The sequence below is a fragment of the Equus asinus genome, chromosome 8, assembly GCF_041296235.1.
Source record: "Equus asinus isolate D_3611 breed Donkey chromosome 8, EquAss-T2T_v2, whole genome shotgun sequence".
In the NCBI taxonomy this organism is placed as follows: Eukaryota; Metazoa; Chordata; class Mammalia; order Perissodactyla; family Equidae; genus Equus; species Equus asinus.
This window is the reverse complement of record NC_091797.1, coordinates 34,014,862-34,086,950: the sequence shown is the minus strand read 5'-3', so window position 1 is coordinate 34,086,950 and position 72,089 is coordinate 34,014,862. Positions and strand designations below refer to the sequence as shown.

Below are 72,089 nucleotides of genomic sequence, written 5' to 3'. Positions count from 1 at the left end.
TGAGTGGTTAGATGGATGGATGGATGAAGGAATGGATGGGTGGGTATATTCACATGCTGTGTGAGTGCCTTTCTACCTCTGTCTATGTCTGTCTCCTTGACCTTTGTCTGTCTCTTTCTCTGTTCATATCTGCCACTGACCCTAATAATCATACTTCCTCATTCATAAGTAACTGGAGTGAGTAAAAACCTTTTACCTTCTTTTATAGGCTCTTGCCTGTGTATTGTATTAGTGGTCACACCACAGAAAAAAGAAAGAAATCTGTGAAAACTAGTGTAAGTAAAACAGATGCTTCTGACGTGGGGCAGTGAGAAGATGTGAGGGACTGAGGCCTCTGGGGGAGACCAGGGCTGTGCTTCACCTGCAGAGTGAACCTGCTCAAAGTAGACAGAGAGCAGGAAAATGCCCACAATAATTGTGCCCTTGCTGATTCAAAGAGAGGCTTCCTTCTCCAAATCCTTCCATGTGTCCTTCAGTATTGGCTCTCCAGGTCTAAGTGACTGATGTGGAAAAGGATTTGGGAATTTCAGGAGGAGATTTTTGGTCTCTTTTCATTGATCTTTCTGCCTTTTCAAAAACACAGCCAGAGACATAAGACATAAAATTGTACATAATTCTTTTGGAATTTGCTAAAATCATTGAACTTTCCATAAATGCCAGAGTTACACTTTTGACAACCCAATAAAGTCAGGTGTGCTCAACATGGAGACAACTTAGGCCTTGAATGGACTCCGTGTGTTTGGATTCTATGCGGATCATATTTACAGGAAGAATTCCAGAGACAGCTTTTGTTGCTCCACTATTGCTCTCATGTCTCAAGACAAGGAAGGCGAGCCTGACCTCTGCATAGTCCAGGGCTGCTCAGAAGGAATCTTCATCCCCACATGGATGCCCAGACCCCAGGTCAGCCACCTCTGCTCCACTCAGCCCACAGCCTTCATCTCTCCAGAGTTGCCACCAGAATCCAAGAGCCCAGAGTGGCAGCACTCCCATGAGGCCACAGGGCTGAGGACGGAAGACCCAGCTCCCCTTTCTCCTCCTCAGCCGGGACCTTCCCAGAGTCTCCCTCTGCTTCCAGCCCTTGTACAGGGCTCTGCGCACTGGGGGGTGTCCAGTTCATAGATCAGGTTCAGGGCCTGTTCAGCTTTCCAAAATCCAGGTTGATATTTATATTTCCTCTCACCACTGAGTACCTCTGCACTTTGTCCCCAGGGCAGAGCCAAGCCTCCAGACCAGAATAGCCAGGATTCAAGTGTGGGGTTGACCCACCTGAAAACCCTCTGTATCCCAAGACCCAGTCCCTCATCTTCCAGGATGGGCCCTTGGACTCCTGGATCTCCTCCCTTGCTCTTACTGCTACTTCTTGGGGTGAAGGCCACTCATCCCAAGAATCAGCCTGTGAGTTTCTAACCGTGATATTTGGGGAGAGTAGCCCCTGAGGTGTCATGTGTAGGAAGGAGGGAGGCTCTGGAGAGGAGAAGGGAGAAGAAATGGGACATAATAGAATGAGAGAGAGGAGGAGAGATGAAGGAACCAAGGAGGAGAGAAAAATGGGAAGGGTTGAGTAGGAAGGTGTGTGTGAGTGTAGGGATGGTGTGATATTGTGATATATTAAGAAATATATATTTGGTCTTCATCCCCAGTTCATGGCACTGAGCTCCTAAAACCCTTGTAACTTCCTGAGTGATAGGGGTGATAGGAGAATCGTTTGTTGTAATATTTGGCCTTAGTGCCCAATTCCTGATACAAGAGCTTCTAAGACCTTTGGAATCTCCAGAGTGACAAGAGTGTCTTTCTGGTATACTAAGGAGATGGCTGGTGGCTGGAGTCCCTAGATAACTTCAGGATGGGGGTTTCTTGCCTGAGGAGCGAACCGTGTGATTAGAGGGTTGGAACATTCAGCCCCACCCCTCAACTTCTAGGGAGGGGAGATGGGCTGGAGATTGAGTTAATCACCAATGGCCAATGATTTAATCCATCATATCTAAGAAATAGAACCTCCATAAAACCCCTAAACAATGGGATTCAGAGACCTTCTGTGTTAGTGAACACGTGGGGGTGCTTGGAGGTGGACATGTCAGAAGAGGGTGCCGAAGTTCCAAGCCACCCCCCATTTCTTGCCCTATGCATCCCTTCCATTTGTCTGTTCTTGAGTTGTATCCTTTATAATAAACCAAAAATAGTAAGTAAAGTTCCTTTCTGACTTCTATGAGCCATTCTATCAAGTTATCAAACCTTAGGTAGGGGATCAAGGGAATTCCCAATTTGCAGCTAAGTCAGACAGAAGTGTAGGTACTCTGGGGATACACTGTTTGCAACTATAGTCTGAAGTTGCGAGGTGGTCTTGTGCAACTGAGCCCTTAGCCTGTGGGGTCTGCATTAACTCCGGGTAGTTAGTGTCAGAATTAAATTGAATCATAGGATGTCCAGTTGGTGTCCACAGAGAATTAGACAATTGCTTGATATGGAAAAACCCACACCTTTGGTGTCAGAGGTGAAGTATGAGTAAAAATCAGATCTTACTAGAAAGGCACAGGGGAGTTTCTGGGGTGCTGTGAAAAGGAGAGCTAAAAGCAGGTGCTAAGGGGCCCAGCCCTGGATGTTTCAGGGACCCACTCCCTGTGCTCTGACCTCACAGCCGAGACCCAGTCCAGCCCCAGGCTTCCTGCACTCACAACTCTCAGCTACCTGGACTGCATGCTCTGTGTTGCCTATGAAGCATGAGCTGCCCTCCCAGAACAGGAGGTCCTAGAGCCATAGGTGAGGAGGTGGCCTTGCTCCTGGCAGCCAAGGAGACTGTGTTCCTGGAGTGTCCCACTCAGGACTTAGTATGGGGTCTGAAGACCATAATGGGCTACAAGGAGCTCAGTGGTGAGTCTGGCCCAGGCATCTGACCCCCATGCCCCTGGATTGCAATAGTGAAAACTCCTGAGTTCTTCCATTCAATCTCCTGCACTCCTGGGGCAGTCCCACACCCTCCCCACTCCCAATACACTAGGACCCAGGTATCCCACCTCTATTTTTCTCCTCTGGTGACCAGGAACTTCATTATAGATCCTCCCAGGCCCTGCTTCCTGACACTTCAACCCTTGAACTCAAGGCCATGCAGCACCCCCTTCCCCCACCAAATATCACTTATACTCTGAAAACTGACCCAAATTTGTGGGGCACATGGGCCAGGGGAAAGCTCCCCAGGGCCCCAATCCCTGCAGCTGAGCCTCTGCAGCAGCAAGATGGGCAGCAGCTGTAGATTCTGGCACTATGGGTAGACCATGAGGACTCTACCACTTACAACCCTCCACCTGGGCCTTGGGCACTGAGATTCTGCAGCTGGAGTGGCAGCTGGTTACTGGGCACTTCCTGTCTGCAGTGCACATGTGGCACAACCATGAGTACTGGGTGGTGCTGTGGGGCTTAGGGGCCTGGGACCAGTGGGTCAGGAAGCCACAAGCATACAGAGAAACATGACCCCGAAACCAGGGAAAGGGACCCCTGGCACTTCAGCCCCAGATCCAGATTTGAAAGAGTTCAGGTTTTCCATTTCAGGTGATAATATAGTAGATTGGAAAGTGGTACAGGATACAGAGAAGAAAAAGAGAAGGAGGGAGGGAGTTTAGGGGAATCAGTGACAATTTGAAATGGGGTGTTAGATAGGTGAGATTTGAGCAAGTCTTGAAAGAGGTGAGGGGCTGGGCCAGGCACTTAACTTGGGAAGAGCATTCCAGGATGGCCCTCTGCACACACCTGGCTCACATGGGGGTGGACACTACAGCTGCAGTGGGAATGGAGGCGACTAAAGTCCTGACTTACTGGGAGGGATTGGGGATCTGAGTTTCTGTATCCCATGACCAGGTCACTGCCTGGACTTCTTGATGTGGAGGACACTAGGATAGAAGAGAGGCTATGGTGAGGTCTCCTCCCCATCCTGCCCTCTGCTCTTTCTTTCTCATATCCAGTGCCCCCCAGGGTTGTGGTGACCCAACTGGAAGACCCTGGGAGCAGGGTGTTTGGCTTCTCACCTACCAACATCACTCTCACCTGACGTGGACTCAGGACTCAGGGGAAACTGACCTGGGGGGAACAAGACACACCAGGGCTGGGCAGCTGTGGGGGCTCCTCCCCTGAGAGGAACTGAGATACACCTTCCTGGTGGAGCACCTGGGCCTGAAGGACCCTCTCAGTGTGACCCAGGGTGAGGGTGGGGGTGAATCTCATCCAGACCCTGCCCTTGCTTTCTGTCCCTGTCCCCGAGGCTCTCCCTTCCATCCTAAATGGAGGTGCTGGCGATGTCCTCAGTCCCCCTCTGATCACTCATATCTTACCCTCATTTGGAAGTCCTTCTCACTGTAACCTCCTTCATTCCTGCTGTACCTTCTCCCACAGCCTTGGGCTCTGACCTCTTTCTCTCCTCTTTTGCCCTCCTGTGGTAGTAATGGCTCACTTCCCACTGAGGAGCACCTCCAGGGGAGAGAAAGCTCTAGCTGAGGTTGGAGGAAGGAAAGGCTCCTGGGCCAGGGTTGGGGAGGAGGATGGGTATAGCCAAAGGGGAAGTTATAGGGTTTGGGAGATGATGAATGAAAATGTTTCCACATCATCATTTTTCTCTCACAGTCTAAGGGAGCCATCTTTCTGCCAGACCCAGGGACAGGGAGAGAGCAGCAGGAATGGGGAGCTCTTCCAAGTGAAAGAAAAATAAAGGCATCTCTCCCTCTGTTTGCCTTATTATTGTTAGATTGTTGGCCAATGTCTGTGGCATAAATTACACTGACATTTTTCCAGCAAATCCTAGAGTCCCTAGATTTCAGAGTCTTTCTGATCTTGAAAGATGTCTTTCAGGAATGTCTTCAAATAGAAGGAGATAATGTTAAGGATATGCTAATGCCTGGTGACATGAAAGAAATGATTTCAAGAAAGGGTCAAAATATTCATAGAGAAATAACTATCAATGTTTGACTATTAAAGACTATACTAAATAAATTATGATGTTTTAAAGTCAGAATAACTTGCTTTCTTTTAATTTTTATTTTGAAATGATTCCCAACTTGGAGAAAAATTCAGGTGTAGCACAAGAAAATCTTATAAACCCCTTTCCAGATTCACCAACTGGTAACATTTTGCCACATTTGCTGCATATAATGATTTGAAAGTAAATCATAGATATCTCTACCCTGTTACCCATAAAATTTTTAATGTGTTTCCTAAGAACAAGGACATTTTCTTTCATAGAGCACAATAATCTAAATCATAAAAATGAATATTTACCAAATTCTGCTGTCCCTATTCAAATGCTCCAATTTGTCACAATCATATTTATGGGCATTTTTTCCAGTCCAGGATCTAATCCAGGAACATGCATTGCATTCAGTTGTCATGTATCTTTAGTCTCCTTTAATCTGGAACAGTTCCTCAGATTTTATTTCTCTTTAATCACCTTGGTACTTTTTAGAGAACAGGCCCTTTATTTTATAGAAAGTCCTTCAACTTGGGTTTATCCAAAGTCTCCTCCTGATTAGATTCGAGTTATGCATTTATGGCAGGAATATTGTGGAAGTGATGTTGCATCCTTCTCAGAGCATCACATCAGGATTGTGGGTGATGTCAACTGTATCACTGGGTTAAAGAAGCATCTGCCAGGTGTTCCACTACAAAGTTACTGTTGTCCATTATAATTGAGAAGGAACTTGAGGGGAGATATTTTGAAACCATGCAACTATCCTTTTCTTCAGCAGACTTTCACTCACTAGTTTTAGCACATAGTATCAATTATTACTACTATGGTTGCAAAATAGCAATTTTTCAAACTCCATGCTTTCTTTTACATTTATCAGTTGGCATCATTCCCCAGTAAAGAATAATTTTCCCCTCTCTCCCTCCCCCTAATTATTTATTTGTCTGTTTAATATCAGTATGGATTAATAGATTCTAACTTAAATCATTGAGTTATAATAGAAGGATTGTTTGTTTTAATTTTGATTCTGTCACTTAGTTGCTTCTGTAAACTTGGCCAGATCACCAAACTTCTATGTACCTCAGTGTCCTCACGTGTAAAAGAGAAAGGGAAAAGCTATTTTGTAGAGTTCTTCTGAAGATCACCTAGGACAGATTCTCAGAGACTTGTGGACAATATCCAAGCAATCATACATGTGTATAATTGGAATCCCAGAAGGAGAGGAAACAGAGGACAGCACAGAAAAAATATATAAAGAGATAGGCCCAAAAGTTTCCAAAATTTGGAAGCAAACATGAATTTATAGATTCAAGAAACTTGATGAAGCCCAAACAGGATATGTACAAATAAAAACACACCTACTAAAACTGACAAAAACCAAAGGTAAACAGAAAATCTTGAGAGCAACCAGAGAAAAAATGACATTACATACAAGAGAACAATTAGAAGAATGACCAGTAAATGTTTCTAATTTATCATCAGAAACAATGGAAGACAATGAAATCACTTTTTTTAATGTGCTGTAAGAAAATAACCTGTTAACTCAGGTTTTTATGCCAGTAAAAATATTCTTAAGGAAAAAATGATATTTTCACATAAAATAAAACCAACATAGTTTGTTTCAAACAGAACTCCACTACAAAACAAAAAAAGAGAAAAAACTCTCTATAAGGATTTCTTCTGGTTGAAATAAATCATACCAGATGAAAACTTAAATCCTCGGGTAGGAACACATAGTACTGGAAATGATAAATACATGGGAAAAAGAAAAGACTCTCTTTTTTCTCTTAGTTTCCTTAAAACACAAACAACACTATCAACCACCATGATCTAGCTAATTTATTTTTAGTGCTGAATAATATTCTGTTGTCTGGATGTACCACAGTTTATTTGTCCATTCATGTACTGAAGGACATCTTAACTGCTTCTAAGTTTTAGTAATTATGAATAAAGCTGCTATAAAGTTCCATGTGCAGGTTTTTCATGTGGACATAAGTTTTCAACTCCTTTGGGTAAATATCATGGAGTGTGACTGCCAGCTTGTATGGTAAGAGTGTATGTTTAGTTTTGTCAGAAACTGCCAAATTGTCATCCAAAGTGGCTATACCATTTTACATTCCCACCAGCGATGAATGAGAATTTCTGTTTCTCCACATCCTCACCAGCGTTTGGTGTTGTCAGTGTTCCAGATTTTGGCCATTCTAAGTGTGTACTGGTATCTCATTGTTGCTTCAATTTGAATTTCCCTGATAACAAATGATGTGGAGAGTCTTTTCATATGCTTATTTGCCATCTGTATATTTTCTTTGATGAGGTGTCTATTAAGGTCTTTGGCCCATTTTTCAAGCAGACTGTTTGTTCTCTTACTGTTTTGACAGTCCTTTATCAGACGTGTCTTTTGCAAATATTTTCTTCCAGTCTGTAGCTTGTCTTCTCATTCTCTTAATGTTGTCTTTCACACAGCAGAAGTTTCAAATTTTATTGAAGTCCAGCTTGTCAATGATTTCTTTCACGGATCATACCTTTGGTGTTGTACCTAACAAGTCATCATCATACCCTAGGTCACCTGAGTTTTCTCCTAGGTTATCTTCTAAGAGTTTTATAACTTTGTGTTTTATATTTAGGCCTATGATCCAGGTTGAGTTAATTTTTGTGAAGCATGTAAGATCTATGCCTAGATTCATTTTTTTGCATGTGGATGTCCAGTTGTTCAAGCACCATTTGTTGAAAAGAGTATCTTTGCTCCATTGTATTGCCTTTGCTCCTTTATTAAAGATCAGTAGACTATATTTATGTGGGTCTATTCCTAAGCTCTCTATTCTGTTCCATTGATCTCTTTGTCTATTCTTTCACCAGTACCACACTGTTTTGATTGCTTTATGCTACCTTTTGAAGTCACATAGTGTCATTCTTCCAATTGTGTTTTTCTCTTTCAATATTTTCTTCACTATTCTGGTTCTTTTGCCTCTCCATATAAACTTTATAATCAGTTTATTGATATCCATACAATAACTTGCTTGAATTTTGATTATAATTGCATTGAATCTATAGGTCAAGTTGGGAAGAACTGACATCTTGAAAATACTGAGCCTTCCTATCCATGAACATGGAGTGTCTTTCCATTTTTTTAATTCTTTGGTTTCATTGATCAGTTTTGTAGTTTTCCTTATATAGATCTTGTGCACATTTTGTTAGGTTTATACCTCACCATTTCTTTTTTTCATGCTAATGTAAGTTGGATAGTGTTTTAAATTTCAACTTCCATTAGTTTCTTGCTGACATATAGAAAAGTTATTGACATTTTTATGTTGACCTTGTATCCTGCAACCTGCTATAATTGCTTGTGATATATCCAGTTTTTTTGTTGATTCTTTGGATTTTCGACATAGACAATCATGTCATCTGCCAACAAAGACAGCTTTATTTCTTTCTTCTCAATCTGTATACCTATTATTTCCTTTTTAAAAAAGTCTTATTGCATTACCTCGGACTTCTAGTATGATATTGGAAAGGAGTGGTGAGAGGGGATATCCCTGGCTTGTTCCTGATCTCAGTGGGAAAACTAACTTTCTCACCATTAATTATGATATTAGTTATACATTTTTGTAGATAATCTCTATCAAGCTGAGGAAGTTCCTGTCTATTCCTAATTTACCTAGAATTTTTATCGTGAATTGATGTTGGTTTTTGTCAAATACTTTTTTTACATCTGCTGATAAGATCATAAGAGTTTTCCTTTTCAGCCTGTTGATGTGATTGATTACATTAATTGATTTTCAAATGTTGAACCAGCCTTGCACACCTGGGATAAATCCCACTTAGTCATGGTGTATAGTTCTTTTTATGCATTATAGATTTGACTTGTTAATTTTTTCGAGGGTATTTGCATGTATGCTCATGAGAAATACTAGTCTGTAGTTTCCTGTTCTCATAATGTCTTTGTTTGTTTTTGGTATCAGGGTAATGCTAGCCTCAGAGAATGAGTTAGGAAGTATTGCCTCTCCTTCTATCCTCTGAGACAGATCGTAGAGAGTTGGTATAATTTCTTCCTTAAATGTTTGGTAGAATTCACCAGTGAACCAATCTAGGCCTGGTGCTTTCTGTTTTGGAGTGTTATTAATTATTGATCCCATTTCTTTAATGGACAGAGGTCTCTTTATCTATCTCTTCTTGTGTGTATTTTGGCAGATTGTGTCTTTCAAGAATTGTTCATTTCATCCAGGTGATCAACTTGGTGGGCATAGAGTTGTTCATAGCATTCCTTTATTCTTATTATTTTTGGTGAGGAAGATTCACCCTAAGCTAACGTCTATCACCAATCTCCCTCCTTGTTTGCTTGAGGAAGATTAGCTCTGAGATAACAACTGTGCCAATCTTCCTCTATTTTGTATGTGGGTTGCTACTTCAACATGGCTGATGAGTGGTGTAGGTCTGTGCCCAGGATCTGAACTCTTGAAGTTGAGTGCACCAAACTTAACCATATACCATGGGGCTAGCCTCTCTTTTTAATGCCTGCAGGATCTGTAGTGATGTCTCCTGTTTTATTTCTGACACTAGTAATTTGTATCCATTCTCTTTTTTATTAGTTAGCCTAGCTAGAGGCATATTAATTTCTTGATCTTTTCAAAAAACCACATTCTGATTTTGTTGATTTTCTCTGTTGATTTCTTGTTTTCAGTTTCACTGATTTCTGCTCTAATTCTTATTATTTCTTTTCTTCTTCTTACTTTGGATTTAATTTGCTCTTCTTTTTCTAGTTTCCTAAGTTGGAAATTTAGATTATGATTTTAGATCTTTCTTCTTTTTTAATACATGCATTCATATATTATGCATTTTATGCATATATGCATATTTTTAAATAGATGCATTTCTTTCTAAGCTCTGCTTTCACTGCATCCTACAAATTTTGATAAGTTGTGTTTTCATTTTCACTTACATCAAAATTTAAAATTATCTTAAGATTTCATCTTTGACTTGTGTTAATTAGAAGTGTGTTGCTTAATCTCCATGTATTTTGGGATTTTCCAGTTAACTTTGTGTTACTGATTTCTAGCTGAATTCCTTTGTTGTCTGGGAGCAGACATTGTATGATTTCAATTTTAAATTTGTTAAGGTACGTTTTATAGCCCATAATTTGGTCCATCTTGGTGAATGTTCCATGTGAGCTTAAGAATAATGTGTAATCTGCTAGTGTTGGATAAAGTAGTCTATAGGTCTCAGTTATATCCTGTTGATTGATGGTGTGGTTGAGTTCATGTGTGTCCTTACTGATTTCTGCCTGCTGGTCTGTCCGTTTCACAAGGGGGGTAAGAGGGTAGTGAGGCAGATGGAACCCAACTCTCCTTAAAGCATGTCCCAAGCCCTTCCCTCCATGATGTCAACCCTCTTTTGAGGACTTCTTAGGTGTTGCAACTCCAGTAGACTGTCTCATTCTCCTCACACCCCCTGACAAAAAAGACTTTTTGTATATGAAAAAACATATATATATCTTTTATTGCAGTAACATTTATTTATAACATTATATACATTTCAGGTGTATATCATTTAAAAAAGACTTTTAATACTTTAATAAAAATAATAAAATGCTAAGTTTGTTCAAATGCATTTAGAAATGATTTCAATGAAAGATGAAGCCATTCTTACCCTTGTAGGAGAGACCTTGATGGCCTAGGGCTCCAGATTTGCGGGTGCTCCCCAGGATCTAGGGGTAGCTGCCCCTTCTCCACCAAGACTCCCAGGTTGTCTTCTGTACAAAGACCATTCTCTTCCACCCCACCTTATTTCCAGCCATCTTCTCCTCTGCCCCATAAGCTACTTCTCCTCCTCCACTTTTGCCTTTGGACCCCTAGACTCAGAGGCATAGGGGCTTCTTTGTTGTGCAGACCTCAGGTGTCATGGGTCCAGAAAAGAAACTGAAAACACCCAGGGCTTACAGGGAAGATTGATGATGACTCATCCCCCCAACTCTGGACTAAGGTAAATAAAAGTTGTTCATTGATATAAAAGCAGAAAAAAGGCACTTATGGGCAGAGAGGGAGGGGAGCCAGAGGCATTTAGGATTCTGATTCTCAAATTCCTGTGCAGTTACACCTGCCAGTGGGGAAAATGCAGACCTGCCTGGGTCCCCACAAATTCTGAGTCCCTGAGTCTGGAGGGTGATCTGGAATCGACCTACTTTGAGACACAGCAAATGTGTAAAGCAGATATACAATGCATGCTCAATGGCCATGCCAAGCCCTTTTGGAAAAACAAACTCAGGCCAAATTAGGTTTATACCGAATGGCGTCCACATACTCCAATATATCCTATTGCTTGCCATTTGTTTGTCACTAGGATCAAAAGAAGTGTAAATCAAGTGCAGGCACTGGGGACGCTGTCACAGTCACACTTCAACCACATTTGAAACCTGTGTTGCCATGGCGTCCTCGGGTATTAGGCAAAGTCGGGGAAAATCTTGTGCCCTGAGCATCAATTTACCCTTGAAAAAGGTCAAAAGCTTCTGGAGCAAGTCTGAAGAATGACACTGACTTTCTGATCTAAACAACTTTCAAGAATGTTTGGGCAAAGGCAGTATCTGTAAGAGAATCCAGCCCATCTGGGTGATGTTCCCTCTGTCTAACCCCTCAGCAGTGGCCTCAAGGAAAGGACTCGGAGAAGATGCACCTGCGGGTCTGAGGCCAGAAGGGGCTTCCTGGGCCGAGGGCACAGCTGTGCTTCGCTCTTGTGAGGTTTGAGGTTCCGGTGGAGAGGCAAGATAACACAGGTCACAACAGCAGAAGAAACAGTGGCAGAATTCAGGGCCCAAAGCCTCCTAACTCCCCCTTCCTCCCCTCCCTGTTGGCCTTGGCCCTGACGAGTGTTCCTGGGTGGGGTGGAGGGTGCAAAGATCCAGACCACCACCAGGGGGCATGGCGGGCCACATGCCGGTGCCCAGCTTTCCTGTCAGGTTGATCAGCCATGAGCTCAAAAGAGAAGACCGTAAAGCTGACCCTTTGAAGAGCAGGTCTTTATCTCCCACTGTGGCTGATTTACCAAATTCATCCTGATAGAAAACAAAAACAAAACAAAAAGCCAAATTACGCTGTGATTTTTCTGGCGAATAGAAATACTATTTTACCCTTCCTAAAACCTTGGCCGGTTTGCGACCCCATCTGCAGCAAATGAGAGTACCTGTTTTGGTGCAGTTATTCTTTTAAACTATGAAAATACCTAGAGATACATACTTGGGAGCCACCTGTGTATAAGTGATATTGAAAATCCTGGGACTGGCTGAAAATAGAGCAATTAGGAAGACAGTAAGAGGAGAGCAAGCAGCCCCGGTACAGCTCCTAAACAGGCCAACATGTAGAGCAAAGGCAGCCAGCAGAGGAGCGCGAAGGAGCAGCAAGCATGGTGGGAAGGAAGGTAGAACTGTATCGTGTCACAGCAGGTTAAGCAAACAAACAACAGCAACAACAACAAATGAAGAAGAGGAAGGGAGGAACACGTTTGAAAAAAGAGAAAATTAGTGATTTGGAATATTGGTTATCGGATAACCTATTTTTTAGTTTGAAAATTGCTACTAACCAGACCTACAGAAAGGAGGCTAGTATCTGAGTTTCTTACTTAACTTTTTCCACCTGCAAGAACCCTATTTCCTGAAGCTCAATATGCCTCAACCTTCTGACTCTCCTCAGACCAGCCATCAGCACATATGACCTGTCACTCAGGCCCTAAAGAGAGGTCACCTTGAGGGGATGAGCCTGGGGTTCTACCCAGCAGATATCACACTGACTTGGCTTCCAGTCGGGGAGAAGCAGGCCCAGGACACACAGCATGTGGACCCCAGGCCTGCAAGGGATGGGACCCTCCAGAAGTGAGTGACTGTGGTGGTGACTTCTGGGGAGGAGCAGAGATACACGTGCCATGTGCAGCACGAGGGGCTGCCCAGGTCCCTCATGTGGAGATGGGGTAAGGAGGAGGTGAAGGAGTGGAAACCTCCTCACAGAACCAGCATAACAGGAGCTATTCTGGGTACCTGTGCCAGGGTCTGGGTTTGGACTTGAAGGCTCAAGGCCCCTTTCATTGCCACCTCAGAACCACCTGACCAGCTCATCCTAACCATTGTGGGGATCATTGCTGGCCTGGTGATACTTGCTGCTCTGGTCTTTGGAGCTGTGATATGCAAGAAGTTCTTGGGTATGGAAGCAGTGGGAATATGGCTTTGCTCTGTCTAACCTGTAGGCATCCCACTGCAAGTGGGAGGTTTGCCATGTCACTTGTCCCTGTTACTGCTGGAGCTGGGGCTGGTGAACTCAGACAAGCCACAAACCCTGAGAGGGAACCAGGTACACAAACAAACTGGCAGAGAGGCCACTACCTGGGCAAGTGGCCATTTGTACCCAATCAGGAGGTCAAAGGTAAGAAAGGAGGCTGCTGGGAACCAGAAGCTTGGCAGGCAGCAAGGCTGAGAAGTGCAGGCTGACAGGAGAGGCCAGAGCTGGAGACCTGGTAAGTCAGCAGTCCTCTTCTCTCCTGAGCCCCAGGGTCCCTCCCAGGGAAGGTCCTTTTCAGTAGGGAGCTTCAGCCCTGTGACTGAGCTCCATACTCCCCTGATCTTCCATGAGGCTTCTAAACAGCAGAGGTATGGTACCCAGGGCACAATTACCTGAGTTACCATTAAACATCTTCCTTCCATTTTGCTCGTCTCTTACAGATATAAAATATTATTAAGCCAAGAAGACATACAGGAGTAATTAATGTGTAGGTGCAAGGTATATTTAGATGGGACCTCCCAATTATTTGCTGGAGGAGAAAGGAGTCAAGCTCCACTCACAGGTGGGAACAGCAGGGCAACAACACTCAGGACAATAATACTTGGTGCTCCTACCCTGAAGGGAACACCCATTGTTGCAAACAGACATCCAGAAGAGTGACTGCATGGTCTCCCCACTGTTCTTTTCCTGGGATTTAACTTCCTGAATCTCAGCTGCGGAGCAATGTTGACCAGTTATTCAAGAACCTCAAGATCCAGATAAATGGAAAGATATTACATGCCCATGGATTGGAAGAATTAAAACTGTTAAAATGTTTATAGTACCCAAAGCGATCTACAGGTTCAATGCAATCCTTGCCAAAATTCCAATGGCATTTTTCACAAAAATAGTACAAACAATCCTAAAATTTGTGTGGAACCATAAAAGACCCTGAAGAGCCAAAGCATTATTGAGAGAGAAGAACAAAGCTGGAGGCATCACACTCTCTGATTTCAAACTATATTACAAAACTATAATAATCAAAACAGTAAGGTATTGGCATAAAAATAAACACATAGATCAATGGAACAGAATAGAGAGCCCAGAAATAAACCCATGCATATATGGTCAATTAATTTATGATAAAGGAGCCAAGAATATACAATGGAGAAAGGACAGTCTCTTCAGTAACTGGTGTTGGGAAACCTAGACCGCCACATGCAAAAGAATGAAACGGGACTTCTATCTTACACCATACACAAAATCAACTCAAAATGAGTTAAAGATTTGAGCGTAAGACCTGAAACCATGAAACTCTTAGAAGAAAACATGGGTCGTAAGGTCCTTCACATCAGTCTTGGTGATGATTTTTTGGATTTGACACCAAAAGCAAAGGGAACAAATGCAAATGAAACAAGTGGGACTACATCAAACTAAAAAGCTTCAATTCAACAAAGGAAACTGTCAACAAAATGAAAAGGCAACCTATTGAATGAGAGAAAATATTTGCAAGTCATTTATCTGATAAAGGATTAGTATCCTCAATATATAAAGAATTCATAGAACTCAGTAACAAAAACAAACAGTCTGGTTTAAAAATGTGCAGAAGATCCGAATAGACTTTTTTTCCAAAGAAGACATACAGGTGGCCAACAGCTGCATGAAAAGGTGCTTAACATCATTAATCATCAGGGAAATGCAAATCAAAACCATAATTAGATATCACCTCACACCTGTTAAAATGGCTATTATCAATAAAACAAGAAATAAGAAGGCAAGGATGTGGAGAAAAGGGATCCCTTGTGTGTTGGTGGGAATGTAATTGGTGCAGCCACTATGGAAAACAGTATGGAGGTTCCTCAAAAATTAAAAATAGAACTGCCATATGATCCAGCAATTCTACTTCTGGGTATTTATCCAAAGAAAACAAAAACACTAACTTGAAAAGATATATGCACCTCATGTTCATTGCAGCATTATTTGTAATAACCAAGTTATGGAAAAAGCCTAAGTGTCCATCAATGGGTGAATGGTTAAAGAAAATATGGTGTGTGTGTGTATGTATATATATAAAAATATATATACACACACACATTTGTGACAACATAGATGGACCTTGAGGGTATTATGCTAAGTGAAACAAGTCAGACAGAGAAGGGCAAATACCATGTGATCTCACTTATATGTGGAATCTAAAAACAAAACCAAGTTCGTAGATACAGAAAACAGATTGGAGGTTACCTGAGGCGAGGGTTGGAGGTGGGTGAAATAGGTGAAGGGAGTCGAAATCTGTTGCCATATTGTGCTGGGACTATGCTTCCCATGGGCTTCTTCCAGCCAATGGTTGACAACAACAAGAAAACCGAGCAGGACTGTTCATCCCCTGAAGGCTGACTTAGGTTCCCAGGCTCCCGGACACCTTTATTGAAATTTCTCTAAACTGCACTGGGTCAAGGGCACTTTCAGTCACCTTCCTTGTCTCTCTCCTTTTGGATTCAGACTTACATCAAGATTTGATGGCTCTCCCAACCTTTTCTGGCTCCCTCCCCATTTTCTCCCACAGATGTTTTCCCTAATAATATCCTTCCATGTTTAATACTGTATTAGTGTCTGCTCCTCACAGGACACTAACACAAGTTGTATCAGAAGGAGTCCAAGAATACAGGCAAAAAGTTGAGGATATCGGACTGGTTCACCCACTGCCTGGCAGATGAAGAGGATGCCATCCAGGTTGGTAAGTGGGGTTCATGGTGGCAGCTGAAACGTTATAGATTTCTCTGGCGGTGACCTGAGAAAATGTCCTAGTTTGAGGGAATGCTATGGCAAGTGTTATGGTATAAGCCTTTCAAACTTATTTGGCGGGAATCATTACTGGCTAAAGCGAGGGCCTCTGCAGCAGCTTATAGAGAAGACTTTATCTCATGTACAGGAAGGGCAGATAAAGTTGAATGGCAGCTGAAGACAAAATTGTGAGGATTGTAGAACTCTAGAAATGTTTGGACACTGAGCAAAGCAGGACTGTTATGAGAAAGTCAGGGCCCAGGTGGGGAAACCCTAAAATTCTGCAAACTGGAACAAGTTTACCTCGATAGAGGCCCCTGGAAGCTCTGGGCATGCAGAGGAGTCTCACCCTTCTCTAGTAATGGTTAGGACTTCCAGTATCCTGGAAGATGCTCTGGAAGTCCCACCCTTATGATACAATGGATATGTTTGCAAAAACTAGCCAGCATGTACTGGTAGGAGCCCAAGAAGTACTTTGGAAATTGGATTTCGAGCGTGCTTGATCCAGGGACCAGAATGTCATGCTAGATAAATAAAAATTCGTTGACTTTGAGTCACCTTCTCAGGACAAGTGTTTATCAAGCATCTCAGGGCATGGAGTAAACTAACTGCTGGAGTGGCTCTTCATAGGCTAAAAAAAATTATGTCCAGCTCTCAGCAAGGTAGACATGACTTAGTTGCCCTGGCACATGGTAGAGGATGGGATAAAGAAGTTGAAGGAATGGAGATATTATATGAGTCCAGAAGCCTTGCCAGAGGATTATGTTCCACAAGAGGACCCAGAGGTTCTACCTTTCACCAAGGACATCAGGAAGGTTATGGAGAGAGACCTGCATCACTAACAAGTTTGGGGGTGTTGTGTCCTCTGCAGGCTGGAATGACAGGCTGAAAGGTAGCCCCAGAGCTGGCTCATTAATATACATGGGGAGGATGTGGCACTAAGGAGATAGAGGCCAAGTGGTGGCAGTTAACTGACAAAAGCCAGAGGCCACAATGACCATATTACCTCCAGAGGAGCAGCCAGGGGAGGGAGCTTGACCTCCAGGGAGTTGTGCAGAAGCCTGATAGAGCGTGGTGTCCCTAGGGTCAAAACAGATGGTGTCTAAGTCTGTTGGGCTGCTATAACAAAATACCATCAACTGAGAGGCTTATAAACCACAGAAATTTATTTCTCACCATTCTGGGGGCTGGGATCAAGATCAAGGCACTGGCAGATTTCATATATGGTGAGAGCCTGCTTTCTCATAACCAGCACCTTCTTGCTGTGTTCTCACATGGTGGGAGGGGCAAGATGTCTCTCTCAGGTCTCTTTAATAAGAGCATTCATCCCATTCACGAGGGCGTTGCCCTCCCAAAGGTCCCGTCTCCTGATACCATCACCTCGGAGGTCAGGATTTCAACATATGAATTTTGGGGAGACAGAAACATTCAGACCATAGCGGACAGGTAGTCAACAAGGATGCTGTTTAATATCTATAATAAAAGAGTAAGAATTGAGAAGGAGGAAGCTGAGGGTGTTTGGTTCAATAAAAAGTCATGATCACTTGCTTGGTAACCAGTCCTGAGCCAATTCTCACATCCAGAACCCTGTGACTGAGAGGTGCCTAAATCCCTAGGAGGAAGGACCCTGAACATCATGGCAAGTATGTACTGGGACAATGCTCTCAGTTCTTCTGCAAAGGAACCTACAGACATTTACTCAGGTGACTGCACACTGAGGAAAGAGAAATTGCTAGAATTTTGAGGAGTATTGCACAACAGGTTTTTGAGTTGACATTGATGCCTGGATATTCACAGCATTGTCATGTCCCCATTATTACAGTGGGGCTTACAGATGCCAGATAATAAATGGAGTCTGGACAAGTCTGGCTCACAATTTGACCTGTGGATCCATAGACCCACCCCATGGTTATTGCCCCATTTCACAAGTACAGAATTGGCATTGATATACTTGATAGTCGGAGTAATTCTCACATTGGGTCTCTGGTCTGTGGAGCAAGGTCTCTCTTTGTGCTGAACACCAAAGGAAACCTCTGAAACTGGCCCCATTCTGGGAAAATAAAAAATGATACTGCATCCCAGGGCAGGTATTGTGGAGGTTTTGCAGGTATTGTAGGTGTTAGCACCACCATTAGAGAACTTACAGATGTGAGGGCCATGGTCGTGTTGCCTATTATCTCCATTTAATTCAGCAATCTGCCCCTGCAGAAGCGCGATGGGATCTAAAGAATGCTTGAGCTACTTCAGACTTAACCAAGCAGTGGTCCTGATGCAGCTGTTGTGCTGGATGTGATGTCACTGCTAGAGCAGGTTAGTAAGGCCTCAGGCACATGGTATGTGGCTGTAGATCTGGTGAGTGCATTCTGTTTTATTCCTGTTAGAAAAGTAGAGGTGGAATGATTAGCATGCATGTGGAAGGAACAACATTTATTTCTAGTTTGCCTCAGGGTTCTTTTAACTCTCCTGCCCTCTGTAATATAATCTTAAGAGATCTGGACCTCCTGGACATCCTATAGAATATCACATTGATTCATTTCATTGGCAACATCATGTTGATTGGGATGGATGAGTATGCTGGAGGCCCTGGTCAACGCGTGCACGCCAGAGGGTAGAAGATAAACCTTATGAAGACTCAAGGAGCAGCCACCTCAGTTCGGTTCTAGAGGTCCAGTGGTTAGGGGCATGCATGGATGTCCCCTCCAAAATAAAAGACAAACTGTGCATCTTGCATCCCTCACTGCAAAGAAAGAAGCACACTGCCTGGTAGGCATTTTTGGGTTCTAACAACAACAAATTCCACACCTAGGTGCATTGTTTGGCCCATATTCGGGGTGACATAGAAGGATATCAGCTTTGAGTGGGGCTTGGACACGGGAGGACACTGCAGTAGATCTAGGCCATGGTGCAGTCACCATCCATCAGACCCGATGGTGTTGGAAGTGTCAGTAGTGGGAAAAGATGCCGTGTGGAGGTAAAGGCAAATACCAGTGAAAGAATCATGTATTGGTTCCTGGGATTCTGGAGTGAGGCCATGCCATCCACAGTGGAGAAATATACCCCATTTTGGAGGCAACTTTATGTGTGTTACTGGGCCCTGATAAGACAGAATTCTTGATCATGAGACACCAAGCAACCATGTGATTAAAAATGACTGGGTTCTGTATAACCACCAAGTCATCAAATGGGCAGGTCCACTGAAGTCCATCATAAGATGGAAATGATACATCTGCAGTTAAGCCTGAATCACATGTTCACATCCAATGGAAAACACGTGCCCTTGAAGAGGAACTGAACAACCAAATAGGTAAATTGACCTTAGCCAGCCTCTATCACTGGTCAACCCTGGACTGGCAGGATGGGCACATGCATAGAGCTACCATGATGGCAGGAATGAGGCTATATATGAGTCCAGCAGTATTGACTCCCACTTACCAAGGCTGTCCCAGCTACTGCCACTTTTGAATGTCCATCTTGTCAGCATTAGACCAATATAGGCTTTGATATAGCACTTTCTCTTTTGGTTACTAACTAGCCACCAAGTGGCAAGTTGATGATAGAGAGCCCCTTTCATCCTAGGAAGGCCAGAGTTTCATCTCCCTTGGGATAGTCACCCATTCAATGTGTGGGTTTTCCTTTCCTGTCATCAGACTTCAGGCAGCACCACTATCTGGGGGCTATTGAAATATTGGATGCATAGGCTTGGAATTGCTCTTGGAATTATATCTGACTGAGGAACACACTTCACAGTGAAGGAGGTACAGAATGGGCCATGATCATAGGATCCACCGATCATATCACAGTCTGCACCATCCAGGGGCTGCTGGCCACACAGAACTCTGCACAGGTCTTCTGAAGATGCAACGGAAGCACCAGCTTTGAGGAAATGCTCTGAAGGGATGTGGTTTCATCTTTCAGGACACAGTGTGTTTCTTGAATCAGAGACCTCAATACGGTGCTGTGTTCTCAATAGGAAGAGAATGTAGGTCCAGGAACAAAGGGTGGAAGCAGGTGTGTCCTAGTTATCATCGCTTAGGTTCATTCACTTGGGGATTCTGCACTTCCTGTCTCCACAACCCTGGGCTCTGCAGGGTAGAAGGTCTTGGTTCCCAAAAGGATGGCCCTCTTACAAGGGGACATGGCAAGGGTCCCATTGAACTATACCTTATGGTTACCACCAAGGAAGTTTGCACTCCTTGTGCCCAGAAACCAGCAGATAAGGAGAGGAGTTACATCTTCTCCAGGCAGAAGTAATTGACTCTGATCTCCAGGAGAGGGTGGGGCTGCTACACATCTGGGGGCAGGGTGCATAAGTGTGGAACCCCAGTGATAAACTACGACACCTCTTGGCTCTTGGCTCCTCCCTTGCTCTCTGTGACTGGACACATGCAGCAACCCAGACAGAGAAGGGTTTGAGTTCCAAGGGCCCAGACCCCTCAGATAGGAAGGTTTAGGTTACACTCCTCCCAGGTAAGTGACAAGGATGCCACCCTGTACTCTGAAATCCACGGCAGCATTTGTGCAGAGACCCTGCTTCCCATGGGCTGTTCCCAGACAATGATTGTTCACAGCAGGGACACTAAGGCAGGCCATTCCTGGGAAACGTGGGCCTCCTCTGATGACTGAATGTGGCTTTAGGACTTTCCACAGCCTTGCTCAATTCACTTAGATTGCCTGGTGGTTTAAAATAGTCCAATGAACATTCTCTCCTTCTGTCTATCAATTGGGATCAGACTTATATCTCGTCTGCTGCCTCTCCCAGCATTTTCTGTCTCCCTCTACATATTCTCTGGTGGATGTGTCCCCTGATAAAATACTGCTGAGTTTAATCCCATTTTGGTGTCTCCTTCATGGAGGACTCGGACTAACCGTATACCTGTATACCAATGACTCATTACTTATTCCAATTGTAAAATCCTTCTCTTCATCCAACTTCTCCCACCAGCATCTATTTAATTTTGCTCATCTTTTTAGTCTCTCTTTGAGGTACTAGTTGTTTGTTGTTTTAAGCCACTAAGTTTTAGGGTAATTTATTATATGACAAAGAAAACTAATAACCCTTTCTTAACTTTCTATTTGTCTACATCTCCTGTATTTATTTGCACTTGGAAATGTTCTTTCTCCTCACTGTTTACAATTCCTCTCCTGTTCTCTTTTATTTTCTTTTGTCTTTTCTGCTTCCCTCTCTCTCTGCCTCCCTTTTTTCTTTTTATTGTGGAAGAATCCAAACCTTTAAAATGACACTATGTGATTATGCTAAAAGAAGCATTCTCTGGACCTATATGCTGAAAGTATAATGCCAGTGTATATGGAATAGAAGTAAATAAAGTTATCAACAGAATCTGAAAAAATGCCTGGGTGATGCTGGAGCTGGGGCCATGGCTTTCAGCTCTTAATTCCTCCCCTTCAGCTGAGCTTTTTATTTTCAGAACAATCACATCAGCAACATGAACACTTACATATTCCTGGTAGAAGTTTAAATTGGTACAAGCACTTTGGAAATCAAATTAGCATTATCTGGTATGGTTAAAGTACACACCTCATGTAATCCAGCAATCCTATTCCTGATCATACACTGGGGAATTTCTTTCCTATGTGCCCCAGGAGACAGGTACACTAATGTCGACAGCAAAAAGTGGACCAACCACATATGCATCAACAGCAACATTGTGGTATAATCATAAAATGTAAGATTGCGCGGTAAAAATAAATGAATGACAGCCTCACACATGAGGGATAACTCTCCTCCATAAAGCTGAGTCACAGAAGAATCCATGCAGTACGAGTTCACCCTACAGGAAGTTCAAAAACAGGCAAAACTAAACACTATTTTGTTTGGGGATATATACACTTACTGTGAAATTTTTAGAGTAACTCAAGGAATAGTAAACACAAGACTCAGAATAGAGGTTATATCTGGGGGATTGGGGAAGCGCCCACAGTGGCTTCATACCTTCTCTTTCTTACACCAGTGGTGGGTGCCCAGGTATTTACTTGATCATAACTCTGTAAACTGGCATTTTTTCAAACTGTAGCTTGTGAACAATTCCTGGTTAATTTTTAAAAAAGGAAAGAGAAAAGAAAATACTACAGTTCATTGCAGGAATCATTAGCAAGAACTACCCACATTGGAACAAAGCCACAGCCAGTGTTGAGTCAAGTGACAGAGAGGCCCTGTGTGCCATAAAAAATAGCACTGTCTAGAAATGGCCATTGGATCTTTTGCTCACTGGCGTGTTGAAGATTTTCTGGTATACAGTGTTCAATCTGATGTGCAAGGTAATTCTATCTTGAGCAGGATTTGATGTTTCATTTACATTTAACCTCACATGGAACTGAATTAACTACTTTTACAGAAGTGGAAAAGCACATTGCCGATCAACATAAATTAGACTTAAAAACATTTTAAAGGTATAACCAGTGATAGAATAGAAAGTGTGAACGGAAGACACAAGAGAGCTCCTTAAAAAACACGTTAGAGGCATATAATAACAGTGCTTTTTAGAATCACGTTGCTGCACAAACTACTTCTACCAAATCTTATTCCAAAACACAGTGAAAAATGTTAAATTTGTTATAGGATGTCAACTGAACAGCTTTGGAAAAATTTGTTTCTAGATTAGAGTTAACCATTTCTGCCTACTGTATCCCACCAAAATTATTGTCATGATGCTAAGCTAGGTGTATAGACTGAGGTATGAGATTCACGTTTTTCTAACTGAAAAGCAATTTCATTAGATAAATGCTTTTGAAGATGAGATTGAGTAAGAAAATTGGCATTTTAGCCAATACTTTGGACATTTTTACAAAACTAAATTTGAAACCTCTAAGGAAAAACAAAGGTAGTTATTATTTTAAAGGCATTGTTATTATGGTACACATGTTTTAGAACTGCTTGATCTAGCTACTATATATTCTCAACTTGCAAAAAAATCTTACAAATACTTTTGTCTCTCCTTTCTCTGTCTCAAACTTTTAACCGTTACTTTTCTTTTTTCTTTTTTTTTTTTAAGAGTGACACCTGCGCTAACAACAGTTGCAAATCTCTTTTTTTCTTCTTGTTCCCAAAGCCCCCGAGTACACAGCTGTATATTCTAGTTGTGAGTGCCTCTGGTTGTGCTATGTGGGACGCCACCTCAGCATGGCCTGATGAGCGGTGTCATGTCCACGCCCAGGATCTGAACCAGTGAAACCCCCAGCCACCAAAGCAGAGCACGTGAACTTAACTGGTTGGCCACGGGGCGGCACCCCAACCACTACTTTTCAAAAGAGAAATTGAAAGCATTTAAGAAAAATAATCAGATAAAAGCAGCATTTGATTTCCTAAATCTTGAGACAATATTTAATTTAATTTTGGTTTTAACATGTATGTAAATTCTTTTATACTACCCCTTCCAGTGGTGGAGCTTAATTCCCTCCTCTTGAGTGTGGGCTGCACTTAATGACTCCCTGGTAACTGACAGAGTAAGGCTGAGGTAATGGTGTGTGACTCTGGGTCTAGGACATAAAACAGATTGTGGCTTCCATCTTCGTTGCTCTCTCTCTTGGGTCACTTACTGTGGGAGAAGTTGGCTACCTAGTCATTAGCCACCTTATGGAAAAGTCCACGTGGCTAGGAACTGAGGCCCCCTGGAATCATCCAGGAAGGAAATGAAGCCCCTTCCAAAGCCGTAGGAGTAAGCCATGTTTTATGTGAATCTCCCAGCCCCAGTCAACCATCAGATGCAGCAGCCCTGGCTGATAACTTGACTGCAACCTTGACAGAGACCATGAGCCAGAAGCATTCAGGGAAGCCTCTCTTAGATTTCTGACTCTGGGAAAGAGTGGGAGACAATAAACATTTGTTGTTTCTAATGGTTAAGTTTTGGGTAATTTGTTATGCAGCCAGACATAACTAATACAGGGTCCAAAGAAGAGAATGAATTATTGTACTTTAATTTTGATTTCCCCTAAATTAACTGTGAGATGTTAAATGTATCATTTGGTTTTAAGATGTAAGAAGAATTTCCATAAAATCTATATTTGAACTTCAGTTTCCAACTGTGATCAAATTAAACACAAAAGGAAGAACCTGGCCATGCTAGGCTGATTCTAAGATGACCTGCAATAACCAACTGCTGGTTATTCCCCTTCTCCCAATCATTTAATCAAACACTAATCAGGTACTGCTGTGAAGGGATTTTGCACGTGTAATTAAGGTACATATCAGTTGAATTTAAAACAAAGGGATTATCCTGGGTAATCCTGACCTACTCAGGTGACTCTTTAATAGAACTATATTCTCCCTGAGGAAAGAGATTGGATGAGTGAGAAGGATTCCATGTGAAGGAATGGAGGAGGCATTGAAAATGGAGGAGGCCACATGGCAAGAAGTCCTGGAGACCGTAGGAACTGGGATCAGCATCCCACTGACATCGAACAATGAAATGGGGACCTCAGTCGTACAACTACAGGAAACAGAATTCTGCCAACAGCTCTGTATGAGCTTGGTTGCAAACCAACCAGAGGACCTTGAGCTCTGGTTGCAAACACAGCCTGTTGAAACACTGAGCAGAAAACTCCTCCACACCATGCCTGAACTTCTGACCTACAGAACTGTGAGCATATAGATGGGTATTGTTTTAAGCCACTATGTCTTTGGTTTTATGCAACAAAAGAAAACTAATACACAGGCTCTTTAGTAAAGCACATGTGAAAATGGAGGACAATATCAGACTCTCCACGAAGCAGTTGTCTCACAAAGTAACGTACATCTGCAGCAAATAAGAGACCATGCAGAATCATTTCCAAAGTCATAGCATCCCCGAAACGTGGGAAGCAGGGAGCTTTTTATTTCAGATGAGGAATGAATATTCAAAAGGGAGAAGTGGGTATTTGCTTGCGCAGGTTCAGTTGGAAAACATACTTCGATTACACTGCAGGTTATGGTAATAAGGTCTAAGCTCCTCCTGGAGAGATCTTAGCATTAGAAATAAGGCAAAGATCATAGGCATAGCTCTTGAGGTGAAGCTTGTTCTGGTTTAGGGTGGTCAGCGACTGCATCTCCTTAACATAGCAAAAGGAAAAATCAATTTGGAAAAAGTTAAATGCTTTCAAACCCACCCTTGACTTCCTTAGGGCAACTAGTCTGTGACACTGGTGCTCTTGGAGGCCTGCCATGACCACTATATGGGTGGGTGAGTGAGGGTTCTGGAGCAAACAGCCTTTGCCGGGTGGAGCAAGGGGACCACGTAGCAAGGGCACAGGAACCCCGGGGAAGGCTCATCTCCAAATGCCCGAGACCCGGCCCCTCAACAACCCTGGCCCCGACTGTTCTGACCCCTTTTCTGTCCCTTCCCAGCCTGCTGCCCACTCCTTTCACCCACTGGGGTCTCCTGCTGCCCCTTTTCTGTCTCACAAACCACTCATCTACCACCCCACCTCCAGCCCCATCAACCTCAGACTTGGGAACCTGTGTCAGGAGGAGGGTGGGGCCTGATAGCAGCACCTCCCCACCCCCAGGCTCCAACTCCGTGAGGTATTTCTACGCTACCATGTCCAATCCTGTCCACGGGGAGCCCGCTTCATTGTCCTCAGCTACGTAGACAACACGTAGTTCCAGCAGTTCAACAGGGACCCCATGAGGCTGTGGGAGGAGCCGCAGGCACCATGGATGGAACAGGAGGGATCAGAGTATTGAGTGGAACAGGCAGATCTACAAGGACACTGCACTGACTTTCTGTGGGCGTCTGACCATTCGGCACACGTACTATAACCAGAGTGAGGCTGGTGAGCAAGATGGGCCTGGGTCTTTTCCTTATAAACCCATGGCAAAACCCAAGTGAATCTCCGGACTCTTCCTGGATCCAGGGTCTTGTTGGCGGACCTACGGCTGATGCTTGGACTTGGAGACTCAGGGTAACCCTGGGGGAAATGATGACTCTTGACCTGGACTAAAGAGCATGTGGGGGGCTGTTTAGAATTCACCACTTAACAGTGTCTGACCTTTGTTCAGTATCTGAATTTGTTCATGATTTTTTTTTTATAGTGTGAAACAGCTGCTTTGTGGGGGACTGAGTGATGCAATATTTGTTCACATCTGACCCCACATTGTGACTTGAGGAATCTCTGACTCTGCTTTCTGCAAAGCATGTCTGAATGTGTCTGTGTTCCTGTTAGCATAATGTGAGAGGTGGGGAGACTGGTCTCCCCCATGACCTTATACCCACGCTAACCTGTATTCTCTTCTCTGATCAACTTTCCTTTTCCAGCAGAGGTGGGGCTGGGCTGGTTCCATTCCTGTCTTACCTACTTGTCGCACTGAGCTGCAACTTCTTACTTTGTTATTGAAAACAAAAATCTGGATATGAATTTTCTTTTTAAAAATTTTGCCATGAGATATTGATGGCTTAATTAAAGGAAAAGATTCCTAAAATTTGAAAGAGGAAATAAAAAGAAGTACTGAAAACCTTCCAGAATCTGCCAGTTTGCTGTGCTAAGTCTGTTGCAGGTAGAGACAGGACAAGGCTCTTAGTGTGCCTATTCAGTGCCCAGCATGTCGTGGGCTTTGGTGTGGTCACTCCTCAGCCGGGTCATCTTCTTTGCTCCTTTATCCTGTTCAGTAGAACCTTGTCCCACCTAGACCTGTGACCACAGGGACTTAGACATCACCTGGGCCTTGACCACTAAGGGCTTCATGTGGCTGAGTCAGCTGAGGCTCAGACCAGGGTCCAGCCCTCAGCCCCTGTTTTTGGAGTGTTTATTTGTTGTTTCTTTGTTTCTACACAGGATTATACTTGTTGTTGTTGACCCAGACTCCCCTTCATTCAAGGGGTTCTGGGCCTATAAACTGGATCAAGTCTGGGAATTGAACGAAGGGCCATGACTCTGTTTCTGATTGAAGTTAGACTTTGGTCACTGGACCTGAAATTTTCTATTTATACAGATCAATTAAGAATTTAGTTGGCTTCCTATCTATCCATTCTAGGAACACCGTGATCAACTAGGCAACGCCGTAGGTATCCAAGAGTCAGACTGTTCTGATTGCTGCTTTGGTTCTGCTGTCCATTCTGATAACTACACCCACCTTGCTTTTGGCAGTTGAGTGTGCCAATTAGCCCCTGCCAACTAGGATCCAATTACTTTCACTGCATTTAGGTTTCCCATTTCAGTGGCTACGGTTACCAGGGTAAGGCCTGGCTTAGAGAGAATAGAGATCCCAGGGCTTTTCAAGGATGCTGGGGTTCCCCTTGCAAAATTGTTTTTCACTGTTTGTTATGAAAGTTGTTTCTTCCAAACCCTCCCAGGGTGAGTGGGTAGATCCTTTTTTTTCATGTGTGCATATATATTTGTTTTTTTTATTTTTTAATTTTTACTTATTTATTTTTAATTGCAGTAACATTGGGTTATAACATTATATAGCTTTTGGATGTACATCATAATATATTTCTAATTCTGTGTAGATTACATCATGTTCACCACCCAAAAACTAATTATAGTCCATTCCCTCACATGTGAGCCTAATCACCCCTTTTGCCCTTCCCCCCTTCCCCCATGGTAACCACTAATCCATTCTCCGTTGCTATGTATTTGTTTGTTATTGTTTTTATCTTCTACTTATGAGTGAGATCATACAGTATTTGACTTTCTCCTTCTGACTTATTTCACTCAGCATAATACCCTCAAGGTCCATCCATGTTGTCACAAATGGCCAGATTTCATCATTTTTTTATGGCTGAGTAGTATTCCATTGTGTATAAATACCATATTTTCTTTATCCATTCGTCCCTTGATGGGCACTTAGATTGCTTCCAAGTCTTGGCTATTGTGCATAATGCTGCAATGAAGATAGGGGTGCAGGTATCTTTATGCTTTTGCGTTTTCAAGTTCTTTGGATAAATACCCAGCAGTGGGATAGCTGGATCATATGGTAGATCTATTCTTAATTTTCTGAGGATACTCCATACTGCTTTCCATAGTGGCTGCACCAGTTTGCACTCTGAGTGGGTAGATCTTAAATGACAAATCCACTCTAACATTCCAATCTCTCTGAGTCTTTAAATCCTTCCTCTATAGTAAACCAAGGCAGGTCCAACATTTCTAGCTCATTCACTGTGAATCAACTTTTGGTCCATGTTTCTACCAACCAACCAAAGAAACTGTTAGAACTCTTTCTGACTTGAGCTGCAACATTAAATGCAGAATCTCAGCTTAGTGGGCCCATATCAGAAAATTTGGCCTGATTCAACTTTATGTCCTTTCCACCATTGTCCTACACCCATAATATCCATTCCCACACACATTATTCAGATTTTTGTCTGTATAAATTAGAAAACTCATGTAGTTCATTTGGAGTGTAGTGCACCTCCAATGGGTCACACTTTGTACTTTACCTTCAGGTCTTGCTGGAGCCTGAGTCTAGTTATAAGTCTAAAGCAAAGAGAGGTAGCGGGGGTCCTGAGAAGAATCAGGAGTGTCTTGTGAGGTAAATGCCTCAGTGGAGGCAATTGCAGTTTCCTCAGACAATGCAGAGTTAATTTCCTCAGATGGCTGTGGAGAGGCTGCTTCCACTGGCAAAGAAGATTTATCAGAATTTAGGGACTCAGTGTCCCCAGCTTCATCAGGGTCTTCCCACATGTCCCAGTTCCAACTTTCAGAATCCCATTACTTCCCAATCAATGGTCTCACTTCAAGAGGAGACACCCTGAGAGGCTGGAAATACAATTTGCATTGTAAATCAGCCACTCACTGGATGAGATTCTGGGTTTTGTTTTCAGAAATGTCAGCCTTTTAGCTACAGGAGATATGAGTCTCTTTCAGGGCAGACACAGAAGCTTTCAGGTCATTCATATAGTGCTTAAGCTGGGAATTAAAATCCCTGAGATCATCTTTTCTTTCCCCAGTTCATCCAGCAACATTAGTAGCAACCAAGCCAACATCATACTTGTTAGTTTAAGAAAAATGTTTGGAAGTATCATGTACGTGGTCACCCAGATCCTTGCCTCTTACAAGTGATTGATTAGGAGTATCCAATGGAGATATTTTGCATATCTTTACTCTCAGATCACGTCATGGAGTATCAGTGCTTGCTCCCTTTCCTGCTGGAAATAGACTCATGAGTGTCTTTATATCTCATTAGTTTAGAGAGCCAATTCCAGAGACCACAGAGTCAATTCAGAATATTCTGTTCCTCAGGAACCGACACTCTTGGTATATATACATTTGTTTATGTTTATATTTATATTTATAATGAGTATATTTAATACATACTAATAATATACACATGATAAATACATAAAAGAGATTTATTATGAGGAGTTGGCCACATTTATTTTGGAGGGTAGCAAGTCCAAAATCTGTAAGGTGGTGCTATGTTTGAATGTTTGTGTTCTCCACAAATTCATAGTTGAAATCCTAATGGCTAATGTGATGGAATTAGTAGGCGGGGCTTTTGGGACTTGCCTAAGCCATGAGGTGGAGCCCTCATAAATGGAATTAGTGCCTTAAAAAGGAGGCTCCAGAGAGGTCCCTATCTCCTTCCATCATGTGAAGACACTGCAAGAAGCCTCTATCTATGAACCAGGAAGAGGACCCTCGGCAGAGAATGCAACCATGCTGGTGCCTTCATCTTGCACTTCTAGCCTCCAGAACTGTGAGAAACAAACCTCTATTGTTTGCAATCTACACGGTCTGTGGTATTTTGTTACAGCAGCTCAAATGGACTAAGACAAGGAGGCTGGTTGGGTAGAGACTTAGGAAGAGCTGATGTTGCAGTTTCCATTTGAGGGCTATTTGAAGGTTGTCAGATTGGAGAACCAGGAAGCCATTGTTCCAGTTCAAGTCCAAAAGCTATTCCTGGAGGATTCCTCTTCCTTGGGGTGGAAAAAAAGACAGCCTTTTCTTCTATTCTGCACTTCAGCTGATTGAACGAGGCCCTTTCACATTATGGAGGGTAATTTGCTTTACTTAAAGTTCACTGATCTGAATTTTAACCTCATCCCAAAACACCTTCCCAGAAACACCCTGAATAACATTTGACCAAATATCTGGACATCCTGTGGCCCAGCCAAGTTGACGTATAAAATTAACCATCATAGGGCACTTTTCTCTGAAGGGGGCTCTGGGCATGGCAGGTACTGAGCTCTTGATAGACATCATGCCAGTACAAGCAGAATTTCCAGTTCTGTACTTAGATGTGTCTCTACTCCAGTGCTTTCTCCTACTATCTCTTCTTAGGGGCTAAGTTCATTATCATAGCATCTGAGTAATTCCTTTCCCTGACACATGTAGGATGATTTTTTTCTCAAAGTCAGAAAAAGGAGATCAGGCAAAGGAACCAGCATATGAAATAGCCCAGAACTAGGAAAGTACATGACATATTTGAAGAAAGATGAATGTTTTGGGAACATTCATAATCATAATAATTATAGCTCTTTCCTTAAGCCATATCATCCACCACCCAGACTGAGCTCCTACTATGGATCAATCAAGGTGCTTCATGGTTTACCTTAACTGTAACCACCATCATAAGGGCCCTGTGAGATCAGTGTAGGCTGCTGAACATCAGAAACATAGAGCAACTTACGCACATTCACCAAACATTCAGTTAGGGGATAGGGAATCTGAACACAAATATTGCTGACTCTGAAGTCCAGAGGAATGTAACAGATTCTGCAAGGATTGTTTGGAGACTAATTAATTAGTGATTATTTTAATAGGAGGGAAAAGTCCTCCCTCATTGTTTGTATGACTGTGATTACGTTTTATCTTACAGTTGAGGAAATCTTTGATACATACATGCATCAACTTTAAAAATAATGATGCTGAATGCATTACAATCAAATTTTCATAAAGGTTTTCATATTTCTGTTTTGATGAAAAGACATTTTTCTGAGACTGTAATCTGCTTAAGTATTTAGCTTATTTCTCACATGGGTTTAGGAACTGAACAAATCAGTCAAGAGACAATGTAATAGACAAGGTAATAGAAACATGAACAATATTCTTGAATATGGGTTTCAGAAAACAGGACATTTACATGGCCAATAAATTCATGAAAAATTGCTCAACATTTTTAGTCAGGGGGGAAATTCAAATTAAACCATAATGTAGTATCACTGCAAACCTCACAGAATGACTAAAATGAAAAAGTCAGACAAAGTCAGTTGTTGGCAAGAATTTGGACTAATTATATCTCTTAGATATTGCTAGGGGGAGAGAAAATTGATTCAAAGACTTTGAAAACTTCCTTGGTGGTCCCTAATAAAGCTAAACATTTGCTCACCCTATGACTCACCATTTTTACTCCTAGTTATATACCCAATAGACATGAAGCATGTGTGTGTCAAATACATGAAAAAATTATTCATAGCAGCACAATGTGTAAAATCTGGCCATAATACAAATGCCCATGAACAGTAGAGGATGAGAAATGTAGTCTATTCATATAATGGAATAACTTATAACCATGAGAGTGAATAAACTACACACACACAGCAATAGGGATGAGACCCCATGACATAACATTGGATGGGAGAACCAGATACAGCGGGATATCTGCTGTATAATTCCATTCTATCAAAATCTGACAGAAAGCATCTATGGTGTTAAAAATCAAGATGATTACTTTGGGGATGGGGGTTAGTTTATGACTGAATAGGATTCAAGAGGGTTTCCTGGGATGCTGGAAATGTTCTTGATATGGGTGTTGCTTATCCCAATGTTCACTTTGTGAAAATCCACTGTACACTTATGATTTGTCCACCTCTCTCTATGTCCTTCATGAAAGTTTACTTTTTGGGATTTTTGAAACAATTCTTTACAAGCTAACATTGACTTCTTCTTACTGAAAGCCCTTAGAAATGCTGAATTGAAAAAATCTCTGCAATTTAAAAAAATCCAAGGAAGTACATGCCTGTGATTCAGATATAAAAAGGAGAATCTAAAGCAAAAGCAGTAAGCCTGGGAGCTGACACCTGAACAGCTTTGGGAATGGCTGTCAAGCTAGGAACTAGGAATCAAAACCCAAACAAGACCCTGGGAGGTGGAGAGTGTGAAGTGATGCCCCTAAGTAGTGCATGAATGATTCACGGGCAGGGGTTAATGGGATGGCTGGCTGGTTAGGCACTTGTGCAAAATAAGGTTGGAAAATTGAGAGGTGGAGGAGAACTATGTTCCTAGGCATCTTGCCGTGGCAGAGCAGCTGAAGATACTGGTGTGCCTGTGGTACAGCAGAGGGTATCTGTGTGGTGGGGGTTCCTTGTAGTTGAGTAGGGGAGATGACTTGATGGAGAGTGTCACTCAGCTTCTCCTCAGCACCACAGAGCTATCTCATGGAGTCCTGTGCAAAGTGCCCACAATGACTGGGATGGCAACTGTATGTGCACAGCAATGTGGCTTTCCACTTACCAAGGCTGATCTGGCATCTGCCACTGCTGATTGCCCAGCCTGCAGAGAACAGCTGTTTCTTTAAAAAAAGAAACGAAATAGGCAAAATGAATTACGAACGAAGCAGATTTGTCTCAGATAAATATGTCACTGCAGATCTAAGAGAGATTTAAACAATCTTAAGACTATGAAGAAATTTATGGCAATGGAAAAGACTTCCTGCAAGTAGAGAAGTTAAAGCAGTTGTAAAAGTTCTGTTTCCTTTCAACCATATCCAGAATGTTTTACAGGTAAGTTATAGCAAACTTTCAAGGAAGGTTCCTGATCTTATATCAAATATTCAAAGAGAAAGGATAGATAATAAGAAAGAGAATGGGAAAGTCAAACAACTCGTTTTATTAGGCATGAATAACAGTGATCCTAAAACCAGTTAGGGGACGATAAGAAAAAAGCATTATAAAAAAAATGACCTTTAAGAAATTAGACATGAAAATCTTAAGAAAAACAGTAGACTATGTTCATCAATGTACTATAAAGCAATTAAATATCTTGACCAGGTTAGGTATCCCAAAAATGCAAGGATATTTAATCTTTATATTTTTTACTGCAATTCACCACTTGATTAAAGAGTGAAAAAATAAGGATGAGGGCCAGCCCCATGACACAGTGGTTAAGTTTGCATGCCCTGGTTTGGTGGTCTGGGGTTAACAGGTTCAGATCCTGGGTGCAGACCTATGCACCACACATCAAGCCATGGTGTGGTGGCATCCTACATACAAAATAGAGGAAGATTGGCACAGATGTTGATACCTGCTTAAAATAAGAGTGACATAAGGGAAGCCATATTGGAGAAGAGAAACCATATTGTAACTTTGAATGACCTCTGATTAACTAACCAGACATGCTCTGTAGATTTTATGGCCTCTCCCAGCTGCTATAAGTTGATAATTTCTTCTTTTCAGTTCCTTAGGAATGTGATGGTCCCTGGGAAGTGTCTATGTTGATAGTCATCGTGAATGAAAACTGAAAGATCAGGGTATAGGGCACTGCTCCAGTCTCTGATGCATATCCAGTGAAACAAAAGACTATCAAGAACTAAGACCAGATGTCTGCCCCTACTTGGAGATCAAATGGAGGCCCCACTGGGATTAGGTCTATTTTTCAGAGACTGTTAAATTTGGGTTGTCTATACTCCTTATACTTCTGGTCAGATACTTTATTATAAAATGTACCTTTAGATGTGGCTCCAAAACTGTTGAGCATGGTACAAAATTCTAATAATGCAAAATGTCAGCCTGAAGCTGGGAACAAGAGAATATTTCCAAATTAGTGCTAAACAGCTTCATTCCTCTAACCCAGATCTACACCCCAACTCAGCAGGAAGTAGCTAGATTGGTCATCACTCTGAATCCCTCAAGAATGAGGAATGGCCAAAGAATAGGGGGAATTGAAACCAGCAAACAGTTAGCCATTGATGATTAAGTAGCTAGGAACTGAAGTTTTTTGTAATTACTGATTATAGCTGTTTACCCACCCATTGTTAACTGTGCTCTTTAGGCAGTATGCTATCTGACTCCCACTAGGTTCCTATAGATAACATCTCCCTGGAGCCTGGCTCATCATAGTAATGGGTGTTTGAGCTGTTTTTCAGGAATTAGAACCTCTCGTCCACTTCAGGCCACTTGAGACCACCAATCCATCAACTGGGCCTGTGCAGATGTCTGATAAGTGACCTTTTGACATCAAGAGGCTAAAAACTCCACCCTCAGATCATGCTAATGCTGCCATTTTGTGAACATGTGTCCTGCAAAGAGGCATGAAGTCTGACTACATGTGCACAGATCATCAATTACCTCATGTCTCCTCACTTCCAATCATATATCTCCACATTTCAGACCATCTTGCTCCCCTACCCCATGAATATCCCTGAGTCTCTATTTTCAGGACAGCAGATTTGAGACTCATTCTCTTGCTTCCTCCCTTGGCTGCCTTGTGATTAGACTCTCTGTCTGCTGCAATCTTGTCATCTCAGTGTTTGGCTTTCTGGGCAACAGGCAAAAACAGACCTGGGTTAGGTAACAATGTTAGCTCAGAGACAATCTTCCTCACCAAGAGAAAAAAAAAGACAGGGATGATTATATCTTAGTAGATTAGAAAGTACTACAGAGGAAATTTAACACTCTATCTGACTCACACTTCTTCTTCAGTGTCTGCCACATTTAAGAACCCACGTGATTAGATTAACCCCTCCTCCCCAAATCAGGATAATCTCTTCATCCCAAGGTTCATGACTTTAATCACATCTGCAATGTCTCTTTAGCTGTGCATGGTAACATATTCACAGATTCCAGAAATTAGAGTTTGGACATATTTGTGGGGCCATTATCTGACTACATCAATATGGTGATTGAATGAAGAGGTTTAGTATTAGTATAGTTAAAGTCCCAGAAGGTGAAAAAGGATAACTGGAGAGAGGGATTGTGTAAAGAGTTTATGGCTAAGGATTAAGCAAATGCATACAGAATAATATGGATAAAAAGAGATCCACATTAATTCATATTTCACAGGAAAATCAGACAATAAAGACAAACGATGATCTAAAAAAAATCATCTATAAAGAAACTACTACAGTTAGAATGCAGCTGACTTCTTCCTGTCAGGAATGGCAGCCAGAAGGCAGTGAAATAATGTCTCCAAAGGCTAAGGGAAAACCAATGTCACACTGGGAATTTGGGACTGGGAAATCTATCTTGCATGTATAAGACTAAAAATGACACTTTCATATCAATATAAGTGTTAATTTATTAGCAAACTATTTAGTCTAAATATATTCACAAGTTCATAGAGATAAGAAAGAAAGCAAGCAGAAAAATTAATTGATAATGATGGGTACATGTAAATCAATACTGTCTATATAAATATTAATAATTTGAAGTTCAAAGCACAGAAATTAGATAAAATACTTAACACGTTGTGTTATAATTTCTTTCCCTATCTTTCCATCTGCACCTAGGCTGAGTCATCCTTGAGGACTGAGAGAGCTTGACTCTTTTGATTCAGACTCCACTCCTTATACACAGTGCCCTGAACAAAGTAGGTATTTATCAAATGTTTACCAAATGAATGAGTTTCCTGGAAGTCCTCACAAGACCAGGAATTGTGATGTATAAGTCCAACTGAAAAGAGGCTGAAGGCAATGACATGAGAGAAAATGATGGCATAGTGAAATTCAAGGGCCTGGTCCTTACACAGAACAATGAAAAAACTAGCAAAAAGTGTCAGAATCAACTTTATCAGAACTCTAGAAAATCAAGCAATGCTTATAGCTTCCAAGAAAATGCTGAAAACAGAAAAATGCAACAGAAACTCAGTAGGAGAGCTTTGTGGTATCTTCACTTAGCCCTGATATCTTCGCTTAGTCCTGGTCCCCAGCTTAGCTGTGATCTTGAAGACAGCAGTTTGTCTTTAGTGTGGGTTTTTGGTGCCACAGGGATCAGAGTGGACCTTGCTCTCAAAGAATTGTGATTTTGTCTTACGATCTGGAAGATTAAGGTGAATAACTTGTCTTTATTTCCCCTCACTCAGAACTCTCTGAGGGAAGAGAAGGAGGTAAAACAAAGGGCATTTGTCAAAAATATTGAAATGCCAATGAACCAGCACCTGTCACCAGGGCCAAAAACATTAGTTTGGGCAAATAATAGACATGCAGAAATGCCTGGGAGGAAAAGCTGGAGAGTGAGGTGCTTTGGACAATAAAGGCTGTGGAGACTTCCACAAATTCCCGAGAATATAGAAAGCCATGTGCATGCCCAGGTTGGGGTACATGATCAGTAAAGACCATAAGATCATACCTCTGGCTGATCTTCAATCTGCACACAGGCAGGAAGTGAAGAGAAAGGCAGAGTTGTAAACTGTCCAGATGAGTGTAGAAGGCATGCCCCAACATACACACACACACATATATATATATACATACATACATATATATATATATATATATATATATATATACACACACACACAGACATATATACACAAGGGGAGAGAGAGATTTATTTTAAGGAGTTGGGTCATGTGATTGCAGAAGCTGTCAAGTCCCAAATCTGCCGCATAGGGTAGGACACCATCTAGAGACCCCAGGAAGAGCTGGTGTTGAAGTTCAAGTCTGCAAGCAGTCTCTCCACAAGTTCCTCTTTCTTGGGGGAGGTCAGGGTTTTTTTCTATTAAGGCCTTAAACTGATTGGCTAAAGCTCACGTGCATTATGGAAGGTAATCTGCTTTACTCAAGCTCCACCTACTTAAATATTAATCTCATATAAAAAATGCCTTCTCAGAAACATCTAGAAAAATGTTGATCAAATATCTGGATATTGTGGCCTAGCCATGTTGACACAGAAAGTTAACCTTTGCATGGGGCCGTGGCTCACAGGGCCAGTCCCTTGTTTCCTGCTTCAGGAGCAGTCTCAGATTTCACACTTAGACAAGGTCAAAGCAAATTAATTCAAAAATGTTCAAAGATGAACTCAACAACTACAAAGTCAACAAATAAGTATAAAAACCTCAGAAATCCAAAGAGCTTCTACATCCATAGAGATTCTTCAGCACTGCTGAAGAGAGAAGATCCTTTCTGGGCACCCAAAAACATAGAGGCTACTGGGCTGCAGCCCTAGAGATGTCTTTCTGTCTACATGCAGGTTCTACAAAGCCTTATAGCCAACTTTAGTGATGTCACCTGAGCTTGGATTTTGGTTTCTGATCATTTGTGTGAGCTTCAAAGTGTGATATAGGGATTTTCTTGTAATGATATTTCTTTAATGGACTTTGACATCCATTCCAGGTGGCTCTGACTTTCCTGCCTGGTCCTTGGAGGGGATGGACTGTCCTGAACTTCTTTTCAGTATGCTTTTGTGTAGGAGTGATCAGTAGACTTGGAGTCAGCAGCTCCCCCACGCTCTCCCTCCTCCCAAATGCACAGTGCTTTAAACTTCTGGGTGAAGGGGGTCTTTAGAGTCTGCTGGTCTGATGAATGTCAAGTCTCATCTCCTGAAATAAAAGCACATGTGCACATTTCACCTGAAATAAAGAGTCTAGGTAAAGGTTAACTAAAGGAGTTTATTTAATAATCAAGGTGAGGAACTCAAGTCCTGGGAAACAGTCCAACAGAGTATTCTGAGGAACTGCTCTGAGGTCTACAGATCTGAGTGCAGTTTGCATACTTTTTAACCAAGCACTGTACATGTAGGAAAGGACTTACACACCTAATAGTAATATATTTAAAGGATAACATAAACAAGAACTTTTTGGTTATACATCAAATAATGCTTGGAGTGTTGATGTTATCCATGTGTAGACGGAGGCAAGGACCAGGGTTTTTACTTTTTCACTCAATCTCTAAGAAATGCAGCTGGGAAATGTGAGAGCAAGGTACCCTCTATTTTTTTCTGTTGTAGATCTGTCCAGCTGGTGTCTTCTATCACAAAGTGATGGAAGTCATTCTAACACAGGCTTAGGATGGCCTGCACGGCTGCTTCACAGTGCAGCATGGATTTTGTACTGACTTTAAGCCTCCACAGCTTGCTTGTTAGATTCACCTGTTAGACCAGGAAGACGGGTCCCAAAAAGTGTTTACACACATAACACCAACTCTTGCATGCAATGCCAAAGTGAGGAGGTTTCTGAGATGCTGGGTTAAGGCCTTTGACTCTCCATTTACACAGAGAGAGAGGGGTGGTTAGAAGTGGAGGCTGATGTCCACACTGGGAGCTCCAGGTGTCCTGCAGGATTTCTCCATTTGTGCTTGTTTTTCCCTGAAAATTTGGAGGAATTTGTAGGCAGGAGGAGGAAGCCTTTGAAGAAGGTGAGAGATATTCAGGAGCCAGGTCTAGGGAGTGGAAAAGGATGAGGAAGCAGAGACAAAGCAGAGAGGGGTTGACGGGAGGTGAAGGGAGTCCAGGAGGAGAGGGGCATGGCCTGACGGCAGCAGGTCTGGAGCTTGGAGCCTCAGTGCAGGGAGGCCTGAAGCCCATGAGGCATGGGGAGAGCGCAGGACCTTCTACTGGCCAGAAAAATCACAGCAGAATTTTGTTTTGTTTTGTTTTTGTATTTTATTAAAATGAATTTGGTAAATAAGCCACTGTGGGAAATAAGAACCTATTTTTCAAAGGATAACTTTTACAGTCTTCTCCCAGTTTGAACTCATCACTAGTCACTTGAAGATGGGAGCCAGGCACCATCACAAGGCCCTGCACTCTGCCTACAGTTTGGGCTGAGGGAGGTGGGAGTGCAAGGTGAGGGGAGGCAGAAGGGGTATAGAGGCTTGGGGCACTTCCTTCTGCCATTCCTTTCTCTGTGGTTATTGCTTGAGTTCCTTGCCTTCCCGCCGCCACCCGACCCCTCACTGGAGAAAAGCTAAGCTGGCACACTGGACCCAGGAACCCCCTTGCAGCCTCAGACCCGTTGGTGCTGCTTCTCTGCATCCTCTCCTTGTGGCCGCTGCCACCCGGTGAGCCCGAGAGAGCATCGTCCGGATGGGCTGGATTATCTTACAATACTGCCTTTGCCCAAACAGTTTTGAAAGTTCTTTAGGTCAGAAAGTCCGTGTCAATCTTCAGACTTGCTCCAAAAGCCTTTGACCTTTCTCAAGAGCAAATTGATGCTCAGGGAACAAGATTTGCCCTGACTTTGTCTAAGACCCCAGGACGCTATGGCAACATGGGTTTTGAACATGGTGCAGTGTTACTGTGACAGGGTCCCTGGTGCCCGCACTGGATTTTACACTTATTTTGATTCTAGCAGATACCTTTTGTCACAGTTGTGATTTGTCTGTGTACTCCACTAAAAACATCCTTTTCAGAAACAATTTAAGAAACATTGAGTGCTACCAAAATGTGAAGGATTATCTTAAAGGAGTTATCTAGTGTTAGGTTTTAACTAACATTTTGGTTTTTAAAAATCGGCAACTTATTGAGTTTGGGGCTTAGTTCACAATATTTTACAACTGAAATATTCTCTCTCTGACTCCCATACAAATTCAAATTTATACTAAAAGATAAATTTCCAATAATTCAGAGAAAGTGAAAGTCACCAAGTTATCCCACTCCCTGGGGATATCACTGTCAAACCCTTGGTGAGGAATCTAGATTTTACCCTAATTAAAACATGCATTATATAAGTGGTATTAGTGGCATTATAATTCAGTTTGTACTTAATCTTTTACAAAGCTTAACAGTGTGTTGGATATACCTTTTCATAGCAATACATTAAAATCTATCCTATGCCTTTTATTGGCTGCAAAGAATTTTATCACATGACCTTTCTTTGGGGAGGATGGAAATGTCCTACATCTTCGCTGTGGTAATGGTGGCATGGGTATGGATAATCGCCAGAACTCAACGAGCTGTGCATTCCAAATAGACGCATTATATTGTATGTAAAGTACGCCCCAATGAAGTTGATTTTAAAAATATTATCCTCTTTGAAATTTGTGCTTTGATTAGTTAAACAAAGCAAACAAAATCATGTTCTTGTTGCTGAGAAACACATCCTGACACACCTGGAGGAAAAGAGTTCTGATCTACAACTTTCTCTCAAATGTTCCTTCAATAACAATAGCCATCTGTTTATGCATTCAGAGAGAGATCAAACAGCTGAAGTCAAATGTCAATAAATGAGAAACTAGATAGAAGGGGAAAATAAAGGTTAGAAACAATAATATTACATCTTTTGAAATTTATTTCCCCTTTAGCTTTGTTCTTCCTTTTTCTTCTCTCTTCCTTTCTTCAGGACTTTCCTCATTCCTTCCCTCTTTGCCCCACTCTCTCCTTTACATTTTATCCCCTGTGTTTTTGAGCCCCATGGTCAACACAAGTGGCTGCGTCCACCTGCAGAGGTCAGGTACAGAGACGCAAGTGGGCTTTTGCCTGGGCATTTTCTAAGCGGTTATGTGCTACCGGGCCCAGTGGAGCTGGATTCAAACAGGAAGGTCACTTAGTGGACACTTTCCTTGCTGGAGTGACAGGAGGCTGTAGGAACGATTTTCTATTGTGAGAATCCAAGGTCCAGGGACTGTGGAGGAGGAGGCTGCCTCAGTATCAGCCCTGATGCTGTTTAAAATAAGCCAGATTCCAGATCTCCCTTCAGACTTGGAATTTCTGGGGACCGTGGAAGATCTGCATTTTTGCAATGGGCCGAAGTAACTGCCCAGGAATTTGAGAACAAGAAACGTAAATGGAACTTGCTCTCCTCCCACTCTGCCCATAAGTGCCTTTATTCTGCTTCTATAACCGTGAGCAACTTTTATTTCCTTCAAGCCAGGGTTGAGCAACCTTGTAACCGAAAGTTCGGTCTCTGAACCCGATGCCAATCCAAATAACGAGAATAGAGTCTTGAGTGGAAGAGGAAAGGTTTTTACTATGCCAGGCACAGGGAGCAAAGGGCTCATGCCTCAAAAATTGCTAGCTCCCCGATGAGGAATGGGTAGGGATTTTTATTTGGGGTTTTGGGTAGGGGAGGGGGGAACACGTAGCTTGTGCAGCTCGGTGCTTTCCCACCAGCCTGCGTTTGGCCTTGAAAGGCTGCTTGCAGCAAGGCAGGGGAGAGGGTGAGACAGGAGGATGGCAGGTGGGTGTCCTTCACTGTTGTCTCCTCTTGTTTGAGGCAGGTTCGAGCGCCAGGAGTCGAGGAGTTGAGGTCTGGGAAGCCTCCGCTCCTTGATACTCTTGAGACAGCAGCTTTCCTGGCAAACTCAAGGACACATGATTAGCTAAACTTTAGTGTGCCTCCAACTCCAGGCCACCTGGGCTTTTAACAATTTGTAACTCCCATTTAGTTGTAAAGCTCAAAGAGTCCAAGTTTAAAGAAACAAGTATTTACATATGAGTGGAGCTAGAGAAGCAGGAAAGGGGGTGGTGGGTTTTAGTTTTCACCCCCTATACGCTAGGTTCAATGTTGGGGAACTGATATCAGGGCTGACATTAAGAGCCTGTAACAACCGGGTGTCAATCCCTTCTGTAAACTCTGGGTCAGCCCACTTCAAAATGAGCCCTGGGGTGGCCCAGTGAAGACTGGACTTGGTTTTGTAAGCCTCTGCCCTGGATCTTTTTAGCTTCTTTTCTAGACAAACCGGTGGCGCCAAAAGATCTGTGTACAGAAAGGTGCACCTCTGCTTGTGAGTCCAGAGGTCCAAAGGCAAGAGTGGACAAGAGGAAGTAGTTATGAGGCAAGGAGAAGGGGACTAGAAGCAAGGTGAGGTGGAGGGGAAACAATTTGTACTAAAGACAACTGGATGACTTACTGGGGGAAGGGCAGCCGTGCCTAGCTTCTGGAGAGCACCTAAATCCAGAGCCCTAGACCATCAGAGCCTCTCCTGCCCTCCAGAAAGATTAACTTTGGCTTCATCTCTGTTGCAACCATCTTTAAATGCCTTGGAAAAAACCTAGCATATTCTTATTCTTCTTATTAAAGTATTGAAAGTCTTTTTTGGGGGGAGGGATGAACCGAATGAGACAGTTGACTGGAGCTGCCACACCTAGGAAGTCCTCAAGGAGGGTTGACATCTTGGAGGGACAGCTTGGGACTAGCTGTCAGGACAGCTGGGTTCCATCTGCCTCTCTACACTCACTCTCCCCTTGTGACTTCTAGCATTGGAAACAATCTCTCTGAGATGGGAGAGGGCCCAATTCCTGACTTGTGAAATAGATTATGATGGTCAAAGTAATTAATAAAAATGGATGCGAAATCTAAGAAATCATTAAAACTTTCTGATGCATGACATTTCCAGCCACAGAAAAAGTGTAGGGGGAGGGTCTTAGTGGAATGGTTAGTAATGATGGGTACAGTTCAACTTTAAAAAAGCATTTTCAGGGGAAACAAAGGTGAAATGAACACAGTTTCTGCTCCTGGAGTGGCTCATTGTCTAACAGGGGTAGTATAAGTTGATAAGATGGGGTTCAAGGCAGGGCACGCCTGGTACCATCAGGGAGGTTCAAACGATGGCCTATACCAATGGTTCTAAAACTCACCTACACGTTGGAATCACTGAGGGAGCTTTAAAAGATACTAAGGTCTAGGTCCAACCCAAGGGATACTGATTCAATTGGTTTTGGCCTTGGCTTGGGCATATGGATATTAGAAACTCTCCAGGTGGCTCTAAGAAGCAACCATGTTTGAAGACCATGGGCAAGATGTTCCAAAGACCAAAGGTGTGCTTATCCCCAAAGGGGATAAGACAACTTTCAGTAGAAGGAGGCTCTCGCGATGGCATTATTTTTATTATTATTGAGATATAGTTCACATATCACATAATTCACCCTATTAAACTCTATACTTAGGTAGTTTTTAGTGTAATCACAACATTGTGACACCATAACTACTATCTCATTGAGGTGGTCTTCTAGGATGTGCAGGTCTGATGGGTTGAAAGGCAGAGGTGAGAATAATCCAGAGGAGGGAGATGCTCAAGCAGTGCCATCCTGGTGGGACAGAGTAAGAAGTTGGGGGGAACTCACTTATACTGCAACGCAGGGCAGATATCATTAGAGAAATGAAGGTGATGCCAGAGACCAGGTTATGGCAGCTGTGGGCTTTGATGGTGGAGTAGGAGCATTATGTGTTAAATTCAGCAGATGGGGCCGGCTGTGGATGGCTTGGGCTGTTATGGTTATACCTGGGGACAGGCACAGTGTTCAGGAAGCCTTAGCAGTTTTGTAGGCTGAGGTAAGTGAAAACCTGGACTAAGATAGTGGCTTTGGGATTGAAATGGGGTTGGAGGAGCTGACTTTAAGTCAATGAGGCAGTGGGGGGGGGGGGCTGGGAAGGGGTATCAGAAGGGACCAAGGATGGTGATGCTAAGAGAACTAGGGGAGGCGGAGAGGCTGGTGTGGTGGGAGAGGTGTAGTTTCCGTGTGGATCTGTTGCATTTGAGGGGCAGATGCATCCAGAGATGCCTCAGCAGGTTGGAAAGGGGAGTCTGGAGAGAGGTTGGTATTGGAGTGGAAGGTGGGGAGCCGCCTCATTGGACTTGTGATTCCCGCAGGGATTGAATAGAGGGGCCACCCTGGGACAGCTTAGATACTTACAGTATGTGGCCAAAGGGAAGGAGACTTGGCTAGATCTGGAGTCACTGTGAGGAGGAGGAGATTATAATGACCGCAACATCTAAGAGAGTTTGGACTCTCAGTGATTCAACTGGGGAAGCTGCTTCTGAGAAGCAGAGGGGGTGAAATCTGCAAAGAGGTCTGTAAATCTGGTCATGGGTGATGTTGCCAACAATGCTGTGCTTGGTTAGGGAGGGAGATGTGTGTGGGAGAGAAGGTTGTCCTGGAGGGAATGAGCCAGGGAAAGGACAGCCTGTGGGGTGTCTCTACAGGAGCTCAGTGAGACCAGCCCTGCTCCTGGATGGGGAGTCATCTTTTCTGGGGAAGGGGTTAGTGATCTGGGTGCCTCTGAGCTTGGGGCCCTAACACTCAGCTGTTCAGAGCCTGTCCCTGGAGCATTTGGCTGCACTCATTGGAGGTCTAAACTGCTTGGGGTCCCCAAACCTCAGGCTCTTCTAGCCTTAAAGTTTTTTTGACTTTGTGGCCAGACCAAGCCCAGCCCTTGAGGATTTTCTGATTTACCACCCCACCGTCACCCAGAGTACCCTTCTCCTGTCAGCACCCTAACCCATGTTATCCCAAAGTCATCCCTGTGTGATGTTCATCCCCAGCCCCACAATCCCAGGCCCTCGCCATTATCTCCCCTGCTGCCTCTTATCCTTTCAATCTTTCCACCCTTCGCAGTCCTGCAAATTGTTTTTTTGTCCAAAGACTCTTTGGCCTTCACCTCCCCTCATTTGGTTCCTTGACCCCAGTGGGCTCTCTTTCCCTATACCCTGTATCCAAAATCCTTGTTTATGGCATGTGGTGGCTCTGCTCTTTCCCTATAGTGGGTCTCCTCCCAGTACCACCCCTCCTGTGCTGGAGATCTAACCCAACCCTCTTTGGAGGTATGACTTGCCCCCTATCCTGAACTGCTTCCACCGTGTAGTTCCTTCCCCAGGCTGTGCACTTTGGCATTTAAGATCTATTTTTTTCTTCCATTCCCCCTCCTTTCTAACTCTAAACTACCCCTGAACACACTGTACCACTCACTTCTCCCCAGAGGACATTGGCAGGTCCATCCACCTCCCACGGACCTCACTATGCCTCTTCCACTCTGGGTCCATGCCCACACCTTCACCTCCCTCAAGGGTACTGGTCCACCCTAAACTCCTTTGTCTCACAATCTACCCCTCATGCCCTCTGCCTCACTGCCACACCCTCCCTTGGCCCCACCTTGTCCATAATGAGCCTTCACCAGAGGCAGCAGGCCCTCACTCCCCTTCTCACCCCAATCTGCCTTTGCACCACAGCCACCCTGATCATGGGTCCTTCCCATCCTGGGCCCTTCACATCCTCTGTCTCCCCCCTGATGAGACCTCCCCTTCACCATGGACTTTTTGCCTCTCCCTTGCCCCCTGCAGGCCAGCCTCTCTCCTTGACTTCCTACTTGGACCCTTAGGGAGCCCATGCCTCCCTTTCCTGGCACCTGTCCTACATGTTTTCCCATCTTCATCCCCCTCCTATTCCTCACTTCCCCTCTCCTCCTTTCCCCTTTCCTACTTTCCTGTATTGGAAATCTCATTCTTGTCCCTTTGTCCATGTGCATTTTCCACATCCTCAAAACCTTGAGAAGCTCAGGAAAGCAGAGCCTTTCTGTGAAACATTTGACGTGCATTTATTTCCAAGAAGCAGTTCTATCTGGTCTTCTCCTTGCCCAGGATCTCACAGTCTTCATTATGACCTCACAGTGGTGTCCCAGGATGGATCTGTGCAATCAAGACTCTTTGCTGAGGGACATTTGCATGGTCAGACCTTCCTGCACTATGACAGTGAGAAAGGCAGAGCAGAGCCCCAGGGACTCTGGGCAATAGCTGTCCTGGGAACGAACATGTGGGACATAGAAACCAAGGGTTTGGCAGATAAAAGGAAGGACCTAAGAGAGACACTGGAAGAAACCATGGCTCTGCAGGACCAGAAAGGAGGTGAGAGTGGGGATGGGACATGAGTGATGTGAAGCACTTCACAGGAAAGTTTGGGGCAGACAACAGGGATCTGTGTCTTTCCACTGGATTAGGCTGGGAGCGGGGGTGAGGAATGGGGACTGTGGAATTCAGCATGGAGGTGGCCATTACTCAGCTGGTACAGGAAGACATGGAGGACAGTTTGGAGGGGCCCCCTGGCTGGAGTTTCTCACTTGCGCAGGGAGACAGAGGGACATAGAGAAAGGAGAAGTCACTGCTGAGTGGGGGCATTCTTGCATTCCCTCCAGGAGATTTGGGACTGTGAGATCTAAGAAGACAACAGTGCCAGGGGCTTGAGGCATTTCTACTATGATGGGGAGCTCTTCCTCCCCTGTCACCCCAAGACCCATGAATGAACCGTGCCCCAGTCCTTGGCTCAGACTCTAGCTATGGAGATCAAGAAGTCTTGGGACATAGATGGCTTTCAAAGCAAGGATTACTGGGCTCATGTTCCAGGAGAGCTTTGTGGAAGACAGCAGACATATCTGGAATCCTGGATGGGTTACACAGAGAGAACAGGTATGACCCTTGGGCAAGGCCCTCCTCTCCCCAAGAACCCTGGAGCCTCCCCCACAACTCCACCCAAGGAAACACTCCCTGTACTATGGGATGCATGTATGTTGTGTTGGAGTATTATGTTGTGATTTGCCTGATCTGTTAGAGTCACTGGATAAAGACAGGGAGTGTGGTATCTCCAGCTTTGTTCTTTTTCTCAGGATTGTTTTGGCTATTCAGGGTCTTTTGTTGTTCCACATACATTTTAGGATTCTTTCCCTATTTCTGTGAAGAATGTCATTGGGATTCTGATTGGGATTACATTGAATTTTTAGAATGTTTTAGGTAATATGGACATTATAACTATGTTTATTCTTTCAGGCCATGAGCATGGAATATGTTTTATTTCTTTATGTCTTCTTCAATTTCTTTCAATAATGTTCTACAGTTTTCAGTATATAGGTCTTTCATTTCCTTGATTAAATTTATTCCTAGTTATTTTATTCTTTTTCTTGAGACTGTAAATGGGATTGTATTCTTGATTTCTTTTCCTACTAGTTCATTTGTAGTGCATAGAAATGCAACTGATTTTCCTATGCTGATTTTGTGCCCTGTAACTTTACTGTATTTGTTAATTATTTCTAATAGTTTTTTTGTGGACTCTTTAGAGTTTCCTATATGTAGAATCATGTCATCCACAAATAGTGACAGGTTTAATTCTTCCTTTCTGATTTGGATACCTTCTATTTCTTTTCCTTGCCTAACTGCTCTCGCTAAGACTTCCAATACTATGTTGAGTAAGAGTGGTAATAGTGGGAATACTTGTCTGGCTCCTGTTCTTAGAGGAATAGCTTTTAGTTTTTCACTGTTGAGTATGATGTTGGCTGTGGATTTGCTATATATGGCCTTTATTATGTTGAGATACTTTCTTTCTACACCCATTTTATCAAAACTTTTTATCACAAATGGATGTCGAATCTTGTGAAATGTTTTCTCTGCATCTACTGAGATGATCATCTGATTTTTTATTCTTCATTTTGTTAATGTGGTATATCGCACTGATTGATCTGTGGATGTTAAACCATCCCTGAATGCCTGGAGTAAATCTCACATGATCATGGTTTATGATCTTTCTAATGTATTGCTGTATTCGATTGCTAATATTTTGTTGAGGATTTTTGCATCTATGTTCATCAGTGATATTGGCCTGTAATTTTCCTTTTCTGTGATGTCCTTGTCTGCTTTTGGTATCAGGGAAATGTTGGCTTTGTACAATGAGATAGGAAGCATCCCATCTTCAGTTTTTTTAAAGAGTTTGAGAAGGTAGGTACTAAATATTCTTTGAATGTTTGGTAGAATTCACCAGACAAGTCATCTGGTCCTGGACATTTGTGTTTGGCAGGTTTTTGATTACTGTTTCAATCTCTTTACTTGTGATTGCTCTATTCAGATTCTCTATTTCTTCTTGATTCAGTTTTGGGAGGTTGTATGATTCCAAGAATTCCATTTTTTGTAGGCTATCCAATTAGTTGGCATATAGCTTTTCCTAGTATTCTCTTATAATCCATTGCATTTTTGTGATTTAGGTTGTGATTTCTCCTCTTTCTGATTTTATTTATTTGTCTTTTCTTTTTATTAGTGACTCTACCTAAGGGTTTGTCAATTTATTTATCTTCTCAAAGAACCAGATCTTAGTTTCATTGATCCTTTTTATTGTTTTTTTAGTCTCTATTTCATTTATTTCTGCTCTGATTTTTATTATTTTCCTCCTTATACTGACTATGGGCTCTATTTGTTCTTCTTTTTGTAGTTCTTTTTGGTGTAGTGTTATATTGTTTATTTAAGATTGTTTTTGTTTTCAGAGGTAGGCCTGTATTGCTATAAACTTCTCTCTTAATACAACTTTTACTGTATCTCATAACTTTTGGTATGTTGAGTTTTCATTTTCATTTGTCTCCAGATTTTTTTTATGCAACATGAAATATTTATTTATTTATTTATTATATTGAGGTCATAATAGTTTATAACATTATGAAATTTCAGTTGTACATTATTAGTTGTCAGACACCATATAAATGTGCCCCTTCACTCCTTGTGCCCAAACCCCAACCCCCTTCTCCCTGGTAACCACTAAACTGTTCTCTTTCTCCATAAGTTTGTTTATCTTTGACACATGAGTGAGATCATATGGTGTTTGTCTTTCTCTGTCTGGCTTATTTTGCCCACCATAATACCCTCAAGGTCCATCCATGTGATTGCAAATGGGATGATTTTGTCTTTTTTTATGGCTTGGTAGTAGTCTATTGTGTATATATACCACATCTTCTTTATCCATTCATCAGTCTATGGGCACTTAGGTTGCTTCCTCGCCTTGGCTATTGTGAATAGTGCTGCAATGAACATAGGGGTGCATAAGTTTCTTTGTATTGTTGATTTCCAGTTCTTTGGATAAATACCCAGTAGTGGGATAGCTGGGTCATATTGTATTTCTATTTATAAATTTTTGAGAAATCTCCATATTGTTTTCCATAGCAGCTGCATCAATTTGCATTCCCAAATTTACCAATTTATCAAATTTATTAAATTTATCAATTTAATTCCCAAATTACCAGAGGTGGATGAGGGTTCCCTTTTCTCCACAACCTCTCCAACATTTGCTATTTTTTGTCTTGGTGATTATAGCCATTATAACAGGCATAAGATGATATCTAAGTGTAGTTTTGATTTTCATCTCCCTGATGATTAGTGATGTTGAGCATCTTTCCATGTACCTATTGGCCATCTGTATATCTTCTTTGGAAAAATGTCTGTTCATATCCTCTGCCCACTTTTTGATTGGGTTGTTTGTTCTTCTGTAGTTCAGTTGTATGCATTCTTTATACATTATGGAGATTGGCCTTTTATCTGGTATATGATTTTCAAATATTTTCTCCCAGTGGTGGGTTGTCTTTTCATTTTGATCTTGGTTTCCTTTGCCTTCCAGAAGCTCTTTAGTCTAATGAAATCCCACTTGTTTATTTTTTCTTTTGTTTCCCTTGTCTGAGTAGACATGGTATTTGAACAGATCCTTTTAAGGCTGATGTCAAAGAGTGTTCTGCTTATATTTTCTTCCAGAAGTTTTATGTTTTCAGGTCTTACGTCAAAGTCTTTGGTCCATTTTGAGTCTATTTTTGTGTATGGAGAAAGATAATGGTCTACTTTCATTCTTTTGCATGTGGCTGTCCAGTTTTCCCAGCACAATTTATTGAAGAGGCTTTCCTTTCTCCATTGTATGTTCTTGGCTTCTTTGTTTAAGATTAGCTGTCCATGGATGTGTGGTTTTATTTCTGGGCTTTCACTTCTGTTCCATTGATCTGTGTGCCTATTTTTGTACCAGTACCATGCTGTTTTGATTACTATAGTTTTGTAATATATTTTGAAGTCAGGATTGCAATGCCACCAGCTTTGTTCTTGTTTCTTAGGATTGCTCTGGCTATTTAGGGTCTTTTGTTACCCCATATGAATTTTTAAGATTCTTTGTTCTATTTCTGTGATGAATGTCATTGGGATTCTGATTGAGATTGCATTGAATCTGTAGATTGCTTTAGGTAGTATGGACATTTTAACTATGTTTATTCTTCCAATCCATGAGCATGAAATATCTTTCCATTTCTTTATGTCATTATCAACTTCTTTCAATAATGTCTTATAGTTTTCCTTGTATAAGCCTTTCACCTCCTTGGTTAAGTTTATTCCTAGATATTTTATTCTTATTGTTGTGATTGTAAATGGGATTGTATTCTTGAGTTCTTGTTCTGTTAGTTCGTTATTAGAGTATAGAAATGCCACTGATTTTTGTAAGTTGACGTTGTATCCTGTAACTTTGCTGTAGTTGTTGATCATTTCTAATAGTTTTCCAATAGATTATTTAGGATTTTCTGTATATAAAATCATGTAATCTGCAAGCAGCTAGAGTTTCACTTCTTCAGTGCCTACTTGGATTCCTTTTATTTTTTTTCTTGCCTAATTGCTCTGGCCAAAACCTCTAGTACTATGTTGAATAAGAGTTGTGAGAGTGGGACCCTTTCTTGTTCCTATTCTCAGATGGATGGCTTTCGGTTTTTCATGGTTGAGTATAATGTTGGCTGTGAGTTTGTCATATATGGCCTTCATCATATTGAGGTGGTTTCCTTCTCTACCCATTTTGTTGAGAGTTTTTATCATGAATGGATGTTGGATCTTGTCAAATGCTTTCTCTGCATCTATGGAGATGATCATGTGGTTTTTGTTCCTCATTTTGTTAATGTGGTGTATCATATTGACTGATTTGTGGATATTGAACCATCCCTGTGTCCCTGGTATGAATCTCACTTGATTGGGGTGTATGATCTTTTCAATGCATTGCTGTATTTGGTTTGTTAATATTTTGTTGAGGATTTTTGCACCTATGTTCATCAGTGATATTGGCCTGTAATTTTCCTTCTTTGTGTTGTTCTTCTTTGGCTTTGGTATCAGGGTGATGTTGGCATCATAGAATGTGTTAGGATTATTTTCCATCTTCTTCAAGTTTTTGGAATAGTTTGAGAAGAATAGGTAATAAATCATCTTTGAATGTTTGGTAGAATTCTCCAGAGAAGCTGTCTGGTCCTGGACTTTTATTTTGGGGGAGGTTTTTGATTACTGTTTCAATCTCTTTACTTGTGATTGGTCTATTTGGATTATCTATTTCTTCTTGATTCAGGTTTGGGAGGTTGTAAGAGTATAAGAATTAATCCATTTCTTCTAGATTGTCCAATTTGTTGGCATATAGTTTTTCATAATATTCTCTTATAATATTTTGTATTTCTGTGGTATCTGTTGTAATATCTCCTCTTTCATTTCTTATTTTATTTATTTGAGTCTTCTCTGTTTTTTTCGTAGTGAGTCTGGCTAAGAGTTTGTCAATTTATTTATCTTCTCAAAGAAGCAGATCTCAGTTTCATTGATTCTTTCTATTTTTTTTAGTCTCTATTTCATATGCTTCTGCTCTGATTTTTATTTCCCTTCTTCTACTGACTATGGGCTTTATTTATTCTTTTTATAGTTCTTTTTGGTGTAGGGTTATATTGCTTATTTGAGATTGTTCTTGTTTTCTCAGGTAGGCCTCTATTGCTATATACTTCCCTCTTTGTACTGCTTTTACTGCATCCCATAACTTTTGATATGTAGTGTTTTCATTTTCATTTGTCTCCAGGTATTTTTTCATTTCTCCTTTTATTTCTTCCTTGATCCAATAGTTATTCAGTAGCATGTTGTTTAGTCTCCACATATTTGTGACTTTCTCAGCTTTTTTCTTGTTGTTGATTTCTAATTTCATTCCATTGTGGTCAGAAAAGATGCTTGATATGATTTCAATCTTCTCAAATTCATTTAGCTTTGCTTTATGTTCTAAAATATCATCTATCTTTGAGAATGTCCGTGTGCACTTGAGAAGAATGGGTATTCTACTGTTTTGGATGGAATGTTCTATATATAGCTATTAAGTCTACCTGATCTCATGTTTCATTTAAGGCCAATGTTTCCTTGTTGACTTTCTGTCTGGATGATCTATCCATTGATGTAAGTGGTGTGTTATGGTCCTGCTATTATTGTGTTGCTGTCAGTTTCTCCCTTTAGGTCTGTTAATAGTTGCTTTATATACTTTGGTGCTCCTCTGTCAGGTGCATATATATTAATAAGTATTATGTCTTCTTTGTGGGATGTCTCTTTTATCATTATATAATGTCCTTCTTTGTTTCTTGTTATCTTTTTTCTGGATTGAAGTCTATTTTGTCTGATAGAAAAGTGGCTGCATCTACTTTCTTTTGGTTGCCACTTGCTTGGAGTATCATCTTTCATCCTTCATTCCAAGCCTATGTTTTTCTTTAGAGCTGTGGTCCTCTCCTGGAGGCAGCATATTGTTGGGTCTTTTCTTTTTGGTGATGAAGATTGGCCCTGAGCTAACAGCTGTTACCAATATTCCTCTATTTTTTATGTGGGTCCCCTCCATAGCATGGCTTAATGAGTGGTGTAGGTTTGTGCCTGGAATCTGAACCCATGAACCTGGGCAACCAAAGCAGAGCATGTCAAACTTAACCACTAAACCAGCAGGCTGTCCTCTGGGTCTTGTTTTTTCATCCAGCCAGCCAGTCTATGTCCTTTGATTGGTGAATTCAATCCATTTACATTTAGAGTGATTATTGATATATGAGGGCTTAATACTGCCATTTTATCTTTTGTTTTCTGGTCATTCTATATTTCCATTATTTCTTTTTCCTTGTATTTTTGTCTGCCATTTCAGTTTGGTGGTTTTCTGTGATGTTTTTCTCAGTTCTCTCTTCATTTATGTTGACTCTACTCTGACTTTTTCTTTTGTTGTTACCACGAGGTTTGTATAAAATATCGAATAGATGAGACAGTCCTTTTTCTGCTGATAGCATCTTATTTCCATTAGCCTATGCAGGTTCCATCATTTCCCTCTTCTTCTTCTATGTTTTTGTTGTCAGAAATTATCCTTTTTTGCATCGTGAGTTTGTGATAAAATTGGTTATATTTATCTTTGGTGCTTTCTTTCCCTTTAGCCCTTGTGTATAATTAAATGTTTACTAACTTATTCTTATAGTGAATTGGAATTTTCTGATTCTGCTATTTATCACCTTGCTAAACGCTTTGTAAACCTCTGCATTTTTGTGTCAGGTAGGATGGCTCCTTTCATCATTTCTTGTCAGCCAGGTCTAGAGGTGATGAACTTTCTCAGCTTACGTTTGTCTGGGAAAGCTTTCATTTCTCCTTCATATCTGAAGGATAACTTTGCTGGATAGAATATTCTTGGCTGATAGTTTTTGTCTTTCAATATTTTGATTGCATCATTCAACTCTCCCCTATCCTGTAGGGTTTCTGCTGAGAAATCTGTGAGTAGCCTGATAGGGATTTCTTTGTAAGTTATTTCTTCTCTCTGGCCATCATTAATGTTCTTTCTTTGTCATTGACTTTTGACAGTTTTAATATAACATTCCTTGGAGAAGGTCTTTTGGTGTTGAGATAATTACAAATTATATTAGCTTCATGTATTTGTATATCCAGTTCTCTCCCCATGTTTGGGAAGTTCTCAGCTATTATTTCTTTGAATAAGCTCTCTGCTCCTTTCTCTCTCTCTTCTCCTTCTGGGATAACTATTATCCTTATGTTGCCTTTACTAATTGAATTGGGTATTGTTTATAAACTTTCTTCAATTTTATAAAATCTTTGTTCTCTCTCCTCTTCCACTGGGATCATTTCTAGATTTATACTTTTGAGCTCACTAATTCTCTTTTCCATATGGTCTGCTGTATTTTCAGTGTTTTCTAGTTTATTTTTCATCTCATTAATTGTGTTCTTCATCTCCAGAATTTCTGTTTGTTGTTTTTTCTTAGAATTTCCATCTTTTTGGTGAAGTACTCCTTCTGTTAATTAATTTTATTCATAGACTCATTAAACTGTCTTTCTGAGTTTTATTGTAATTCATTGAGTTTCTTTATGACAGCTATTTTGAATTCCCTGTCAGTTAGGTTGGAATCTTAACTTCGAGTTTGGTTTCTGAAGTGTTATTTTCTTTTTGTTCTTCCATGTTACTGCAGTTCTTCATCATACTTGATGAGTTGATCCTCTGCCACTGCATTTGTGGTAGTAAACTACTTTCTAATTTGGGTAAGCCTTGTGTTACTTTGGTTCTGAGCTTTGTCTGTTTGTACTTGAGAGCCTGAACTCTCCACCCTGCACTTCAGTGCCCTCCTTGTGCTGCTTGTCCCTCTGAGTTTGCTCATTCCTTGCTGTTTATGGTGTTGCTGCAGTCTCAGGTGTCACCACCAGGGTCACCAGGCTGTAAGCACTGCTGCTGCTTCTGGGGTCTCCTGGGTCTTGTGTTCTCCCACTGGCTCTCTACAGACTTGGGTGCTGCTGCCTTGTACACCACCTATTTTGCTGCTCCCAGGTTATCTGGGGGTGTTGGCAGTACCATGGCCAGGGGCACTGGGTTCATGGGTGTTGCTGTCACTACCAGGGCCCCAGGGTCTTATATGCAGCTCCTGCTGCTGGTAGAAGTGGTATCAGAAGTATCATGACTGGTGGCTGGATCACAGGTTCTGCTGTGCTTCCCAAAGCCTCAAATCACAAGTGCCCCCTGCCACTGCTAGGGGAGGGGCAGGGGCTAAGCCATGAGTTTCTTGCTGGTCCTGCAGCTTCTGGTTGCTGGTGCACACCATTGGGCTTTCTGAAACCTCAGGTCAGGGAATCCTGGCACTCCAGATGTATAGATACATGGATCTCTCAGGTGTTTAGCGTGCTGTGCAGGGAATTCTTTGTTGGTCAATGGATGTCCAGCTGTTTGTAACTTAGAGAGGTAAGACAAAGGGAGCAACTCACTCTGCCATGATGCTGAGGTCACTCCCTCCAAAACAGACTTTAAGTCAAAAGCTGTAACACGAGACAAGGTCCTTGTATGCAAGTAAAGTGGTCAATTCATCAAGAGGATAAAACAGTTATAAATATGTATTCATACATCAATGGAGTGCTTATATATATTAGGCAATTATTTACTGATCTGAAGGCAGAAATAGACAGCAATGCAGTAATAGTAAGAGACATTATTACCCAACAATTATAGATAGATCATCAAGAGGGAAAATAAATCAGGAAATAATGGACTTGAGCTACACTTTAGATCAAATGGACCTAACAGACATAGCAGAGTATTCCATCCAAAAGCAGCAGAATGCACATTCTTCTCAAGCACACGTAGGACATTCTCCTGGATAGATATATGTTAGGTCATGAAACAACCTGAACAAGTTTAAGAAGATTGAAATCACATCAAGTATTTCTTCTAGCTACAAGGGTATGAAACTAGAAATAAATAATATGATGAATGCTGGAGAATTTACAAATATGTGGAAATTAAACAACATTCTGCGGCCAGCCCCGTGGACAAGTGCTGAAGTTCATGTGCTCTGCTTTGGAGGCCCAGGGTTTCGCCCATTTAGATCCTGGGCACGGACATAGCACCACTCATCAAGCCATGCTGAGGTGGCATCCCACATAGCACAACCAGATGGGCCTACAAGTAGAATATGCAACTATGTACTAGGGAGCTTTGGGGAGAAGAAGAAGGAAAAAAAAGAAAGAAAATTGGCAACAGATGTTAACTCAAGTGACAATCTTTAAAAAAAAAAATCCAAAAACAACATTCTCCTCAACAACCAGTAAGTCAAAGAAAAAGTCAAAAGGTAAAGAAAAAATATCTTGAGACAAATGAAAATAGAAATATAACATTTCAAAACTTATGGATGCAGCAAAAGCAATTCTAAGATGGAAGTTTATAGCAATAAACACTTACATCAGGAAAAAAGAAAGGTTTAAAATCAACAACCAACCTTTCACCTCAAGGAATTAGAAAAATAGGAACAGACTAAGCCCAAGTTAAGCAGAAGGAATGAAATGATAAAGATTAGAATACAGATAAATGAAATAGAGCCTAGGAAGACAATAGAAAAGATCAATGAAACTGAGTTGGTTCCTTGAAAAGATAAGCAAAATTGACAAACCTTTAGCTAGACTAAGAAAAAACAGAAAGGACTCAAATGAAATTAGAAGTGAAAAGGGGCATATTACAACTGATGCCACAGAAATACAAAGGGTCATAAGAGATTAATATGAACAATTATATGCCAACAAATTAGATAACCTCAAAGAAATGGGTAAATTCCTAGAAGCGTACAACTTACCAAGACTGAATCATGAAGAAATAGAAAACACGAACAGAGCAATAATGAGTAGAGAGATGTATTCAGTAATAAAAAATCTCCCAATGGAGAAAAGACCAGGACCAGATGGCTTCATGGTGAATTCTATCAAACATTGAAAGAAAAAGTAATGCCAATCCTTCTTAAATTCTTCCAAAAAACTGAAGAAAGACCACTCTGAAACTCATTTTATGAGGAAAACTTTACCCTGATACCCAAACCAGACAAGGACATTACAAGAAAAGAAAATTACAGGCCAGTATCCCTGATGAACAAAGATTTAAACATCCTCAACAAAATACTAGCAAAGAAAATTCAAGAGCATATTGAAAAGATTGTAAACCATGATCAAGTTAGATTTATCCTTGGGATACAATGATGATTCAACATACATAAATCAAAAAGTGTAATACACCAACTTAGAATGAAGAATAAAAATCACATGATCACCTCAATAGATGCACAAAAAGCGTTTGAAAAAATCAATATCCTTTTATTATAAAAACTCTTAACAAAGTATGTATAGAAGGAATGTACATTTACACAATAAAGGCCAAATATGACAAGCCCATAGCTAACATCATTCTTGATGGGTGAAAAACTGAAAGCTTTTCCTCTGAGATCAGGAACAAGACAAGGATACCCACTCTTGCCACTTCTATTCAACATAGTAGTGGAAGTCCTAGCCAGAGCAATTAGGCAAGAAAAAAAATAAAAGACATCCAAATTGGAAAGGAAGAAGGAAAACTGTCACTACTTGCAGATGACATGATGCTATATCTAGAAACCCTAAAGACTCCTCCAAAGAACTGTTAGAATAAGCAAATTCAGTAAGGTTGCAGGATGCAAAATCAACATACAAAAATCAGTTGCATCTATACACTAACAACAAACTATCTGAAAAGAAATTAAGAAAGCAATCCTATTTACAACATCAAAAACAGTAAAATGCTTATGACTTAATTTAACCAAGAAGGTGAAAGAGCTGTACACTGAAAATTATAAGAAATTGATATATACACTGAAAACTATACGGAAATTGAAGAAGAAACAAATAAATGGAAAGATACCCCATGCTCTTGGTTTGGAGGAATTAATATTGTTAAAATGTCCACGCTACTCAAATTGATCTACAGATTCAATGCAATACCTATCAAAATTCCATTGACATTTTTCACATAAATGGGAAAAACAATCCTAAAATTTGTATACAACCACAAAAGACCCAAAATAGCAAAAACAATCTTGAGAAGAACCAAACTAGAGGCATCACATTTCCTGATTTAAATGTAAATTATAAAGCCATAATTATATATATATATATAATAACAAGTATGGTACAGGCATAAAAACAAGTGCACAGACCAAAGGAACAGAATAGAAATCCTGGAAGTAAGCCCTACATCTCTGGTAAACTAATCTCTGGCAAGGTCGCCATGAATCCACAATGGGGAAAGGATAGTCTCTTTGATAAAAAAGTGTTGAGAAAACTAGTTATCCACATGCAAAAGAATGAAACTGGACTCCTATCTTACATCATTCACAAAAATTAATTCAAAATGGATTAAAGACTTAAATGGAATACCAGAAACTGTAAAACTCCTAGAAGAAAACATGGCAGATGAGTTCCTGGACCTTAGTCTTGTCATTGATTATTTTTGACTATGACACCAAAAGCACTGACAACAAAAGCTACAATAAACAAGTGAGACTATATCAACTAAGAAGTTTGTGCACAGCAAAGGATACAATCAACAAAGTGAAATGAGAACCTATGGAATGGAGAAAATATTTACAAACCATGTATCTGATATGGGGTTAATATCCAAAATATATAAGGAACTTATATAACACAATACCAAAAATCAAATAGTCTCATTAAAATATAGGCAAAAGACCTAACTAGACATTTTTCCAAAGAAGACATAAATGGCCAATAGGTACATCAAAACGTTCTCAACATCACTAATCATCAGGGAAATGTAAATCAAAACAACAAAGAGCTATCATCTCACACCTGTTAGAATGGCTATTAGCAAAACACCAACAAATAACAAGTGTTGGTGAAATGTCAAAAAGTGAACCCTTTTACACTGTTGGTGGAAATGTAAATTGGTGCAGCCACTATGGAAAACAGTATGAAGTTTCCTCAAAAAATTAAAAATAAAACTTCCATATGATCCAGCAATCCCACTTCTGCGTATAAATCTGAAGGATATGAAATCAGTATCTTGAAGAAATATTTGCATTTTACCCCTTTTACTCCTTTGGCCCCCCACAACCTCCTTCCCCTCTGGTAACCACTGATATGTTCTCTTTGTCCTTATGTTTGCTTATCTTCCACATATGAGTGAAATTACATGGCGTTTGTCTTTCTCTGTCTGGCTTATTTTGCTTAACATAATACCCTAAAGGTCCATCCATGTTGTTGCAAATGGGACAATTTTGTCCTTTTTTATGGTTGAGTAGTATTCCATTGTATATATATACCACATCTTCTTTATCCATTTATCAGTTGATGTGCACTTGGGTTGTTTCCACATCTTGCTTATTGTGAATAATGCTGCAATGAACATAGGGGTGCATAAGTCTCTTTGAATTGTTGATTTCCAGTTCTTTGGATAAATACCCAGTAGTGGGATAGCTGGGTTGTATGGTATTTCTATTTATAATTTTTTGAGAAATCTTGATACTATTTTCCATAGTGGCTACCCCAGTTTGCATTCCCACCAGCAGTGTATGAGGGTTTCCCTCCACATCTCCACATCTTCTCCAACGTTTGTTATTTTTTGTCTTGTTAATTATAGCCATTCTGACGGGTATAAGGTGATACCTCCTTGTAGTTTTGATTTGCATTTCCCTAATGATTAGTGATGTTGAACATCTTTTCATATGCCTGCGGGCCATCTGTATATCCTCTTTAGAAAATGTCTATTCATAACCTCTGTGCTGAGTGTTTTTTTGAAGTCAGAAATACAGGTAGGATTTCATCAAATGTTTTTTCTGTATCTATTGAATTTCTATGGTTTTCCTTTTTTTGTCTGTTAATATAAATTACTGTGATTAGTTTTTAAATGTTAAATATTTTTTTATTCCTATGATAAGCCCCAACTTATTATGATGTATTATCTTTCAGTATATTTTGGATATGATTTGCTGAATTTTGTTAAGAAGTTTTGCATCTATATTCATGAGGAATATTGTTCTTCCAGGGTGTTGCTGGCTTCAAAATGAGTTGGGGTGCATTCCATCCTCTTCAATTTTTCTGGAAGAGTTTGTGTAGTTCTTAAATGTTTGATAGAATTCACCAGTGAGGCAATCTAGACCTGGAGTTTTCTTTATGGGAAGATTTTTTACTATTAACTCAATTTCTTGAATAATATAGTACTATTCATATCATCTATTTCTCTTTTAGCTTTGGTAGATTGTGTTTTCCAAATAATTTGTCATTTTTATCTATGTTATCTAATCTAATGGCATAAAGCTGTTTATAACATTCCCTAAAGGTCTGTAGAATCTGTAGTAACATCACCTCTCTTGTTCCTAATATTATACTTTGTGTCTTTCTGTTCTTTTTTTTATTTTGTGGTTTGAGGTTTATCATTTTTATTGATCTTTTAAATGAACCAACTTTTGATTTCATTGATTTTCTCTACTGTTTTTCTGTTTCTCGTTTTTTACTTTTTTCTCTTAACCTTTATTTCTTTCCCTCTCCTTATTTTGAGTTTAGTTTCTTCTCTTTATTTTGGGCTTAGTTTGCTCTTCTTCCCTAGTTTCTTAAAATGGAAACTGATGTCATTGACTTGACATCATTCTTCTCTCATACTATTGGCATTTAATACTATCTTCCCTCTTTTACTGTTTAGCTGCACCCCAGATATTTTTGCTTTTTGTGTTTTCAAGTTTTGTTGTGCAGTATACAAAATTTACAACTGTTATGAGGTTTTGATAAATTGACCTATTTATCATTATAAAATGATGTTTTTCAATTTTGATCTGCTTTTCTCTGACATCAATTTCATCTGATTTTAACATATCTACTCCAGTATTCTTTTCACTAATGTTAGCATAATATATTTTTTCTGTTCTTTTATTTTAAACTTTTGAGGCTTTACATTAAAGGAAGTTACTCATAGAAAACATATTTCTGTTCTGTTTTTTCCTTAAATTCTCAATCTGATGATTTGGTATTAAATATGGGTGTTTAGGTCATTTGTATTTAATATGATTATTGGTATGATTGGGTTTAAATCTACCATCCTACCATTTGTTTCTGTATGTGTTATCTGTTCTTTTTCCTATTTTTTGCCTTCTTTAGCATTAATGGAATTTTTAATGGTTTTAATTTTTTTCTGGCTTATTAGCTGAAACTATCATTTTTAAAATGATTGCTGTAGAGTTTACAACACATATTTTTAGTTTCTCATAGTCCAGTCTCAGGCAGTATTCTACCAAGGAATTTATAGTATGAGAAATTTATTCTACTTCCTTTTTCTCCCCTTTAGGTATTTTTGACATCTTACTTTTATGTTATAAACCCCACAACATGTTGTTATTATTTTTGCTTTAAACACTCAAATATCTTTTAAACACACTTAAAAGTAGGGAAAATGTCATTTACTTATATATTCACCTTTTCTCATGCTCTTCATTATTTTGTGTAGATATTTCCTTCTGGTATCATTCCCTTTTGCCTAAACAACTTCCTTTAACATTATTAATAACTTTTAATATTCTTATCTACTGTTAGTATCATCTGAATGGGATTTTTTTCTTTTTAAATAGGCTTTACTTTTTTCGCACAGTTTTTGGTTTACAGCAAAATTTAGCAGAAAGCACAGAGAGTTTTGTACACTCCCTGCCCCCCCCATACATGGCCTCCCCCACTATCAACACCCCACACCACAATGGTACATTTGGTACCACCGATGAACTTACACTGACACATCATTATCACCTAAAGTCCTTAATTTACCTTAGGGATCACTTTTGATGTTGTATATTCTATGGATTTGGAAAAATGTATAATGATATGTACCCACCATTATAGTATCATACAGAAAAATTTCACTGCCCTAAAAATCTTCTGTGTTCTGTCTATTCATCCCACCCTCCCCCTAACCCCTGGCAACCACTGATCTCCTTTACATAGGAGACCCATGCACTGCGATCCAATGCCCACCGGTGAAGCTCTCATGAGGGCTACAATTAGATTTAGAGAGTATAGACGTATAAGAGTTGATAGGATTAAGGAGAAAATGAGGATGTAAATTGGAATGCTCTTTTCCCAGCAGTGATGGAAGAATTGAACAATGATAAAAGCCCCTATGTTTTGTGGTTTGCTGACTCATGGGCAGTGGCCATATGGTCAGGCAGAAGGGAGACGGAAACCTGCTCTGTTAGGAATGTCCATATGGGGCACACTCCTATGGAAATCAATGCGGGAATTTGAAGGATGCATAAAGTAGGACATGCTGATGCCCATCACAAGAACCCTCTTATGGGTTTGGAAGGTGATTGGAATTGATGAGTGGATAAGCTGTTGTCTTCCTTCAGGTGGTCAGCTCAGTCCATGAAATAAGTGGACATTGTGGGGCTGCAGCAATGCAGAGGTAGACATCTGTCTGCCAAACAAAGACTGCAGAGGCTATGTGGCAGATTCCCTGGTGGGAAGATCTTGAGCTAGCTGGCAAGTCAGACTGATGCTGGTGGCCCAGAAAGGCTACAAATGGGTCTTGATGGGGGTAGATATTGATTCTGGATTGGACATTGTTTACCCAGTGGGAGATGCAAATGCCCAGAGTGCTAGAAAAGAACCAGAACAGAAGATATTGCACCAATTAGGCCTGCTAAGTCACATCTCTTCACACAATGCCCCACAATGGGCAGAGAGATAACCTCCTCAGAGTAACAGTTTCATAGAGAATTGGAATGTGGTACTTAAATTCTCTCTGATTGTCTAAAATGGGGTGGTGGGGGTTATAGAATCATGAAGGGCTGGCTCACACATCTTCACAAGTGTGTGCTCTGACTCAACATGAGTGCGGCTAAAGGAATGTCCCCACTAGAGAGTTTCCTATCTTTTTACTGGAAGATCTGGGGAGGAGGGGAGGGAGAGGGTTCTTCCCAAGAAGGGAGGAAGTTGGTATGACTATATTTCACCTCGACTTTCACTCTTCCTACCTGATGCAGTGGTCTCAGGACAGGGATGCCACTACACGTGCCAGAAACAGGAATGATTCCTGAGCAAGAAACTGTACCTATATTTTTAAACCTTTATGTCAGAATTCCTAAGGGCCTGAAGGGACAGATTGTGCCTTTGCCCCAACTGACAGTGCACGCAGCTGTATTGCCTAGTTGTCAGTTATCACACTAGCTCTGCACCTGTGTTGCCTTCCCCTCCATGAATGGGAGGGGACTGAGGAGGAGGGACTGCTAGACTAGTATTGCTGCCTGCGTCTAGACCAACCCAGCAGCCAAAGGTAATGTCCCTTCCAAAGCTGTCAAAGTTTGGTATAAATGGAGAGAAGGAGAAATACTTGTGGGTAAAGCAATGAATAAATATTTTATGTAATGAAAGAAACCAAATATTACATTAACACCTCAAAAGAGGTGTGAGCAAGAGATGATATGTCTCTTAGCTCAATTATCTAGATGCCTGAAAGGGTGAACGCTGTATATTGCTGAGACGACTCCTGAGATCAAATGGAAGCCTGAAAATCTGAGTGACCTTGTCCTAGAAGACATTCTCATACAATAGGATGATGAACAGGACTAATCGTTCATGACTGAATGGGACTCCAGAGTGTGCCAACATCTTTTAACTGTTATGATCCTTTTGCTATAAGGGAGCTGTGGTCGGAGATCAAGTGGTGGCCTGTGGTATAACAAAAAATATTCGATCTTTGTCCCTGGTTCCTGGCAGACAGCTCCTAAACCCTTGGAATCTCCCGAGTGATAAATGACTTTCATATGCTACTGAGATAGCTGAGGAGTCCTAGATAGCTTCAGGATGGGGGCTGGTCACCAGAAAGACTCCAGTGATGAGGGCTGAGCACCAGCATTGCTGTGGGGCCTCTTACAAAATACTCAGGCTTCTCCCCAGATCCACTATCTCAGGGTATTAGGTACAAAACCAAGGAATCACTTACTTAACAAGCCCTACACCTGAGGCTGATGCCCAGCCATGAAAGAGTCCTGGTCTACATTCTTGCCAATAAATGTGTGATCTGAAGACCAGCAATATCACACCAACCTTGTTATAAACACAGAATCTCATGCTCTACTCCAGACTCTCTGTATCTTAACAAAATGCCCAGGGGATTCCTGTGCACAGGGACTCCCTGGTCTCTGTGCTTTCTAGATGTGGAGCCAGAACTGTGCGGTCTGCTCTGTGTGTGTTGTCTGCTAAGATCCCTTAGCACTGCAGGGTCCAGGATTCAGTCTTTGTTCCTTTCTCTTCCATAGACATCACGTTCTTGGTGACCTCATCTGTTCTCCAGGCTTTAAATATCATTTATATGGTGTTACCTCCCAAGTCTAATTCTCCAGCTCTTTTGTCCAACACATTTGTCCAACTCATTTGTCCTAAATTCCAACTCATTTGTCCAATTGCCAACCCAACTACCTCACTTATATTTCTAATCGATATCTCAGATTCAAGATCTCTTAAAGTGAATGCTTGTTATGCTTTAACTCAAATATGCTTCTTCTACAGTCTTCCTCATCTCTGCTAACAGCAACTCCATTTTTCTACTTACATAGTCCAAAATTCTGGGTGTCCTCCTTGACTCTTCTTTCTCACTCTCCAGATTAATCCATTAGTAAATGCTGCAAAGTTCATCTTCAGAAGGTATCCAGAATCCAATTACTTCCCACTATTCCCACCGCTATGCTCTGTGGAAGCCATGCCCTCCTCCAGCCGGGAATGCTGCCCTAGTTCCTGCTGCTTCCCTAGGACCTCCCTCACTCTTTGCCTCCCAATCCTGTTCTCAGCACAGCAGCCAAGGTGATCCTTTTAAAGAAGTCATCCTATAGAGCAGCAGAATTTGCTACCCCAAAATACCTCTTTGGCTTGATTATTTTTAAGAACAAAAGACTCAGGAAGAAACTTTGACATCCCTTAGTAAACACCTAAAAGAATTTATGATGGAAGGCCTGTTCCAGGAAGGAGCTATTATCATAGATAACTATCATATAATATAAACTAGGTGTGGTAGGCATGCCAGAACCTAGCAAGCTCCATTTGATCAAAGTCCTCTCCATATTCTTTTGTCTTTTGTCTTGCCAAGGCAAGACAAATATTTGTTTACCAAACGTTTGCTTTTCCATCTCCATGTGAATTGCCTTACTCTGCTCTGAATTCCAAAACCGATACCCCTAACATCCTCTTTTTTCTTTAGCTGAAGATGTTATTTAAGGTGGTGGCTTCAGCCATTTTAGTGAGTTACTCAGTCTTCCTGGGTTTCTCCCATGTATACATGTTATGAAATTTGTCTGATTTTCTCCTGTTATTCTATCTGATGTTGATTTAATTCTTAGACCAGCCAGAAGAACCTAGATGGTAAAGGAATATTTCTTCCTCCCCTTCAGTTGGCTACGAGGATGGGATAAAAGTTAACTGGCTGGACATTGCTCACTCCAGGACTACTGCAGCTGACAACTCCTGGACCTCTGACTAGAGCTGGCAGAAGGTAAGAACTGTTACTATGTCAGTCTCCTGGATCTCTGCCTGAAGCATTCAGTGGAAGCAAGAGGGGAGAGTTGTTTCCTGTTCTAAATTTAGATTAACAGGAGAAAATATTTGTGAAGCTAGTTTGTTTGACTCAGTCACTCTTGGAAATTTGGTAGAGTACTGTTTGGTTTATTGATCCTTCTCCTCTCAGAGGTGGTCACTATTTTTCCTTGTCTCTGTCTTCTGTCATAAAAAAGAAAAACCATTGGACAGAACAGCGGCATAGGTCCTATAAGCCTGTTGTCCATGCCAGACCCACAGTCTTGGCGACAAACTTTTCTGTGGATTAGTATGCACAGGAGGTATAAGCTATTGCTACAGTACTTGTTAAAAGCCGAAGCCACAAAATTGTTGGGCACAGGTTGAAGACTGAAGAGTCATTAGGAAGCTCACCACCTTGTCACCGACTAATTGCCCTGGGGAACTCAAGGGTGGGTTTGGAAGCATTTTACTGTTTTTCCTTTTATGTTAAGGAGACGCAATCACCAAACGCCCTGAACCAGACCAAGCCTCACCACAGAGCTATGCCTATGATCTTTGCCTTATTTCTAATGCTAAGATCTCTCCAGGAGGAGCTTAGGCCTTATTACCATAACCTGCAGTGTATGTGGAAGCTGTTTTCCAACAGCCTGCGCAAGTGAATTCCCACCTCTCCCTTTTGAATATTCATTCCCCATCTGAAATAAAATGTCCCTGCTTCCCTTTGTTTGGGGAGCCATGACTTTGGAAATGATTCTGCATGGTCTCCTATTTGCTACAAATATACTTTACTTTGTGTGTTGACTATTTCTGGTGGAGAGTCTGATTTAACTCACCACAAGGCAAACTCACTTTGGTTTTGGTAATAACCTCAAGGAGATTCCCATGATAGGATAAGTTGATCATGGAACGGGGTAGATAGACACTAAGTCAACCAACCAACCTCAAGGAAATTTTCGTGCAACAAGGTACTCTGTAAAACAACACATGATCCCCAACTCCATGGCACATCCCTCTTAGGTATTAGTTTGGCTCCAAGAGACCCGAGGCTTAGGTAAAGCTGTTATGTGCATATAAGATGAAGTTTTCCCTTTTGTTTTGTTCTATGTCTTGAGAGCTTAGCTCTGTGACCACTGAGATCCTCTCTGGTCTCTACCATCCTGAAGATGCATGTACTGGCATGCATCTTGGTGGCCAGTTGAATAGAGTGGGGTTCTGAGACACACTCCATCTGGCTGTGTCAGCTCTTCGGGTAGTTTGTCATAGGGAGTCCCAGGGCACAGGAGACAATGATCCTTGACTTATGGGTCCTATTTTCCAAAAAATATAAATCTAAAGTTGACTCTGCTTTATACATTGTGAGTTCACACTGGAGCCAGAACTAGGATGACTAGAACTGAGGCCAGGAGAGAAGGCAGGCTGCAGAGCAGAATTCCAACAGAAATTTATCTTGGATGAGAAATTACACAAGAACAAGAACAGGCCTAATCCTCTACAGAAACAAAGAAATAATAAATAAACACCCAAAAGGGGGACTGAGGCCTGGACCTAGGCATGAGCCTAGGCTGACCCAGTCACATGAAGCTCTCATTGCCTGTGGTCCTGGAGACATGACAAAACCCAGGTGATGTCCCCGTCCCTGTGATCACAGGTCCCGGTAGGACAAGGTTTTACTGAAGGGACCAGGACAAAGGGGTAGAGAGATGACCCAGATGAAGAGTGACCACATCAAAGCCAATGATACACTGAGCACTCAATTGGCACAGGCCCTGTCCATGCTCAGCTCCTCACAGCCTTCTGCAGTCCTCACCTGCAACCGACTCAACAGAGCAAATGTGGATTCTGGAAGGTTCCCAGCACTTCCATTTATTTCCTCTCCCAAACTTTAGGAATCTTCTCTTTTAATTAACCCACCAATCCCTCATGGCAAGAATTTGAAAAGCAAATTCATATCCAGGATTTTATTTTTAATAAGGAAGTAAGAAGCTGCAGCTCAGGGCAACATGAAGTAAAGACAGGGATGGAGACGGCCAAGCCCCGCCTCTGCTGGAACAGGAAAGTGAGTCAGGGAAGAGAACACAGGTCAGTGTGGGGAGGGGGTCATATAGGAGAGCAGTCTCCCCACCTCCTCACATTATGCTAATAGGAACAAAGGCGCATTCAGACACCCTTTGCAAAAAGAGAAATCAGAGGTTCCCGAAGTCACAAGGGAAGCGGGATGAACAAATCTTGCATCACTCAGTCCCCCATAAGGCACCTTCTCATGCTATAGAAGAAAATAATCATGAACAAATTTAAGTCAGTGGTTGTACTGGTGACATTCTGAACAGCCCACCACACGCTCAAAATGTCCCAATCGAAGAATCCTCATAACACTGTACTGTCCCCTCTGCCTCAACCCCTCTCCCACTTCAGGCCTCCAGGGTCTCACCTGCCATGACACATTAGAGCACTGTCACTGCCTGGAGTAGAACAAAAACAGGATGTGGTCAGAGCCCACAGGAGACGAAACTAAAGAAGGAATTATGGGGTAGGCGAGCTCCCCCATGGGCTCCCATCTACACTGTCCCAAGGGTCTCAGGGATCACCCTCCACTCAAACTTACCTTCACTCAGTATGTGGCTCCCTCCATTTCCATCTGTGGAAAGAAAACACCCTGTGAGAAGCCAGAGAGGAGGCAGAGCCATGAGTTCCTAAAGGAATCCCCTAGTTCTGGACACCAGGGTAGTTCCCAGTACAGTAACTACAGAGCCAGGATAGGGTCACAAAACGTGAGGATAGTATATAGGCAAAGATTAGATCAACCACCTACTGGAGGTCTGTCCTTAGTAGCAACCTTCCCATCTGTCCTGTGACTGCTGGGAATCAGGTCCCCATCACCAGATTCATCAAGGTGATAAATCCATCCTTCATTATTACACGTGCTTTACTAAAGAATAAGTGTTAGCAAACAGGGTCCCAGAATAGGAAAGCACACGTGCCTGTGGATGGGACTTCCTACTAACGAGGCAGGACAAACTTCTACCTGGACTTGAAAAGAAAGCTTCCCATCCCCCCACTCCCTTCCCTACCTGAGTGCTTCTTCCTCCACATCACAACTCCAGCCACCACACCTCCAGTGACCAAAGCTCCAAGGAGGACTAGGCCAACAACGAGGCCCGGGATGGAGATGGTGGACTGAGGAGGCGGCTCTGCAAAGGGATGAGAATGCAAAGGCCCTGACTCACTGGTCTCAACGCCAACCCTGCAGAAGTTTTCCAGAAGGGCTCTTGCTTTCCCTGAGAAGAGGCTCTGAGCCCACGGCTCCCTCCTTACCCCATCTCAGGGTGAGGGGCTCAGGCAGCCCCTCATGCTGTACATGGCACGTGTATCTCTGCTCCTCTCCAGAAGGCACCATCACAGCCGCCCACTTCTGGAAGGTCCCGTCCCCTGCAGGCCTGGTCTCCACAAGCTCCATGTCCTGGGTCAGGTCCTCCCCATCACGCTGCCAGGTCAGGGTGATCTCCGCAGGGTAGAAGTCCAGGGCCCAGCACCTCAGGGTGACCTCATGGTCAGAGGTGGGGTGGTGGGTCACATGCATCTTCGGAGGGTCTGAGAAAAAGGGTCAGAAAATTCAGGAAGATTACATCTGTCATGGGCCACTGAAGCAGCGTTTATGTGACCAATCTGAGAATGGACAGGACAATTTTGGTGGGAGAAGGGAGCACAAAATCCAGACACTAGCCTGGACATAGGCTTCTAGGATAGTCTCCTATTGTTTGGAAAGTTCTAGAATCAGAGGAAGACAACCCAGAGTAGAAGGCAGATCTCTTAGCGTGAGAAAAGGATTTCTCATCCTGACCTGGGATGGAGGCCAGGTGACTCAGAAAAGCTGGAGTCACACCTCAAACACATAGAACGTGGGGCAGAGAACAAGGCCTGAGAGAGAAAGTCCCCCATGGTTCCCAGAGCTGCTGCCAGAGTCAAAAGGAACTAATTGTCAGTTATTTCAGGGACGGCTTCCCCCACCATCCCCGGAGAGACTGGGCCCCTTAAAGGTCCTCGAAAGAAAGGCAAGCCCTCTGGAATAGTCACTCTTTGATAGTGGACCTGAAAAACCCGATGGACTTAGTCTCCTGACTAAGGTCTGGCGTCATCCCATTTTCTCCTCTCCTTGCAGGAGGCCCCGTGGGGCCTCGTACCTGCGCGCTGCAGCGTCTCCTTCCCGTTCTCCAGGAATCTGCCCAGCCATTCGACGCACGTGCTCTCCAGGTAGATTCCGTGGCGCTCCACCGCACCTGCCGCCTCCCACTTGTGCGCGAAGATCAGAGCCCCCGGGTGCGCCGCGGTCCAGGAGCGCAGGTCCTCGTTCAGGGACAGGAAATCGGCGCTGTCGTAGGCGATCTGACTGTACCCGCGGAGGAGGCGCCCATCGAGCCCCACGTCGCAGCCATACATCCACTGGAAGGTGTGAGACCCTAACCCCGCCCCGAGGTCAGTCCCGCTACCGACCGACCCACAGTGATTAAACCTAAACTGAAAACGAAATCAAATGACAGTCTCTGCCCACTCTTTCCAGGTCGAGGGGCCGGGCAGGTCCGGCAGCTTCAGGGTGAAATATGGACCCGAAGACTCCAGGAGACCCTGAGGATGGGGGGTCGTGACCTGCACCCAGGCTCGCATCACTCACCGTCCTCGCTCTGGTTGTAGTAGTCGTGGAAGGTTTTAAGCTCCACTCGGAAATTCTCTGCAGTGTCCAAGTAGATCCTCGTCTCCCGCTCCCAATACTCCGGCCCCTCCTGCTCCGCCCACGGCGCCCGCGGCTCCACGCTCGGACTCGCGGCGTCGCTGTCGAATCGCATGAACTGCGTGTCGTCCACGTAGCCCACCGACATGATGCGGGGCTCCTCGCGGCCGGGCGGGGAAAAGACAGTGTGCAAATATCTCAGGGAGTGGGAGGAGCCTAGGGGCAGGGAGGGGCTGAGACTCGGCCTGACTCTCCCCGCCCCCGGCGCAGGTACCCCGATCTGAGGTTGACCGGGAAGGGAAAGGGAAAGGGGAAGGGGAAGGGGCGGGGGGAAAGGGAGGGTTGCGAGGGGGTCCTGAGACGGAAAAGGGGCGGTGAGTTGGAGAAGGCGGGGACTTGCAGTGAGAAGCAGAGGGGGCAGGAGAAGGGAGGGGTCAGGACTGGGCAGGGCCGCGGGCAGAGACGCGCCTTCCCTGGGGGTCCTGCGCCCTTGCCGCGCGCTCCCCGCCCTCCGCCCCCCGCAGAAGCCGTTTCCTCCCGACCCCGCACTCACCCACCCAGGTCTTGGTCAGGGCCAGGGCCCCCGAGAGCAGTAGGAGGAGGGTTCGGGGCGCCCTGACCCGCATCCTCGGGGTCTGGGGAGAATCTGAGTCTAGGCCAGGTCAGTGAAGACTTTACCACAGGGAACGGCGGAGGCGCTGATTGGCTTCTCTAGAAACCGCGCACTCAATAGGAGTGAGAACTGGGGCCGCGTCTTGGAGTCTCCAACAGGAGGACCTGACACAGGTGGTGAGAAGTAGAAGTGAAACTCAGGGAGACAGAGACTCCCCAACACTGAGCTTGCCCGCCCCAGACACCGCCCTCGGGCCTGAGACCCTGAGAGCCACGCCCGGGGACCTGGGACTTTGCCCTGACCCCTCTCCTCCTGCACCGAGAGCTTTTTGTCACCCTGTCTCCCTGAGTCCTGGCCCAGAGGCTGTCTGAGGAAACCAAGGGAGAGACCTCACCTCTCTCCTGTCACCTTTACCTCTCCCTTTGGACTGTTCTGGAAGAAAATTCACTCCCAGGGAACTTGATGCCGGTGAGCTCGCTCGCCTTGGGAGTGAAGGTGGAGGGACAGGGGTTTTCTCTTTAAACCTGGAGAAGTTGCGCCTGAAAACACGAGACAGAGGTTCTCATAGAGACCAGCTTCCTTTTTTTTCTTTTCAGGAATGGATTGGCCCTGAGCTAACATCTGTCGCCATCTTCCTCTTTTTTTGTTCTCCCCAAAGCCCCAGTGCATGGTTGTGTATCCTAGTTGTAAGTCGTTCTAGTTCTTCTTTGTGAGCTGCAGCCAAAGCATGGCAGCTGACAGAGGGTGAGGTGGTTCCACCACTGGGTAGCGCAAATTCAGGCTGCTGAAGCAGTGAGACCAGCAAACTTTAGATACTTTTATATATGAAGGGGCTTAAATCACTTCTTCTACAGATTGGATTCCTGGTATTCAGGGGTTTTCAAGATTGTGTTACCCACTGCAGTTGATGAACAAAAAGGAACCTAGCCTCTGAGCCAGCCCTGATGGTCTAGTGGTTAAAGAGCACTGCAATCACCCCCACAAAGCCGATAAGTTTTACTTTCCCAGACAGTATGTCTGTAACTCCGGGTTGTTGTGTTTTAAAATGGTCTTCAGGGGCCAGCCCAGTGGCGTAGAGGGTAAGTTCACGTGCTCTGCTCTGGCTACCCAGGGATCACCGGATGGGATGCTGGGTGCAGACATACACACAGCTCATCAAGCCATGCTGTGGCAGCATCCCACATAAAAGAACTAGAAGGGCTTACAACTAGGATGTACAGCTATGTACTGGGGCTTTAGGGAGAAAAAATAAAATAAAAAAAGAAGAAGATTGGCAAGACGTTAGCTCAGGACCCATCTTCCTCACCAAAAAGCATACCCTTAAATAAATAAATAAATAAAATGATCTTAATTCCATAGCCCTGAGTGTGTCTGCGTGTCTGTGACACATCCTCCGTACATGGAAGCACAGTTTATTTCTGTGTAGTTCAACCAGGAGCATGTACAAACTTTAATCACCTCAAAGTTGAAGGTGTTCAATGCAGTCAAATGCCCTTCACCAGTGCTCCTGCACTGCCTGTTTTTATGAATTATTCATGTCTGAGCAGTGTGTGTATTTTATCATGACACTTGTTATTTTATCAAGTACTTAACATAAGGAGACAGTTGGTGTTTAGCCAGCCCCACAGAATGTATTAAATACCAAATTCAAAGAACACCCTGCTAGGCTCTGCAGATATATTTATTAAAGATCTATAAAACAAAACCTATGTTTAAATCTGAAAATTCCACTGCTTTAGAGTTCTTTACCTCTGCTGCTTCTCCTCACCCCTACTCCTCCAGCCCTTCTCTCTGTCCCTCTCACCCCTCAGGCCCCCTTCTCTCCTTAGTCTCCACCACCCTCTCACTCCTGAACTGTGGCCCCAGCACCACCCCCTTACTTGCCACCCATGGACTATCCTCCCCACAGGGGTCAGTAATCCTGCTAATTGAGTCAGGAGGTGTCATTTCTTCACTAAAACACCCCAATGGCTCCGTCTCCCTCTTAGGAAGCCTCTTGAATGTAAGACACATGAGCACAGGGGCTTTGGGCTGTTTAGGTCAAAGTTGTATGTCCGGCATCTAAGGCTGTTCCTAGTACATAGTAGGCATTAAATTAGTTGTTGTTGAGTGAATGAATGAAATATGATTGTATTAAATTTTAATTGTATTACATAAAATTCATAAAATGAAAAATACAGAAAAAGTTAGGAAAGATTTTATTTCATGCAATTAGTGTAATAAATCTCATAAATTCATCCCAGTGGAAAAAATGCTCTGTGCTTGTCTGCTGCACAGTGAGCCTATGTATTAGTTTTCTGTTACTGCAAAACAAATTACCACAACTTAGTGGCTCAAGACAACGC

The 72,089-nt window shown here is 42.3% G+C and overlaps 1 protein-coding gene and 1 pseudogene across 1 annotated transcript; one reads left to right on the top strand and one right to left on the bottom strand.

The window, feature by feature from the left end:
• The first annotated feature begins 41,078 nt into the window (after positions 1 to 41,078).
• Positions 41,079 to 47,520, top strand: LOC106827641 (MHC class I polypeptide-related sequence B-like; annotated as a pseudogene).
• Positions 47,521 to 66,351: 18,831 nt separating this feature from the next.
• On the bottom strand, positions 66,352 to 69,938 carry LOC106827644 (saoe class I histocompatibility antigen, A alpha chain-like). Its single transcript, XM_014835582.3, has 8 exons — positions 69,685 to 69,938; positions 69,075 to 69,347; positions 68,587 to 68,862; positions 67,721 to 67,996; positions 67,477 to 67,596; positions 67,011 to 67,043; positions 66,837 to 66,867; positions 66,352 to 66,671 (listed from the first exon to the last, which is right to left on the bottom strand). Exons 1-8 carry the CDS (start codon positions 69,755 to 69,757, stop codon positions 66,644 to 66,646), a joined length of 1,110 nt encoding a protein of 369 aa, XP_014691068.2. The 5' UTR covers positions 69,758 to 69,938; the 3' UTR covers positions 66,352 to 66,643.
• Positions 69,939 to 72,089: the final 2,151 nt, after the last annotated feature.

Excerpts from the sequence above, each read along its gene's own strand:
- LOC106827644 (XM_014835582.3), bottom strand. The coding sequence starts at position 69,757 with ATGCGGGTCAGGGCGCCCCGAACCCTCCTCCTACTGCTCTCGGGGGCC. Across the intron at positions 68,863-69,074 it reads CTACAACCAGAGCGAGGACG|GGTCTCACACCTTCCAGTGG; the intron begins GTGAGTGATGCG and ends GGGCGGGGTTAG. Across the intron at positions 67,997-68,586 it reads GGAGACGCTGCAGCGCGCAG|ACCCTCCGAAGATGCATGTG; the intron begins GTACGAGGCCCC and ends CCTTTTTCTCAG.